At 47.2% G+C, this 72,089-nt stretch overlaps 3 non-coding genes and 2 pseudogenes across 3 annotated transcripts; 4 read left to right on the top strand and 1 right to left on the bottom strand.

Moving 5' to 3' along the window:
- Positions 1-15,690: 15,690 nt before the first annotated feature.
- Positions 15,691-15,763, bottom strand: trnam-cau (transfer RNA methionine (anticodon CAU)). The gene has a single exon. It is a non-coding gene; the product is annotated as a tRNA-Met (tRNA).
- A 26,935-nt stretch (positions 15,764-42,698) lies between these two features.
- On the top strand, positions 42,699-42,889 carry LOC140397794 (U2 spliceosomal RNA). Its single transcript, XR_011937222.1, has one exon. It is a non-coding gene; the product is annotated as a U2 spliceosomal RNA (small nuclear RNA).
- A 1,143-nt stretch (positions 42,890-44,032) lies between these two features.
- Positions 44,033-44,213, top strand: LOC140397292 (U2 spliceosomal RNA; annotated as a pseudogene).
- A 6,121-nt stretch (positions 44,214-50,334) lies between these two features.
- LOC140397250 (U2 spliceosomal RNA) lies at positions 50,335-50,508 on the top strand (annotated as a pseudogene).
- A 907-nt stretch (positions 50,509-51,415) lies between these two features.
- On the top strand, positions 51,416-51,606 carry LOC140397159 (U2 spliceosomal RNA). Its single transcript, XR_011936731.1, has one exon. It is a non-coding gene; the product is annotated as a U2 spliceosomal RNA (small nuclear RNA).
- The last annotated feature ends 20,483 nt before the right edge of the window (positions 51,607-72,089 follow it).

Below are 72,089 nucleotides of genomic sequence, written 5' to 3'. Positions count from 1 at the left end.
ACGTGGCAAGTTTAATGACACCGCTGACCTGTGCCTTGTAGGTGATTTGCAGTCTTTGCTGTGTCAGGTGTTGAGTGCGAATTGGCTGAATTCGTGATTCCTGGGCCTCCGGTGCAGGCCGAGATGAATCACCCACGGGGCACTTCTGTCTGATAATTGTTGTCATAACTTTTGCACAGTTGTTGCTGGGGTCCTGCATCACTGTGGATGGGGATATTTGTGGATCCTCATTCTCGAGTGCGTTGTTTAATGGTCCAGCACCATTCAATGTATTTTTGCAGATGACACACTGACAAGTAAGTTCATGGTTGAGCTGCCCATCGATAGAAATGTGCTTTTATCTGGAGGTTCTCCGAATGATTCTGTTTTGTGGCTTGTCATTGCCTGAGGCAATGCGCTTTTAGAGCAAACTAATGGAAAATGACTGAGGAAACATTACGAAGATTAACTCGGAAAAGGATTGTTTATAACTGGAGCAGGATAATAAAAGACGGAATGGAATAAATACGTTTCGGATATTCCAGTGAGACCATTGTGGTCGTGACATTCCTGAGTAGCTATTGGAATATGTTCCGTAAGTCAGGCAATGGGTATGAAAAGATGGATTTATAGTCCGTATAACTATCAGGATTGAGTTCTTAAGGATGACTGAGGATTTCCAGGATTGGCCACACTTGACGAACACTCTATATTATAGAATGTGGAGGTACAGAAGTTACATGATGGTTGTTAATTTTGGTATCAAGTGACAAATTTCGGCAAACCAACAGCACGGAGGAATCTCTATCCAGTTTTAATAGTTTTTCATAGTTTTAATAGTGTATATACGAGCGGTTAGAAGCAATCAGGAGATTTGACAGACACGCTCGCTGACCTGCCGGCGAATATATATTTTTATTTTTAAATAAATTTAGCGTACCCAATTCATTTTTTTTTTCAATTAAGGGGCAACATAGCGTGGCCAATCTACCGACTCTGCACATCTTTGGGTTGTGGGGGCGAAAACCACGCAAACCCGGGGGCGGGGGGGGATGTGCAAAATCCACGCGATCAGTGACCCAGAGCCGGGTTCGAACCTTTGACCACGACACCGTGAGGCAGCAAGGCTAACCCAGTGCGCCACCGTGCTTCCCGTCTGGGAGCATATAAAGGAAAAATGAATAGTATTGAGCCAACACATAGAATGTGACCATGATTTATGGAGTCCCCAACATCATGGGGACGCCATTTTGAATAGTTAGCCGATTCGTGAGATTGTCAACATAGACCGACGGTATTGCAGGGTGACTATGGCAAAAGTCACGATGATCTGTGGGAGACAATGTCCTCAGGAATATTGGGAACAGCTCAACATTTTGGCAGTTAAAACAATTCTGGGTAAATGTTGATACGTTACTGATATTAACCATGTTACAATCGATTTAATCACAATTCCCGGTGTTCCTTCCGAAGAATCACTGAAACTGGAGACGAGTGTGTCCAAGAATGCAACTGATTTTGGAGAGTAGTCCATGGTGAGTCTGATGGTTGGATGGAACTTATTAATGACATTAATAAGTTCCATCCAAACATCAGACTCACCATGGACTACTCTCCAAAATCAGTTGCATTCTTGGACACACTCGTCTCCATCAAGGACGGTCACGTCAGCACTTCGCTTTACCGCAAACCCACGGATAACCTCATGATGCTCCACTTCTCCAGCTTCCACCCTAAACACATTGAAGAAGCCATCCCCTATGGACAAGCGCTCCGTATACACAGGATCTGCTCAGACGAGGAGGAGCGTAACAGACATCTACAGACGTTGAAAGATGCCCTCGTACGAACGGGATATGGCACTCGACTCATCGATCGACAGTTCCAACGCGCCACAGCGAAAAACCGCACCGACCTCCTCAGAAGACACACATGGGACACAACCGACAGGATGCCCTTCGTCGTCCAGTCCTTCCCCGGAGCGGAGAAACTACGTCATCTTCTTCACAGCCTTCAACACGTCATTGATGACGATGAGCATCTTGCCAAGGTCATCCCCACACCCCCACTACTTGCCTTCAAACAACCGAGCAACCTCAAACGAACCATTATTTGCAGCAAACTACCCAGTCTTCAGAACAGTGACCACGACACCACACAACCCTGCCATGGCAATCTCTGCAAGACGTGCCAGATCATCGACATGGATACCACTATTACACGTGAGAACACCACCCACCAGTTACGTGGTACGTACTCGTGCGACTCGGCCAACGTTGTCTACCTCATACGCTGCAGGAAAGGATGTCCCGAAGCGTGGTACATTGGCGAGACCATGCAGACGCTGCGACAACGAATGAACGGACATCTCACGACAATCACCAGGCAGGAATGTTCCCTTCCAGTCGGAGAACACTTCAGCAGTCAAGGGCATTCAGCCTCTGATCTCCAGAGGTAAGCGTTCTCCAAGGCGGCTTTCAGGATGCGCGACAACGCAGAATCACCGGGCAGAAACGTATAGCCAAGCTCCGCACACATGAGTGCGGCCTCAACCGGGACCTAGGATTCATTTCACATTACATTCATCCCCCACCATCTGGCCTGCAAAATTCTACCAACTGTCCTGGCTTGATGCAATTCACACCTCTTTAACCTGGGGTTACCCCATCTCTGGATCTGTAAAGATTTAATCACCTGCTAATGCTCGCATTCCAAGCATTGTTTGGCATCTTTGAATTTGTCTATATATGTGTTTCTGGAACAGACCTCTTCATTCACCTGAGGAAGGAGCAGCGCTCCGAAAGCTAGTGACATCGAAACAAACCTGTTGGACTTTAACCTGGTGTTGTAAGACTTCGTACTGTGCTCACCCCAGTCCAACGCCGGCATCTCCACATCATTCCTTCTTCCTGACATTCATGAAATTCAACCCGAAAGAAAAAGTCGGATCCTGGATTTAGGTGAAATATTTTATCATTAGTTGTGTGGTGGTGATTTAATAAAACAAATCATCGTGTTGTCTTTGTTTGTATTTTTTTAAATTTAGAGTACCGAATTATTATTTTCCCAATCAAAGGACAATTTAGCGTGGCCAATCCACCTACCCTGCACGTCTTTGGGTTGTGGGGGTAAAAAACACGCAGGCACTTGGAGAATGTACAAACTCCACATGGACAGTGACCTAGGGCTGGGGTTAGAACCCATATCCTCAGGGTCGCAGTCCGAGTGCTAACCACTGCGCCACATGCAGCCCCAGGGTTGCCGTTGTGATGCTTGATTTGGACAGTTTTATTCATGTCCTTGTTCAGTGAACACTAATTCTCAACTATTTATTCCAGGCAGACCCGGGAGCAGCCAGGCTGATTCAGCAGGTAATCGCTTTCATTCTAATAGCTGATATTTTCCCGCCCATAGCATCCAACTGCATGTTAAATCTGTGAGACGATCTCAGTGTTTTTCTGTTTAATTATGGACACTTTATCAATTAATTCCTGTTGCGAGATTAATGCTGAATATTTCAGAGCGACAATTGATTGTGTCCGTGGGCTTACAGAAAAACCAGATACAGCTGTCGGTCTGAAACAGATATTCAGTTCCCGAGTTGCCAGCCAGCGCTGACATATCGCGGAATTTTATGGTCCTTCCGCCGCCCCACCGACATCATCCGGATCCACCGAAGGCAGTGGGTTCACCGCGTTTTCCCCTCCCGCCCCCTCCCTGAGCGGGCAGCACATTACATATCTGTCCCTTCCAGCGGTGAGCGGGAGGGCGCAGCTGGCTCAGTGGTGATGGCAGATATCTTGTAATCCGCACAAGGATTGGAATCTCACTGTGCTCGGCCAATCCGTGTGATAGACCGCTGACTATTCCAATCTTGACCTGTGTAGAGAAAATAAATTATTTTTTAAAACATAAATTTAGAGTACCCAATTCATTTTTTCCAATTAAGAGGCAATTTAGCGTGGGCAATCCCCCTAGCCTGCACATCTTTGGGTTGTGAGGGGGGGGGGGGGAAACCCACGCAAACACGGAGAGAATGTGCAAACTCCACACGAACAGTGACCTGGAGCCGGGATCGAACCTGGGACCTCGGCGCCGTCTGACCTCAGCAGGTCTCACCCTCTGCGCCACCGTGCTGCCCTGAGGGAATAAATTCTGAGCCGATCCACACTCCAGGCTGACGCAACCGGTAGGATTGTTTTTCAATATCCCACAATTCGCCCCGTGTTTATACCATTTAGAAAGCTTCCCTCTTACATTTGCAATGTCTAATATTTGCTGCGGGTTTGTTGAGCTCCTGTAAACGGCCCAATGCTACTAGTGATTCCGATATTTCCCGCTGCATCGGGGACCAATAACTCTGCATTTGATTTCTGTATTTTACAGAGGCGGTGAAGCTGAGACTGAGCAATGTGGGCTGTCGGTGCGCTGGTAGAGTGAAGTACAGTGGGGGACAGTGCATGATCAGGAATGGGACACGAAGGACGCCGCTGTTGTGTGTCGGGAGCTGGGCTGCGGCACCGCGCGCGCTGCACCGCGCAGGGCTCACTTTGGTGAAGGCTCCGGACCCATTGTGACGTGGAAGGTGCAATGCAAAGGGAGCGAATCCATCCGCTCTGCGGGATTGTCCTTCAGAACGTTGGGATGCCTAGTCCTCGCCGCATTCCAATGATGCCGGAGTAATTTGTTCAGGTAAAAACCTTTCTTTGTCTATTCTCTACCGAATGAAATCTGTTCACTGAAAATAGAGGCAGTGAAATGACAGCTGTGAATTTCAACTTTTAGGACATCCTGATTAATAAAATGGGTTACTTCACCATCCAAGGCCTGCACCCTGTGCTGGGTTAACGGTGCGGGTAAACGCTCATTCGCTTTCAAGTGCAGGGTGAAATTCGCGGCTCCATCAGCGGCAACATTTCGACCTTTAGATTCTGAAGTAGGAAATGGACGTGAGAAACAGGGAATAGAGCCAGCGCTGCTATGGGTAGGTCAGGGATTACTTCCCCTCAATTTGGCCCTCTGTCAATCAAGACGCCAACGTTATCACACTGGTGATAAAGTGCGTGTTTGCAACATGACACTGACGATCTCTTTTAGACATACGGACAATTAAGTTAATCTGAAAGGAAAAATTATGGTCGAGAGAGAAGCAAAAACATTTGGTGGAAGGAGGTAAGTTGCTTGATTAGTGTTGGAGCGGAAATGAGCCAATGTCCGAACTAATCGTGACAGATTTCCATTCAGCAGATGTGTACAGATTTGTAAATCATTTGTATAATTGTAATCTATTGTTGCTCAGCCCACAGAATTCCCAGATTGGTATCCCAAGGTGCACACTGCGCTGGAAGACTGGAGATCCAGGTCGATATTACCCGGGGAACAGTGTGTGACCTTGACTGGGACTGGAATGATGCCATGGTAGTCTGTGCTCAACTTCAGTGTGGAGTCGCCGTGTCTCTGAGTATAGGGGGTGATTTTGGAGATGGTACTGGACTGATACACAGCGATAGATTTCAATGCATAGGCAACGAGACAAGCCTGGTGGACTGTCCTCTTGTTCCAGTAAATCGGACCCAATGCACTCACAGCAACGATGTCAGTGTGATCTGTTCTGGTGAGTGTTGAATTATGAATAATAGATCATTTTTGTCCAATATTTCAGTAACTGAGCAAAAGACAATCCAAGTCCGAGATATTCAGTTCTAATCACGATGCCCGGCCAATCAGTGATTAATTTCATATTTCTGGCGTGGCCTTACAAAGTAAGCACGGATATTGATTATGGCAAATGTCTACGTTTTAATTGATCTTCTGAAAACAACAAATTATCATTGCTAATTACACACTGATGTAACATTCTATATCGAACACTTCAATAGACAAGCTCTGTCTCCCCAGTCATGATCCACTTAATGGACTATAAAAATAGGTAATTTAGTAATTAACTGTGTTTACATTGTTAACAGATAAAGATCTAGGGTATTCACAAAACGGAAATAAGAGGTATAATCATACAGTAATAGAAGGAGGCAATTCGGCCCATCACGTTAACACCGGCCCGTGGATAGAGCACCCAACATAAGGCCACACCTCCATCCTATCCCAGTAACCCAGTAACCCCACCTAACCTTTTGTGGATACTAAGGGCAATTTATCATGGCCAATCCACCTAACCTGCACATGTTTCCACTATGGGAGGAAACCGGAGCACCCGGAAAAAACCAACGCAGACACGGGGAGAACGTTCAGATTCCGCAAAGACAGTGAACCAAGCCGGGAACCGAGCCTGGGGCCTGGAGCTGTGAAACAACTGTTCTCACCATTTTGGTACATAAAGGATCTCCGTCATTTTTTGCTGCCGGTAGAAATTAATGAAGTTAGCTCAGTAACATAATTGCAAATGCTCGGTTAACATTCGGACACCAGCACTTGTAGTGGATAGTTTTCAAGCAGTGGTGTATAGAAGTGAACAATACATGGAGAATTTTCCAATACCGTCATATCCCGAAGAATTAAAAATATTGCGATAAACGACCACTTTCTGCATTTCACGATCAGCGCCCTGTCTAAACATTGAAGGTCCTTCAACATTTTAAACATAATTCAGTCAACTCTGGACTGAGTCTTTCCGATACGTTTTTCAAACTGGCCTAATCATGCAAAGCTTAATTAAACAGCTTATACTTAGTTGGAATCAGTACAATGTCGCCTTTAAACCCTCTATAATCGGCAATATTCCATCAGATTGGTTTTCAGGATGAACACTCACATTTGAGTTGAAGCAGCTTCTTCAAAGTGTCCCGCACCATTTTAACTCCTTTAAAATGATCATGTGGGGAACATGAGCAGTGGGTATAGGTGCGATGGTATAATTTACTTCCTTTACCTTTGACGTGTGATTATTCTAATGGTTATCGACCAGTTACGTGGGTCCGTGTTTATATCCTAAACAGGACAACATGGTCCCCGATTGATTGGTGGCCAGGATAGGTGCTCAGGACGGGTGGAGGTGTTACACGGAGACCGCTGGGGGACGCTGTGTGATGTTTACTTTGGTTTAGAAGCCGCCAGTATGATCTGTGAGCATCTTCAGTGCGGGGCGGTAAAGAATATCACGAGAGGTGCTCTCTTTGGAAAGGGAACCGGCCCAGTGTGGAAGGAGAACTACAGGTGCGGCGGGAACGAGTCCCAGTTGTGGGAGTGTCCGCTTTCATCCGTGGACGATTTTAGCTGCTGCCATGGAAATGAAGCCAGTGTCATCTGCTCGGGTGAGTGCCCTCAATCCAGATAATCAGAGCAAAGTAAAATGTGGTACAGAAAATGAAGCGGCCATTCGGTCCATCGTGACCGTGCAAGCGTTTTGGAAATGTAACTCACCTCATCACAGCCCTGGAGTACCCTCGCAGACTGTATTATTTCCCTTCCACATAATTGATCAATTCTCTTTTCAATGACAGGATTGATCTTCATCTCCATTATACCCACACTGTCCATTTCCGATCCAAACCACTCACTGCCTATGAAAGTACTCCGAGGTCACAATTGTTATTTTGTCAAATATCTTAAATCTGCCACTCCTCCCATCCTCGCCCTATGCCGACGGGAAGATTGCGTCCATATCTGTGTTACACAGAACCCTCAGGGTTCTGAACACCCGGTCAAATCGGGAAGTTAAAAAATCCTCAGCACTACATTGAGGGTAATTAGAGGAGAAGTCCCGCGTGTTCACTCCTGTATTTTCTTTCACCCAATATGACACAGGACAGATTATTGGCCACTCTCACATGGCTGTTTGCGGGACTTTGGTCTCCTCCTTAATGTCTCTATTTTTTTTTCATTTTGCATATTCCTGCAGCTGTTTGAGACAATTCACCTTTGCAATGGCAGAATCATAGTTCTCGGTATTCGGCACTGCTGGCAAATTTTTTCCCACACTCTGAATTTACATCCCTAGACTGCAAGCTTAATTTCAAAGGAGTTACATTCTCTTCTCCTGTAATCCCAGATATTCCCTCCTCTCTTGCTTGCTGCCAGTACCGATTCTCTGCACGTGATTGATTTCCCCTAATGTTACCTCATAGCTCCAAAATGTTTGCCAAATCTGTCCTGACCATACCGATGGAACTAGCCAGTTGAACCGGAAGGATATGGGACGCGACTGCGTTCAGCTGCAACATATCCCAACATTCCCTGATCCCTCTTCCGCAGAACTGTTGCCCATATTGGAGGAAATGTATGTCCAAACCCCAGCATCTAATCTCCAGCTAGGTGTACATGCGTTTGCTAATGTTAAAAAAACAGAGTTGCATTTGGTGCAGTACCTAATAAGGATCTTTCTACATATACCGGCCAACGTGCGAGCGAATTCTGGCTTTCTATAAACAGTATTTGCATGACTCTATCCCTCTTTGTCATTGTTTCTGACACGGCCCACGAATGCTGACTGTTCAGCTTCCTGCCTGAAAGTGCTCAGCATCCGCTCAGTCACACCCGTCACTCTTGCACCAGAGAAGCAGTCTGGTGTAAAGATGATCTAAACCTGCGTTCATTTGTTTCACTGTTACCATTCTTCTCAACGTCTCACTTCACACAGATGAAAATTGGTCACTGAGATTGATGAATGGGGGTAGCAGGTATGATGGCCGAGTGGAGATTTACTACAACCGCAGCTGGAGCAGAGTCCAGGACAGCCTCTGGGACCTGAATGACGCTGACGTGGTCTGCAGACAGCTGGGCTGCGGAGCCGCAATAGCCGCATATAACTCTTCACAATACGGAGAGGGTGAAGGGTCAATGTGGGTGAATTATGTCCATTGTAAAGGAAACGAATCGTATCTCTGGAACTGCAGCTCATTCCCACCGAAGTCGCCTCACACTGACAGCATCGACGTAGGGTTCTGTGTTCTGGTGAATAAACAGGTTACTGTGACTGAAATGAATGGGAAATGTGTCATGGGCAATGGGAACATGTCATTTATTCCTCAGGGGCCTGTGGACCAATTATTTAACACTGGAGCCAGGATGAACATGGGCAGTAATAACACATATTTGGAACTTTGCTGACAGATTGAACAACGTTATAAATCTCTAGGTCCCGCCCCACAATAAATACAGATAAAGCCAATAATGACCAATGACAACGATGACAAATGAATTGGTCAAAGGGGTAGGTTTCAACAGCGCAACTGAAAGGGAGAGGAAAGGTTTATGTAAAGGAATTCTGATATTGTCTGTCAAAAGCCAATGTCGGAGTTGTTGATTTTTTTTGTTCGTTCTTGTGATGCGGGCGTCGCTGTCTGGGCCAGCAATTGTTACCCAAATCTAATTGCCCTTGAACTGAGTGGAGTGCTAGACTATTTCAGACTGGGGGAAGTTAAGACTTAACTGCATTGGCATGTAGGTCAGAGCGGGTTAGGACAACAGATTTCCTCCCGGAGGTGCATTAGTGAATGAGATGGGTTTTTACGACAATCGACAATGGTGACATGGTCATCAATAGACGTCCAATTACAGATTTTAGTTGAATTGAAATTCCACCATTTCGCAAGATGGGATTAGAAGCCGCAACCCCAGAGCTATCCCCAGGTCTCGGCATTAGTAGTCCAGTAACAATACCACTTCGAAGACGCCTCCTCATTAAGTATCGGGGATCGATTGATGCATATGTGCAGTTGAACATGACAATGATATTCTAAAGCTAAATTATATTATAGGATGAAAGTGCAGGATGGATCAAATAGGTGATTTTGGTAGGCGGTGTGTGTGTGAGGGAATGTAATTGCGGTGGGCATTACTGCTGAGATCAGATTTGCGCGGTTCACTTTGGAAAGTGTTGTTTGCATTAGCGTTTTTGAAGGGAGCAAGGTTGGTTTCCCAGCTAGGCATTTGAGAAATATTCCTGTCTTGAAAGAACATGGATCTTCTGAAACTTTCAGCCGGAAGTGTGGTGAATTCGCGGGGAGGGTCAGTGCTTTAGCGGTTAAGCCGCTTTTTCTCTCAATGATGCTACCAACCCATTGAACATTGTCTGATTTGTACCATTAAGAACGTTATGGCGATATCTGATAAAATATGGGCAGCAAAACAGTATGCAGTGAAAAACGTAACATAAAATGTTTGCTTAAAAGGTTTGTGTTTAGCCTAATTAATTAGCATAATTAGACAATTGCGGGCGAAACATTCTATCCAGCATAGAAATGGGCCAATCCCGAAAACCACGGTGCAGATTTTATAAAATAAATTGAGTGTACCCACTATTTTTTTCCAATTAACGGGCAATTTAGCGTGACCAAATCACCATACGCTATTCATGTTTGGGTTGTGGGTGTGAGAACAACGCAGACACGGGGAGAATGTGAATTCTCCACATTGCCAGTGACCCAGGGCCGGGATTATTCCCGGGACCGCTGCGCGGTGAGGCAGCGGTGCTAACCACTGCGCGCTTTATCCATTTCCAAATGATTTGTATCGGTTGATTCAGATTTTCGGAATAGGCATTTCCCTACGTCCCATTGAAGAGCAGTTCCACATTGCCTTCACGGCGTTATTTTCCAGTCACCATATTATACATTTAGGTAAGATTACAAAAGTGTTGGACAACAAGTATTCATTTACCTGTGAACAGCAGCTTGAAAGGGAGATTTTAATTCAGCGGCTATTACACAATAGTTTGAATTAAGCAGTGATATGAATTTGTGTTCGAAGGATAATATTCCACTGCATTATTTTCTATCAGGACAGAAACAGTTAAGGCTGTCTGACGGGGCAAGCCGGTGTGCTGGCCGATTGGAGATTTATTACTCTGGGACCTGGGGCTCAGTTTGTGACGATTCCTGGGACCTGACAGAAGCTGAAGTGGTTTGCAAAAAGCTGGGTTGTGGAAATGCATTGCAGCTTCCGTTTCCTGCTCCGTCTGGACCAGGCACCGGCACCATTTGGCTTGATGAACTGGACTGCTCCGGGAACGTATCGTCTATCTGGCAATGCCCCCATGCATTGTGGGGAAACCACGACTGTAATCATAAAGAAGATGTGGAGATCATGTGCTCAGGTAAAGGTCGTATTTCCTTCAGTTATAAGCGAAGTTTCTTACTGAAGATATATCCCCGAATTTGGTCTTAACAGCACTGACGGAGGTTAGTCGGACTAACGCCGTGTGTGGCGTATATTCTGCACACAAATAGCATTAAAACGTTGGTTCAGCCTACCTGATCTATGTTCCCTTCCGATTCTTTCTCCTCTCACTTCCGTTTATACTCTCAGTGTAAAAGCATCGGTGCTGTCCGCCTCAAGTATCTTATGTTTTCTGAGTTTCACTTTCTTCCAACTTTCTGGCAATCAGAAGAAAAACATGTTCTCCTGAACTCACTGTGAATGTTATTCGTACAACAGATGGTCGTAACAGGGTCATACAGATCCACAGCACAGAAAAGACCTCTCGGCCCATCGTGTCTGTTATATATTGTGCAGTCCTCTTCAGAATTAACTGCTTGCCCCATTTTCTCCCTCCTATAAATTTGGAACTTTAACTTGTGAGGGCAAAGTACGACTAGTTGATGTATATCATCACGAACAGCAACACCAGCACCAATCCATGTGAACATCCCGTTCGAACTACTGCTATTTAACTAACAGAATAATTTACAGCTAATTTTACGGCAACTTTCCTACTGACTCGCTGGTTTCTCATTTTCTGACCTGAGTTAACAATGTGGGAATTTGTCAAAGCTCTGCTGAAAATCCAGGCTGATTTTAAGTAACACATTCATCATAGATTATCATAGAATTTTCAGTGCAGTAGGACGCCATAAGGCCCATCGAGTCTGCACCGGCTCTTGGAAAGAGCACCCTACCCAAGGTCAACACCTCCACACCCTATCCCCATAACCCAGTAACTCCACCCAACACTAAACTTTGCAAAGTTTCCTAGTCATTCAATGCGGTACATCATGTAAATGTCTGGTTTGGAATTCACAGTTACTTATTATGGACTGCATCGTTTGATTTCAGCTGCTCGTTTCCGTTAATTTTCTGAAATAATATCAATGAAAATGTTAACTCAACTGGCGCAACATATATATTGCATTGCACTCTGGATACACAATTGATCAGTAGAAGCAACTAGATGTTTGTTATTTCATTGATAGAGCACAAAGAGCTACGTCTTGTTAATGGAAAGCATCGCTGTGAGGGGAGAGTGGAAGTCTTCTACAATGGGACCTGGGGCACAGTGTGCTCTGACAAACTGGAGAACCGTGATGCAGATGTGATCTATAAACAGTTAGAGTGCGGCACCGCCGATTTCATTGACTATGACGCTAAATCATTTGGAATGGGTACCGGCCACATTTGGCTCGATGAGACCGAATATCTGTCACATGAGACGACGCTTTGGCAATGTCAGGTAGACGTGGGGTCAACACGACTGTGATCATCGGGAAGATGCGGGTATTGTTTGTTCAGGTGACACAATGAACTACTTTGTTTGCAGATGTAATTTCACATATTAATGTCATCTTCATTCAACATGTCTGTCTTATCAACAGGGGGAAACACAATAAAGGGACCACACTAAAGTCTCAAGGACTTCGGTGGAGAATCAGGTTCTCCTTCATCTTTTCTAACAGCTGCCTGATTGTATTCTGCGCTTGTGTCACGTCAAGTGTAATAATTATTTTTGCTTTGACAAATTCAGGACAAATCTTGCGCTTGGCTGGAGGTGACACCAAATGCTCCGGGCGAGTGGCGATATTGTGTAACAACGCTTGGGGCACGGTTTGTGATGATTCCAGGAATATGAGCGATGCCAGAGCTGTGTGCAGGCAGTTGGAGTGTGGTCCCCCTCTATTGGCCCCAGGAGGGGCCGCTTTTGGCCAGGGTAACGGTACTACCTGGCTGGATCATAGAATCATAGAATCGTAGAAGTTTACAGCATGGAAACAGGCCCTTCTGCCCAACCAGTCCATGCCGCCCAGTTTTTACCATTAAGCGAGTCCCAGTTGCCCGCACTAGGCCCATAACCCTCTATACCCATCTTACCCATGTAACTATCTAAATGTTTTTCAAAAGACACAATTGTACCTGCCTCTACTACTACCACCTCTGGCAGCACTATCCAGACACTCACTACCCTCTGAGTGAAGAAATTGCCCCTCTGGGCCCTTCTGAATCTCTCCCCTCTCACCTTAAACCTATGCCCTCTAGTTTTAGACTACCCTACCTTTGGGAAAAGATGTTGACTATCTACCTTATCTATGCCCCTCATTATTTTATAGACCTCTATAAGATCACCCCTAAGCCTCCTACGCTCCAGGGAAAAAAGTCCCAGTCTATCCAGCCTCTCCTTATAACTCAAACCATCAAGTCCCGGCAACATCCTAGTAAATCTTTTCTGCACTCTTTCCAGTTTAATAATATCCATTCTATAATAGGGTGATCAGAACTGCACACAGTATTCCAAGTGTGGCCGTACCAATGTCTTGTACAACTTCAACAAGACGTCCCAACTCCTGTATTCAATGTTCTGACCAATGAAACCAAGCATGCCGAATGCCTTCTTCACCACCCTGTCCACCTGCGACTCCACCTTCAAGGAGCTATGAACCTGTACTCCTAGATCTCTTTGTTCTATAACTCTCCCCAACGCCATACCATTAACTGTGTAGGTCCTGGCCTGGTTCGATCTGCCAAAATGCATCACCTCACATATATCTAAATTAAACTCCATCTGCCATTCGTCGGCCCACTGGCCTAATTGATCAATATCCCGTTGCAATCCTAGATAACCTTCTTCACTATCCACTGTGCCACCAATCTTGGTGTCACCTGCAAACTTACTAACCATGCCTCCTAAATTCTCATCCAAATCATTAATATAAATCACAAATAACAGTGGACCCAGCATTGATCCCTGAGGCAGACCACTGGTCACAGGCCTCCAGTTTGAAAAACAACCCTCTACAACCACCCTCTGTCTTCTGTCGTCCAGCCAATTTTGAATCCAATTGGCAACCTCACCCTGGATCCCGTGAGGTTTAACCTTCTGCAACAACCTACCATGCGGTACCTTGTCAAAGGCTTTGCTAAAGTCCATGTAGACAACGTCTACTGCACTGCCCTCATCTACCTTCTTGGTCACCCCCTCAAAAAACTCAATCAAATTTGTGAGACATGATTTTCCACGCACAAAGCCATGCTGACTGCCCCGAATCAGTCCTTGCCTCTCTAAATGCTTGTAGATCCTGTCTCTCAGAATACCTTCTAGCAACGTACCTACTACAGACGTTAGGCTCACCGGTCTGTAGTTCCCAGGCTTTTCCCTGCTGCCCTTCTTAAACAAGGGCACAACATTCGCCACTCTCCAATCTTCAGGCACCTCACCTGTGGCTGCCGATGATTCAAATATCTCTGTTAGGGGACCCGCAATTTCCTCCCTAGCCTCCCACAACATCCTGGGATACATTTCATCAGGTCCCGGGGATTTATCTACCTTGATGCGCTTTAAGACTTCCAGCACCTCCTCCTCTGTAATATGCACACTTCTCAAGACATCACTATTTATTTCCCTTAGTTTCCTAACATCCGTGCCTTTCTCCACCGTGAATACCGATGAGAAATATTCATTCAGGATCTCACCCAACTCTTGTGGCTCTGCACATAGATGCCCTTGTTGATCCTTAAAAGGCCCTACTCTGTCCCTAGTTACTCTTTTCCCCTTTATGTATCTGTAGAATCTCTTTGGATTCTCCCTTGCATTATTTGCCAAAGCAATTTCATGTCCCCTTTTTGCCCTCCTGATTTCCCTCTTAACTCTATTTCGACAATCTCTATACTCTTCAAGGGATCCACTTGATCCCAGTTGCTTATGTACGTCATATGCCTCCTTCTTCTTTTTGACCAGAGTCTCAATATCTCGAGTCATCCAGGGTTCCCTACTTCTACCAGCCTTGCCCTTCACTCTAAAGGGAATGTGCTTACCCTGCACCCTGGTTAACACATTTTTAAAAGCCTCCCATTTACCAGCCGTCCCTTTGCCTCCCAACAGTCTCCCCCAATCTACCTCTGCAAGTTCCTGTCTGATACCATCAAAATTGGCCTTGCCCCAATTAAGAATTTTAACTATTGGGCCAGACCTATCATTCTCCATAGCTATCTTAAAACTAATGGAGTTATGGTCACTTGTACCAAAGTGATCTCTCACTAGCACTTCTGTCACTTGCCCTTCCTTATTTCCCAAGACGAGGTCAAGTTTTGCCCCCTCTCTGGTCGGTCCATCCACATTCTGAATGAGAAATTCCTCCTGAATACATCCAACAAATTTCCCTCCATCCAAGCCCCGAATGCTATGGCTGCCCCAGTCAATGTTGGGAAAGTTAAAGTTCCCTACTACTACCACCCTATTATTCTTGTAGCTATCTGTAATCTCCTTACATATTTGCTCCTCAATTTCCCGCTGACTATTTGGGGGCCTGTAGTACAGTCCTACCAAGGTGATCTCTCCCTTCTTATTTTTCAGTTCCACCCAAATAGACTCAGTGGGCGAACCCTCGGATATATCCCCTCTCAGTACTGCCGTGATGTTCTCCCTAATCAAAAACGCCATTTCCCCTCCTCTCTTACCTCCTGTTCTATCCTTTCTATAGCATCTGTACCCCGGAACATTGAGCTGCCAGTCCTGCCCCTCCCTTAGCCATGTTTCAGTCATAAAAAAAGTGCCCCGTGTGAGGCTCGAACTCACGACCTTCAGATTATGAGACTGACGCGCTGCCTACTGCGCTAACGAGGCTCTGTGAAGTGCACTGGAAATGAATCCTTTCTCTCTGATTGTCCTTTATCATTGTGGCCTCAAGCTAACTGTGATCACAAGGAAGACGCCAGTGTGGTTTGTTCCGGTAAGCATCGCACAGAGTGGTGGGTGCTTGAGCTGGACAGGGGTGTTTGGTTCTTGGTGCTGAATATGAAGCACGTTTATAAATTAAGAATAACAGCTGAATTTCGAACATCAAACCCAAATAATTGTTTATTTTTTTCAACATGTTCCACAGATCCGCTTTTCTCTCCAACTTCTTCTCCATCCACACCTGAAGGTACATCTCGTTGATAGAAATTATTCAATATTATTGTTATTTTTATATTCGGGGAATAATTGGACATTGGAATAGCCTTGTTGTGAGGATTGCTCAAAATGATAATCATGTAAATATTGAAAATTACACGGTGAAACCTTTATCTGTGAAAACTTTCCTGAATCTTTCATACAGCTCCTGAAGATGAAAGCACTTCCATTCCTCTTGTTATCTGCATATCACTCGGAGTCCTATTGATCTGTGAGTTATTCGCCCTGGTGACAGTAATGCAGAGGACAATGTCAATAAAAGGTGCGGCTCGAATCGAATTCTGCACCTCTCACTGAATTTTGAATGTTGGTTTATCTTCTCTTCAATGTCTCTTTCCCCAAACTGTACCCAGTCGGTTGTAAGACAGAAAATAACATGCTATTGGTCAGTCATTTCGTTCAAGGTATTCAAGCAACAGTAACATCATAGAATCATAAAAACTGTACGGTACAGAGGGAGACCAGTCGCCCCATCGAATCGGCACCAACCCTCCGAAAGGGCACCCGACATAGGCCTGATCCGACCCCCTATTCCCTTAACCGCACCTAACCATAGGCACGAAAGGGAAATTTAGAATGGTCAATCCGACTAACCTGCACATCTTTGAACAGATTCAAAACATTACATTTCAAATAGGGAATTTTCATCAGCCGTCCAGGAGACTCGAAATTAGTTTCATTTTTGCAACAATAGATCAACACATTGAATGAAAACACTTTAAACTCTGAGCTCAGTATTTTCTTTAGCTGCTTATATATATTGTTCCATTCGGTATTCGTTGTAAACCTGCACAGACTGTGTCGATGTCCACTGTCAACTTCTCTGAACGGAACCATCCGCCATTTTCAGAAGTGATGGAACATTTTCCATCTTTTACATTCTGCATCCCAGCACAACAAACACTCTGATATGAGTGGATCTCTGCTGGTGGTGCAGTGAGTACTGGGCCCACAGCCGAGTCAGAAGCTCTGCTTCAGGTCCAAAGACTTCATATACCAAGGAATATCAAAACACCTTGAAAGTTCTTTCCAAGGCCACACTAACAGACAGGTAAAGTGGGGGAAAGTCCTGCTCCGTCAAGCTTGGTATGGATTAGTGACCGTCTGGCGACAGGCTGGCGACATTTTCCATACAGAATTTTGGCTATAGAATCTGATGAACCTTTGTCTTGTGGACCACTATGATTGGGGCTGAGAAACAAAACTGCTCCCTGTATCTTAACTCGCGCCAAGTTATTTTGATTCATATCTGATGGACAGAACAATAGTGGCCCGGAAATCCCTCCGTTACTGATCCTTGAAATCGAGTCAGTGGAAATATTACTGGGCCAATCATCCAGAGACACAAAGTAATGCTCTGTGTTCCCTGGTACAAATACAGCCTCGGCAAAGAGGGAGATTTGAAATGAGTCAATCTGGAATTATATGTCTAACTATGAATGTAACAATATGCTAATCGTTCCGCTCTCCCTCCAACAGGTCCTCTCACTGGCGGCTGGGACTCACCATCTGGTTTCTACCAACCAATTTATGCAGAAATATATACTACTCCACCTGACAAGATTTCCATCCAGACCGGTTCTACAGGTTTGCATTCTGTATTCACTTCAAACCCAAGTTACAGGGGCAAATGTCGCTTCAGGTTTAACAAGTTTAATTTTCAGTGCACTGGATGCACAACACCATTCTCATGCAACAAGGAGATCTGTATTTATTCATCTTCAGATGACGAATGATTTTGATTCGATTCCCACTCTCCCGAATTGTTCCAGAATGTTTTTTGGCGGCCATTGTATAACATAGAGCACCGTAGGAGTTTACAGTTTCCCACAAGGCTGCACCGCGGCTCCATTTGCCTCCACCAACGTTCAGCTTCAAATAAGTATCGGTAAAGCGGCTGCTGGAATATGTAAATGAACATTTCAAAGCTTGCAGATGATACCAAGTTGGGTGGGATGGTGAACAGTGACGAGTATGCCGGGATACTGCAGCATACTCTGGACAGGAAGGGTGAGTGGGGAAATCAATGGCAGATGCAGTATAATTTGATAAGTGTGAGGTTAATCACTTTGGAAGCCAAAACAGGAAGGCAGATTACCACCTGAATTGTTGTAATTTGGGAGAGGGTAGTGTGCAGCGGGACCTGGGAGTCCTTGCGGACCAGTCGCTGAAGGTAAGCATGCAGATGCACAGGCGGTAAAGGAGATTAAGGGCTGATGAGTTCAGTGGGCTCGACCGTTGGTTTCTAGAGCAGAACAAGGCCAGCAGCGTGGGTTCAATTCCCGTATCAGCTTACGCGAGCAGGCGCCGTAATGTGGCAACCAGGGGCTTTTCTCAGTAACTTCATACTTGTGACAATAAAAGGTTAGTATTATAATATGGTATTTTGGCCTTCATTGCAGGAAATTTCGAGTACAGATGCTGGGATGTGTTGCCGCCACACCTCGAATATTGTGCGCAGTTTTGGTCTCCCTTTCTGAGGAAGGATGTTCTTGCTCTCGAGGTAGTGCAAAAAAGGTTTATCAGACAGATCCCAGGTATGGATTGATACTAAGAATGGTAGATCTGTCATATGCGGAGAGATGTAATACGTTAGGATTGTCCTCACTGAAGTTCAGGAAAATGAGGGGGATCTCATCGAGACTTACAAAATTCTAACAAGTCTAGACAGGGTAGATGCAGGGAAGATGTTACCAATGATGAGTGTGTCCACAACCAGGAGTCACAGTCTGAGGATTCAGGGTAAACTATTTCGGACAGAGATGAGGACACATTTCTTAACCCAATGTGTGGTGAGCCTGTGGATTAAATTTTGGTGTCTAATATTAGGCTAGAAGTTACCACCTAATACACTAATGAATGATACCGGAGCACAGCTGTCAGCTAGGTGATAAGTAGGTGCAATCTGGCCTCTGAGTCAGACGTTTTCAGGTTCAGGTTCTACCCCAGAACTTGGGCAGATAAATAAAGTCTGACACTGCGGTACAATGCTGAGCGGGAGCTCCTTCGGATGTGACCTTTCATTGGAGCTACTGAAGAGAGTAACAGCATGTCCTCTGTTATGGGTATAAAGTATTAATTGACCATGTTGAAGAAGGCTTGAGGGTTTGCCGTTTTGTCCTGACCAATAATGACCCCTGTCGCAAATTCACACAATCAGGTGACATGCTCTTTTTGTTAAAATGCTGTGATGTCCGTGGTATATCACATTCCCCAAACTGACTGCTGTGTTCCCATATTGTAACAGCGACTAATTTCAATTGTACATCTTTAGCTGCAAAGAGTTTAAAACCTGCTGATCATGAAAAACACGATATACAAATGGTTATTTCATGAGTATGAAGTCACGTGGCAAGCAGAAGAATTAGTCCCAGTTGGTAGTGATCGAAAGACTAAATTCTGGGAATAAATGCATCCATATAGACGGAAGGAGGTTAGGAATGTGTTCTGCATGAATCGGCGCTAAGATGAATGTTGTTTGTAATTTGTTGGAACAACTTTGAGTTTGGTGTCAAAACTACATTTTAACGATGGTCACAAGTTGTGGTAGGCGGAGATGTACTGACTTGCTATAATAGACATACGATTGGAAAATTAATTTTCACATAAGTAACTAACATAAATGAAAACTTCGCGTGAAAAGGCACCATGTCATGTATTAAATTAAAAATAATTTAAATGGCATAGTTTCTAAAAGGGATTAAGAACACAAAGGTAGAAAATAATCTGATGTGAAGTAAAAAGGTCAAGTGAAACCAAGTAAAACACAAATGTTCATTTCTAACACCGGGAAAACAGACATTTCCGGACAAAGTCAGCAGGTGTGGCAGGATTCTGGGAGAGACCAACAAATGCAACACTTTGAGACCATGTGACTCTTCCTGCCAGACCCTCTGACTGTGACATCATTTGATTTTCAGCATCCGCAGTATGTTGCTTTTATAAAAGTTTATTTTTAACCAGTTATAACTGGAAAGTAGAAGAGTGAAGATCAAAGTCAATCGAACTTTGTTTGGATGGAATTGGAGTAGATTGTATGGCTCTGAACAGGATATTACGAAAGTGCAAGAACAGTTCAGGGGAGGGCTGAACACAATGTACAAGAGTGTGAACAGTATTGAGGGGTGCCGTTTATCCAGAATGGCTGAACAGAAAGGAAGCAAAATGATCCCATTTGGAGCATTCTGGCTCTTCCCTGAACCATTGCCCGAGGGTTCCACGATCTAAATCCACTTCTGATGTATTTACCGTCAGTGAAATTGAAACAGAAGGAATTATTGTGGCAGGGGAAGCGGTTCTGTATCAAACACCCAACGGCTGATGCTGACCTCACGGATTATGCCTTATATTATTTAATCCACTGGGATATCTGACACATTAACTATCCGAACGGACGGAACTGTTAGATGACAGAAGTGACATTTATTGTCCACCTGATGGACATAAATAACAAACCAGAAATTTTCTGGAACACAGGGTTTACTGAAGAAACGCAGTATTAGTAAGGAAGTGGAGGTGGGAAACTGATGACAGTGAAGTCCGATAAATCTCAGAACTTGATAATATACATTCTAGGCAACTTACCAACGTGGCGCTAGATATTGTTGATGCATTGTGCATCATCTTTTATGATTATTTGCACTTTGCAATTAATTATTGGAGGATAGCTAATGTAATCCCACTATCCAGAAGGAGAGGGAGAGTGAAAACGGGAAAAGATCAGTACACCTAACGTCAGCAGTGAGGACAATTCTAGAGTCATTATGAAAGACTTAATAGCAGACCACTTATAAAACAGTGATAACATCGTACAGAGTCATCATGGATTTACGAAAAGGAAAACATGCTTATGAAATCGACTGGAACTATTTGAGCATATAATCAGTAGAATTTATAAGGTGGGACAGTGGGCCTGGTTTACCTAGACTTTCAGAAGGCTTTCTACAATGTCCCTCGCCCGATTATTAGCAAGCGCCATTGAAGCGCAAATGATTGGGGGGAGGATATTAAGATGGATGGAATTATGTTTGGCAGAAAAGAAGCAGAAGAGTAGGAATAAACATTTTTTTTCAGAATGGCAGTCATATCCATTGAGTCATGTTTCAGTGCTGGGACCCAGGCTGTTCACAATATACATTCATGATTCAAAGAATGCAATATGCCCAACACTTCAGATGCCACACGCTGGGTGAGAGGGTGAGCTATAATGAGGATCGATACAAAGATGCTTCAGTGTGATTTGGCCGAGCTGAGTGGGAAAATTCAGGGAATATGCAGAGTTATGTGGATAAATGTGAGGTTGGCAGCAAAAATAAGAAGGCAGAATATTACCTGATTGGTTATAAATTGAGAGAGGGGTTTGTACAACGAGACCCGGGTGTCTTCTCACACCAGTCGCTGTGGTAATCCTGCAGGTACAGCAGGTGGAACAGAAGGCAACTGGTTTGCTGGCCATAAAAGTAGCAGAGCAGGGTGTCATGTTGCAATTATAAAGTGCCTTCGTGAGACCACACCAGGAATATTGTACAGTTTTGGTCACCTTATCTGAGGGGTGATTTGTTTTTGCTATAAAGGGAGTACAACGAATATTTACCAGATGTATCCCTATAATGGTGGGTCTGACATATGAGGAAAGATTGAGTCCTTTACGATCATTTACGCTTGAGTTCGTAAGAATGCGGAGAGTTTGTGGCATCTATCTGAAACCTATACAATTCAATCAGGATTACTTTCTTCACTTGGTTACGATATTGTGTAATTTGCTACTACAAAAATAATTGAGGTCAAAACACATATGATGATTTCCAGAACGAATTAGAGGCGCCGAAAGACCCACTCCTGCTCCTAAGTTCCATATTTCTATGTCTCGCTGTCTTCCTCTGTACAGTTGTCCTGAAACGTTTGTGCAGTTTCTTCGCCTGATCTCCCAAAGCTGAATGTTCTTCCAAAGTGGAGGCATGTATCAATTCAAGGACAGTGTCACAGAGATGGTGAAGTTATTAATACCTCGTCTCCGATTGGTTGAAGTATTATGTGTCATGATGACTTTGTGATGACTCCACCACAAACAACTGATCCACTAACCAATCACTTTGTGTTTAGCAGATTCTGCAACCATTAACACTCTCAACCAGATTGAATATTACAGAAGTCGCAGTTTGGGTGACACTGATCCTGGATCCGCATATCCTGAAGTTGAATGCTCAAATATTCAGGGTATGTAGAAATTTTCGTTCCACCAGCTCGTTTCAGATCTTCACTCTGTAAAATCTGAATTACAAAACAGATCGGCAATTAAATGAGAGATTCTAGGATCTCAGGTATTGCACAATGATTTCAGCAACAGAAACATCTAAACCGCTTGAGTCTGAAACAGCATTTTATCATTTCTCCCAATAAAAGAAATTAATTAAAAATAAACGTTTCCTTGTGATTCTTCACAAGCAAATGGAGGCAGTGAAATGTCTGCATGTTGGAGGGATGCTCATTTTCTGGGAACAGTATGAATTTAAACTAAAATTGAAAATACTGCCGCACAAGCTGGCCCAATAATTCTCTCCGCTCAAACTCAATGGCGTCATACCGAAATCGATCCACTTTCCTGCCCCTGTTATACTTGGGAGAGAATGATTACAGTATATCATTCTAACTGTCTTTTGGATGTAAGTAACTTCAAATGAAAACACCTGTGCCTCTCAGCTCCTGTTTCTGCCGACTATGACGATGCTGAGACTGAAACCATTGACTCTCAGGGTGGACACTTGCTGCAGGATCCCGGGTCTGATGATCGCATTACAATTGGGAAAGTTCAGCAGTGATCTCTATACTCTGGGTAAGATAAACCTTTGATTCTCCTGTTTCTTTGAGAATCGCTCGGTTCCGTCGATGATTTTCTCCAGCTACGCTGAGATAGGCTCTAGGATGAATGATGAGCCCAATGGGCGACCTGCAGATTTTTCTACACCTGGGGCACGCTGCGCTTGATGGGCTGGGTAAACAGGTTGTTTAACAGGAGGATCATCAAGTTTTCACGATTCAAGTTCGGCTTTGCGCAATTCCACGAAGACTCTTGATGTGCTTCATGCCATTGGGGGCGACCCTTCCACATTCTTGGGCTGTCTAATTCCAGGACCGTCCATTGGCCATTGCGCATGTTTCAATTTGCTTGGATGTTTGAGGACATCCCTGTACTTTTCCATGTCCCTCTTTTCCATGTCTCCTGTTGTGACTGCGTTCCGAATAGATTATCAGCTCTGGTTATTGCCTCAGTCACCCACACTCTTGTGATGAATTGACTCTCTCTGGATTGAAGTTATTCTAATCGATCATGGAACAAAGTGGGATTTGCAATTGTTCATGTCGCGAATGCAAATAATTTAAACAAAGCATCTAACTATCAGCCCAATGTTTAACGGAAGTATGCTCATCCCCACAGTGTACAACAGTCATATCCTCATTGACCCCGCGTTATCGGTTCCTTCCACACCTTCTCACAATACCAATGTTATTTGTGTCACAGGCCGGGGGATTCTAACATCATTGGGCAGTGACCGTTTACATCTAAAGTTTACAAATCTGCATTGCACTGGTAAACGGTGATGGTTGGTTACATTTCCCTCTGTATGTGGCGCGCTGCTTGGGCGTTACCTGTCCCGTGTAATTTTGGGACTCCTGGAGTAATCCCACGGTTCACTGAGTGAGAGTTTATGAGAGAAAAAACGGAGAATGTTTTGGATAGAATTTAAAAAGGCCAGTTGCACTGGAAATGTTGCGAAAGAGAAAACATGTAGATGTGATTTCTTTCGATGATCTCTTCTTTCTTTTCACCCATCTCAGATAATTGTCAACTCCACATCCCTGAGGTCCACAGATATATGACTCTACATTAAATCTGATGGAAGACATCAGAACTTTTCCAAAATGTCATCGCTTTGATTATGCTTTGCTGCCCGATATCAATATTGTATTTGACTGAATGAGAGATTACTTCCTGTTGTGTGTATTAGAATCACATTTCTCTCCTTATTTTGTGTGAAAGAATCTGCATTCTGTCTCTTTAAGAATGAAAAACAAAACAGAATGTATATCCAGTATTGCACTGCCCATGTTAAAGCTGTGTTAAATCGCACTGCATTGTGGAACCGAAACGGCATTATAATTAAATAACTGATGCTGTTTCATGTCAGGTGTATTGGAAGACCATTTGGTAAAGTCCCTCACTCTTGCACCATTACATTACGGTTAGGAGTGATAAATGCATTATTTCTCTGTTTTATCTCCAGTTATTGATGATGTGGAGATGCCAGCGTTGGACTGGGGTGAGCACAGTAAGACGTCTTACAACACCAGATAAAAGTCCAACAGATTTGTTTCGAATTACGAGCTTTCGGACCACAGCTCCTTTCTCAGGTGAAGGAGCTGCACTCCGAAAGCTAGTAATTCGAACCAAACCTCTTGGACTTTAACCTGGTGTTTGTTAGACATCTTACTGCCCAGTTGTTGAGCCCGTACATCATGTATTCGAGGAGCAGCGATCACTGCATTCTCCCAGCAGCCAAGTCCCACACATTCATTCCAGGACTGCCCCTGACAATCGGGTGCTGAAGGCTGTAAATCAGATTTTCACGTATTTTTCTCACTTTAATTCCCCAACTTGTATATTCATTTCCATTAGTATTGCCCCACTCAAGAGATCATCGGCAGTATCACCGAGTATCACCCAGTACTGGAGAGAATTCTTCGAGACAGTATCTGCTCACGTTTGATTATCATAGAATCTACAGTGCAGAAGGAGGCCATACGGCCCATCGAGTCTCCACCGGCTCTTGGAAAGAGCACCCTACCCAAGGTCAACACCTCACCCTATCCCCATAACCCATTAACACCACCCAACACTAAGGGCAATTTTGGACACTAAGGGCAATTTATCATGGCCAAACCACCTAACCTGCACATATTTGGACAGTGAGATAAACCAGAGCACCCGGAGGAAACCCACGCACACACGGGGAGGATGTGCAGACTCCGCACAGACAGTGACCCAAGCCGGAATCGAACCTGGTACCCTGGAGCTGTGAAGCAATTGTGCTATCCACAATGCTACCGTGCTGCCCATTTGGAAGCAAATGAACGTGTTAGTGAGAGGCCGCATGGTTTTGTGAAGGAGAGGTCGTGTCTCACTAACTTGATAGAGTTTTTCGAGGAGGTCACAAAGATGATTGATGCAGGTAGGGCAGTGGATGGTGTCGATATGGACTTGAGTAAGGCCTTTGACAAGGTCCCTCATGGCAGACTAGTACAAAAGGTGAAGTCACACGGGTGAGCTGGCAAGGTGGATATAGAACTGGCTAGGTCACAGAAGGCAGAGAATAGCAATGGAAGGATACTTTTCTTATTGGAGGACTGTGACTAGTCGTGTTCCGCAGGGATCAGTGCTGGGACCTTTGCTGTCTGTAGTATATGTAAATGATTTGGAGGAACATGTAACTGGTCTGATTAGTAAGTTTGCAGCCGACACAAAGGTTGGTGGAATTGCGGATAGCGATGAGGACTGTCAGAGGATACAGCAGGATTTAGATTGTTTGGAGATTGGACGAAGATATGGCAGATGGGGTTTAATCCTATAAAATGTGAGGTAATGCATTTTGGAAGGTCTAATGCAGGTAGCGAATATACAGTGAATGGTAGAACCCTCATGAGTATTGAAAGTCAGAGAGATCTAGGTGTACAGTTAGACAGGTCACTGAAAGGGGCAATACAGGTGGAGAAGGTAGTCAAGAAGGCATACGGCATGCTTGCCTTCATAGGCCGGGGCATTGAGTATAAGAATTGGCAGGTCATGTTGCAGCTATATAGAACCTTAGTAAGGCCACACTTGGAGTATAGTGTTCAATTCTGGTAGCAACACTACCAGAAGGATGTGGAGACTTTAGAGCGGGTGCAGAAGAGATTTACCAGAATGTTGCCTGCTATGGAGTGCATTAGCTATGAGGAGGGTCAAAGACAGAGTGAATAGTCAGAGGCTTTTTCCAAGGGAAGAGCGGTCAATTACTAGGGAGCATAGGTTTAAGGTGCGAGGGGCAAAGTATCGAGTGGATGTACGAGGCATGTTTTTTCCACAGAAGGTAGTGGGTGCTTGGAACTCGCCGCCGGAGGAGGTGATAATTAAGGGGCATCTTGACAAATACGTGAAGAGGATGGTAAAGATGGATACGGACGCAGAAGATTGTAGTTTAGTCGGGCAGGATGGTCGGCACGGGACTGGACGGCCGAAGGGTCTGTTCGGGTGCTGTATGTGTCTTTATTCTTTGTCCTTATAAACAGTGCCCTAACGTAAACGAAATGCATTTGAACAGGACCCACCAGTAAATCATTACATTTTTACCATCTCCTCCAGTAAATAAAACGAATTTAAACAGTACCCGACATAAATCAAGTGCATTTAAACAGTGCACCTACAGTGAATCAAATGTATTTAAACAGTGCCCTACAGTAACTCAAATGTATTTATACCGTACCCTAAAGTAAATCAATCACATTTAAACAGTTCCCGACAGTAAACCAAATGCATTTAAACAGTGCGCTACAGTAAATCAAATGCATTTCAACTGTGCCCCACAGTAAATCAAATGTTCTTAAATATTGCCCGAGACAATACAAATGCAGTTGAACAGAGCCCTGCACTAAATCAAATGCATTAAGAAAGTGTGCCGCAGTAAACCAAATGCATTTAAACAGTGCCCTACAGTCAATCAAATGTATTTCAACAGTGCCCGGCACTAAAGCAAATGCATTTAAACAGTGCCATACAGTAAATAAAATGCATTTAAAGTGCCCTACTGAAAATCAAATGCATTCAAACAGTGCCCTATCGTAATCCAAATGCGTTTGAACAGTGATCTACGTTAAATCAAATGCATTTAAACTGGATCATCCAGTAAATAAAATGTATTTAAACAGTGCCCGACTGTAAATCAAAGATAGTTAAACAGGGCCCGGCAGAAAATCAAATGCATTTAAACAGTGCCCCCGAGTAAATCCAATGTATTTAAACAGTGTCCTACAGTAAGTCAAACACAATAAAAAGGTGCCCTACAGTAAATCAAATGCAGTTAAACAGTGCCCTACAGTAAATCAAATGCTTTTAAATAGTGCCCGACAAAAACCAAATGCCCTTAAGTTGTCTGACAGTAAATCATACAAATTTAAACAGTGAAATGAAATGAAAATCGCTTATTGTCACAAGTAGGCTTCAAAGGAAGTTATTGTGAAAAGCCCCTCGTCGCCACATTCCGATGCCTGTCCGGGGAGTCGGTACGGGAAACAGTGCCCTGAGGTAAACCAAAAGCATTTCAACAGTGCACCACAAAACATCTAATGTATTTAAACAGTGCCCAACAGAAAATCAAATGTATTTAAACAGTGCCCCAGAGTAAATAAAATGCATGAAAACAGTGGCCTACGATAAACCAAATACGTTTATCCAGTGCACTACAGTAAATCAAATGCATTTAAACAGTGCCCTACAGACAACCAAATACATTTATACAGTGCACCACAGTAAATCAAATGTATTTAAAAGGTGCACGACACTAAAGCAAATGCATTTAAACTGTGCTCTGAAGAAAATCAAATGCATTTAATTAGTGCCCTACAGCAAACCAAACGTATTTAACCAGTGGCTTAATGTAAAATCACTTGGATTTAAACAGTGCCCTACAGTAAATCAAATGTATTTATACAGGGCCATAAAGTAAATCAATCACATTTAAACAATTCCCTACAGTAAATCAAATGAATTTAAACAGGGAGCTACAGTAAATCAAATGCATTTAAACAGTGCGCTACAGTAAATCAAATGCATTTCAACTGTGCTCTACAGTAAATCAAATGTTCTTAAATATTGTTCTAGAGAATACAAATGCAGTTGAACAGTGCCCTGCACTAAATCAAATGCATTAAGAAAGTGTGCCGCAGTAAACCAAATGCATTTGAACAGTGCCCCACAGTCAATCTCATGTATTTCAACAGTGCCCGACACTAAAACAAATGCATTTAAACAGTGCCCTACAGTAAATAAAATGGATTTAAAGTGCACTACTGAAAATCAAATGCATTTAAACAGTGTCCCACAGTAAACTAAAGGCAGTTAAACAGTGCCCGTCACTAAATCTAATGTATTTAAACAGTGTCCTACAGGAAATCAAGTGCATTTAAACAGTGCCCAAATGGAAACCAAATGAATTTGAACAATGCGCTACATTAAAGAAAATGTTTATAAACAGTGCCCGACAGTAAATCAAAGGCATTTAAACAGTGCGCTACAGTAAATCAAAAGCATTTAAACAGTGCGCTACAGAAAATCTAATGCTTTTAAATAATGCGCTACAGTGAACCAAATGCCTTTAAACAGTGCCTGACAGTAAACAAATAGCATTAACAGCGCATTCCAGGAATTCAAATGTACTTAAAGAGGGTCCTAGAGTAAATTAAATGCATCGAAACAGTGCTCGACTCTAAATCAAATGTCTTGAAACAGTGCTCTACTGTAAATCAAATGCATTTAAACAGTGTCCTACAGTAAATCAAATGCATTTAAACAGTGCCCTATCGTAACCCAAATGCATTTAAACAGTGCCCTACGTTAAGTCAAATGCATTTAAACAGAACCTACAGTAAATAAAATCATGAAAACAGTGCCCCGCAGAAACTCAAATGCATTTAAACAGTGTCCTACAGTAAATCAAATGCATTCAAACAGTGCCCTATCGTAACCCAAATGCGTTTGAACAGTGATCTACGTTAAATCAAATGCATTTAAACTGGATCATCCAGTAAATAAAATGTATTTAAACAGTGCCCGACAGTAAATCAAAGATAGTTAAACAGGGCCCTACAGAAAATCAAATGCATTTAAACAGTGCCCCCGAGTAAATCCAATGTATTTAAACAGTGTCCTACAGTAAGTCAAACACATTTAAACAGTGCCCTACAGTAAATCAAATGCAGTTAAACAGTGCCCTACAGTAAATCAAATGCTTTTAAATAGTGCCCGACAAAAACCAAATGCCCGTAAGTTGTCTGACAGTAAATCATACAAATTTAAACAGTGAAATGAAATGAAAATCGCTTATTGTCACAAGTAGGCTTCAAAGGAAGTTGTTGTGAAAAGCCCCTCGTCGCCACATTCCGATGCCTGTCCGGGGAGTCGGTACGGGAAACAGTGCCCTGAGGTCAACCAAATGCATTTCAACAGTGCACCACAAAACATCTAATGTATTTAAACAGTGCCCAACAGAAAATCAAATGTATTTAAACAGTGCCCCAGAGTAAATAAAATGCATGAAAACAGTGGCCAACGATAGACCAAATACGTTTATCCAGTGTACTACAGTAAATCAAATGCATTTAAACAGTGCCCTACAGACAACCAAATACATTTATACAGTGCACCACAGTAAATCAAATGTATTTAAAAGGTGCAGGACACTAAAGCAAATGCATTTAAACTGTGCTCTGAAGAAAATCAAATGCATTTAATTAGTGCCCTACAGCAAACCAAACGTATTTAACCAGTGGCTTAATGTAAAATCACTTGGATTTAAACAGTGCCCTACAGTAAATCAAATGTATTTATACAGGACCATAAAGTAAATCAATCACATTTAAACAATTCCCTACAGTAAATCAAATGAATTTAAACAGGGAGCTACAGTAAATCAAATGCATTTAAACAGTGCGCTACAGTAAATCAAATGCATTTAAACAGTGCGCTACAGTAAATCAAATGCATTTCAACTGTGCTCTACAGTAAATCAAATGTTCTTAAATATTGCTCTAGACAATACAAATGCAGTTGAACAGTGCCCTGCACTAAATCAAATGCATAAAGAAAGTGTGCCGCAGTAAACCAAATGCATTTGAACAGTGCCCCACAGTCAATCTCATGTATTTCAACAGTGCCCGACACTAAAACAAATGCATTTAAACAGTGCCCTACAGTAAATAAAATGGATTTAAAGTGCACTACTGAAAATCAAATGCATTTAAACAGTGTCCCACAGTAAACTAAAGACAGTTAAACAGTGCCCGCCACTAAATCTAATGTATTTAAACAGTGTCCTACAGGAAATCAAGTGTATTTAAACAGTGCCCAAATGGAAACAAAATTAATTTGAACATGCGCTACATTAAAGAAAATGTTTATAAATAGTGCCCGACAGTAAATCAAAGGCATTTAAACAGTGCGCTACAGAAAATCAAATGCTTTTAAATAATGCGCTACAGTGAACCAAATGCCTTTAAACAGTGCCTGACAGTAAACAAATAGCATTAACAGCGCATTCCAGGAATTCAAATGTACTTAAAGAGGGTCCTAGAGTAAATTAAATGCATCTAAACAGTGCTCGACTCGAAATCAAATGTCTTGAAACAGTGCTCTACTGTAAATCAATTTTATTTAAACAGTGCCCTCCAGTAAATCAAACGTATTTAAACATTGTCCTACAGTAAATCAAATTCATTTAAACAGTGCCCTACAGTAAATCAAATGCATTTAAACAGTGTTCTACAGTAAATCAAATGCATTTAAACAGTGTTCTACAGTAAATCAAATGCATTCAAACAGTGCCCTATCGTAACCCAAATGCGTTTGAACAGTGACCTACGTTAAATCAAATGCATTTAAACTGGACCATCCAGTAAATAAAATGTATTTAAGCAGTGCCCGACAGTAAATCAACGATAGTTAAACAGGGCCCTGCAGAAAATCAAATGCATTAACACAGTGCCCCCGAGTAAATCCAATGTATTTAAACAGTGTCCTACAGTAAGTCAAACACATTTAAACAATGCCCTGCAGTAAATCAAATGCATTTAAACAGTGCCCTACAGTAAATCAAATGCATTTAAAAAGTGCCCTACAGTAAATCAAATGCTTTTAAATAGTGCCCGACAAAAACCAAATGCCCTTAAATTATCTGACAGTAAATCATACAAATTTAAACAGTGAAATGAAATGAAAATCGCTTATTGTCACAAGTAGGTTTGAAAGGAAGTTACTGTGAAAAGCCCTTCGTCGCCACGTTCCGATGCCTGTCCGGGGAGTCGGTACGGGAAATACGGGAAACAGTGCCCTGAAGTAAACCAAATGCATTTCAACAGTGCACAACAAAATATCTAATGTATTTAAACAGTGCCCGACAGAAAATCAAATGCATTTAAACAGTGCCCTACGGTAAATCAAATGCATTTACACAGTGCCCTATCTTAAGTCAAATGCATTTAAACACCGCCATGCAGAACATCAAATGTATTTAAACAGTGCTCTGCGGTAAGTCAAATGCATTTAAACAGCGCACTATAGCAAATAAAATGATTTAAACAGTGCCCAACAGTATATCAATCGTATTTAAACAGTGACGTCAGTAAATCAATCGCTTTTACAAAGTGCCCTCCAGTAAATCAATGTTCTTAAATAGTGCCCGACAGTTTTTCAATCGCATATAAACCGTGCCTCAAAGTAAATAAATCACATTTCAACAGTTCCATGCAGTGAACCAAATGTTTTTAAACAGTGCTTTATAGTAAATCAAATGCATTTACAGTGACCTGCAGTAAACCAAATGCATTTCAACTGTGCCCTACAGTAAATTAAATGTGCTTAAACAGTGCCATGCACAACACAAATGCAGTTGCACAGTGGCCCACACTCAATCAAGTGCATTTAGAAAGTGTCCTGCAGTAAACCAAATGCATTTAAACAGCGCCCTGCAGGAAATCAAATTCATTTCACCAGCGCCCGACAGTAAATCAAATTCATTTAAACAGTGCCCCCAGAGTAAATAAAATGCATGAAAACAGTGGCCTACGATAAACCAATTACGTTTATCCAGTGCACTACAGTAAATCAAATGCATTTAAACAGTGCCCTACAGTCAACCAAATACATTTATACAGTGCGCCACAGTAAATCAAATGTGTTTAAACAGTGCCCGATAGTCAACCAAATACACTTAAACAGTGCACCACAGTAAATCAAATGTGTTTAAACAGTGCCCGGCACTAAAGCAAATGCATTTAAACTGTGTTCTGGACAAAATCAAATGTATTTAAACAGTGCCCTACAGCAAACCAAACGTATTTAACCAGTGCCCTAATGTAAAATCACTTGGATTTAAACAGTGCTCTGCAGTAAATCAAATGCATTTAAACAGTGCCCTACCGTAAATCAAATACATTTAAACAGTACTTTATAGTAAACCAAATGCATTTAATCACTGCCCTACCGTACATCAATCGCATTTAAACAGTGTCCTACAATAACCAAATGTACTTAAATAGTGCCCTACAGTACATCAATCTTATTTGTTATGGGCCAGGGTTTAGAGACTCCCAAAGTGTATCATGGAGTTCACCTGACCCACCTGACCCAGAACTTTTAATAGACTGTGGTATGGGGAGCACACAGCCCACTCTACAGGGGTGGTACAGCAGAAATGGAAAATATATTTTAAAAAACAAATCGATGTTTATTCTATGAATGTAAGTTAACCTTTTTAAAAATATACAGTGAACATCTTAGCAACCATTAATTCAACTACAACCCCCAAAGAATACAACACTAAGTAATGCTTACGCTGTCCTTTTCACATCCAGAAGACTTACAAAAAACAGAACCTTTAACAGAAGAACATCTGGTTAACGTCACTCCTGAAAACGTTTATAATTCTGACTTCACCAAATGATCAAGAGATAGACGGATCATGGCAGAGAGATCAAGAGTACACCGGCTCTGTCTGGCTTCAGCTCCAACACTGAAACTAAAACACACACTGCAGCAAACAGCCTAACACGAAAGTAAAAAGCTGCCAGAAAGCCCAGCACCACCCATACGCTGACGTCACTGATAAACACTCGTTTCTTAAAGGTACTCTCACATGACACCTCCGCCCAAGAAAAAAGATAAACCATCAACTTCAAGATGGTTTCATTTTTCACCCTGTCACTATCCTTTAAGAAATGCACGAAGTAAACACACTTTTGCGTTTCTAAAAACAACGCTAACAGGGATAATAATATAGTCCATATTTGTTCTTCTTCCTTCAACTGAAGCCCTTCTCGATTGACAGTCACTTTCAACATGAAATTTTACTTAAATGTTCGATGGAATTCACTCATGCCAAGAAATCACATTATATCCCTATGTGTGAGGGTATCGGAAACTTCTCAATGAAAGTAACTTGGGTTTTTCCAAATTCACTTTTGGCTAGGTTTATCACCAAACCCGCCTCCTGAAGTCGATGGAATAATTCCATCAGACGTTTCAACTGTTCTTTTCATGTCTGGCTGAAAATTATCAGATCGTCGATGTATACCACACAATTGGGTAATCCTGAAACAACTTTGTTAGTTAACCATTTAAACGTGGCTGGGGCGTTTTTCATGCCAAATGGCATAACTTTGAATTGTTATACACCATCTGGAGTCACAAAAGCTGAAATCTCCTTCGCCCTTTCGGATAAAGATACCTGCCCGTAACCCTTAAGTAAATCCAGTTTGTAAATAAAAGCTGATTGTCTCACTTTCCCAATACAATTCGCCAAACGTGGGATAGGGTAAGAGCCCGTTCTTGTAACTGCATTAACCTTTCTGTTGTCCACACACAACTGTTGGGTACCGTCTGGTATTGGTATCATCACTATGGGCGAGCTCCATTGGCTGCAACCCGCTTCAATTATGCCATTTTAAAGCATAATCTCAATCTCTTTGTTAACCCGAGCCAATTTTAAAGGATTAAGTCTATATGGATGTCGTTTGATTGGAACAGCATTTCCCACATCTACATAATGTATAGCCATTTTAGTATTTCCCAATTTATGTCCACAAACTTGCCCATGTGATAACTTTGAGGTCAGTCCGTTTTTCCTCTGGAAGGTAACTCTACAATTTATCCCAATTTTTAAGAACAGCCCCGTTTTCCAATTTAATTTGAGATATGTCAAATTCACAGTCATCTGGATTTGGCTGGTCATTTTGAGTTAAAATCATTAAAACCTTTTTCTCTCCTTCCCTTTCCAAGCACCTTTTAAGCATATTCGCATGACACACTCGGTGTGACTTTCTTTTATCTGGTGTTGTTACCACGTAATTCAATTCACTTAATTTCCTTTCAATCTGATATGGTCCACAAAACCTAGCTTTTAAAGGTTCACCTCCCACTTGGAACAATACTAAAGCTTGATCTCCACAGGCAAAACTACGAACTTTGGATTTCTTGTCCGCTACCCGTTTCATCGCATTTTGTGCAACTTTTAAATGTTGTCTCGCCAATTGACCTGCTCAATTTAATCGTTCCCTAAAATTTGACACGTATTCCAATTATGTAATTTCTGATTTCTCACTCACCAATTTTTCCTTAATCAATTTAAGTGGTCCTCTTACCTCATGACGAAAAATTAGTTCAAAAGGACTAAATTTGGTTGACTCATTAGGTGCAGCCATAATTGCAAACAGTACGAATGGACTTTCTTTATCACAATCCTCTCAATAATCGTGACACTAAGCCCTTAACATTGTCTTTAATTTCTGACGCCACCTTTCTAAAACTCCCTGCGATTCTGGGTGGTACGCAGTTGATTTAAATTGTTTTATTCCTAAACTATCCATAACTTCTTTGAATAATCAGGAGGTAAAATTTGATCCTTGATCCGGTTGTATTTCTGTGGGTCATCTATTGCTAGTAAATAATTTAAGTAATTCTTCCAGAATCTTTTTAGTTGTAATGTTACTGGAATGGTCTCCGGAAACCTAGTAGACACCTCCATTATCGTCAAAAGATATTGATTCCAACTTTTTGTTTTAGGAAGTTGTCCTACGCAATCAATTAGGACTCTTGTAAAAGCTTCCTCAAATGCTGCAACGGGTATTAAGGGCGCTGGTTTTATCACTGCTTGAGATTTCCCTGTCACCTGACATGTGTGACATGACTGACAACATTTAATTACATCTTTCTGGCGTACAGGCCAATAAAATTGATTTTGTATTTTAGCTCAAGTTTTCTTTATTCCCAAATGACCTCCCGCCGGTACCTCATGTGAAACGCGCAACACCTCCTTTCCATACCCAACGGCAATACGACTTGATGAACTTCTGCCCACTTTTCATCCGCCTGCATATATAAAGGTCTCCATTTTCTCATCATGCCATTACTTTTACGGAAATAACACTCTGTTATACACTCTTCCGTGTATGTTTCTGATACATCCGTTTTATTTCTATATCTTTCTGTTGTAACTCTGCCAATTTTCCTGAACTAAAAATATCCGCCTCATCCTCCACCTGATCTTTTTCTTTGTCACCCATCTGATCAAAAATCGGTTCTGATAATTGCACTTCAACTTCATCTTCACTCTCTGAATTCCCCTCCTGTCTTAACCTGTGACTTTGCGACCTTGTAACTACAGAATCCGGAAAAATCCTTCAACGTTTCAGTTGTCTGATTTCCCACTGGATTATCAACCACCGTGGGCATCACTCCCACCTGCGATTCATCTATATCATTATCCAAGATAAGCTGTATTCCTGGACAAGATAGTTTCTCTATTACTCCTATAACCACCTCACCACTCTTCCTGGACTTACCAACCTTACCTTATATAATTGAACACTACTCCTTTCACCCTGAATTCCACAAATTACCACCTTTTCTGGCAGCATTCTTCCCAAACTACATAACTCCTCATCTCCTACCATTAAAGATTGACTAGCTCCCGTATCTCTTAAAATTGTGACTTCTGTACCTGCTCCTCATGATACACATGAGTAACCTTTACCAACACAAGGAAATTCTTGAAAGAGATCTGGCACCATTTGATCAATCACCTCTTGATCAGGTGTACAGTCTTTTGCACCTCCTTCGCTTCTTTTGGGCTTTCCTTTACCACTTTAACTACCCCCACTGTCTTATCCTGTTTTACCACATCAGCCTTCACAGCGCTTTTCTTCTAGCACCAACACTGTGACTTTACATGGCCTAGTTTATTACAGTGAAAACATTTGAACCTTTTCATGTCTCTTCCACCCTCCTGGGTTTTTACTCTGAGGTTCACTCTCCTTATTATATCCCATGCCTGTGGAAGTAGTTGAGTCGGAAACATTAGGGACCTTCAAGCAGCTGTTGGATAGGTACATGGATTACGGGAAAATGATATAGTGTAGATTTATTTGTTCTTAAGGGCAGCACGGTAGCATTGTGGATAGCACAATTGCTTCACAGATCCATGGTCCCAGGTTCGATTCCGGCTTGGGTCATTGTCTGTGCGGAGTCTGCACGTCCTCCCCGTGTCTGCGTGGGTTTCCTCCGGGTGCTCCGGTTTCCTCCCACAGTCCAAAGATGTGCGGGTTAGGTGAATTGGCCAATGATAAATTGCCCTTAATGTCCAAATTGCCCTTGGTGTTGGGTGGAGGTGTTGAGTTTGGGTAGGGTGCTCTTTCCAAGAGCTGGTGCAGACTCGGGGGGCCGAATGGCCTCCTTCTGCACTGTAAATTCAATGATAATCTATGATTAATCTCGGACAAAGGTTCGGCACAACATCGTGGGCCGAAGGGCCTGTTCTGTGCTGTATTTTCTATGTATTTCTATGTATCACATCACCTTTACTTTTACCACTTGAGTATTTCTCATGTCCCCAGTTTCTATCCCTCACAGGCTGAAACTGATGTTGGAAACCAAGCTTTGATTTATGAACTAATTCATAATCATCTGCCATTTTGCTGCTAATCTCGCAATTTTAACCCTCTGTTCTTGCACATGAGTGCTTACTGCATCAGGAATTCAATTTTAAACTCCTCCAAAAGTATAATTTCTCTGAGAGCTTCATACGTTTGGTCTATTTTCAATCCCTTATCCACCTATCAAAATTAATTTGTTTGAGCCTTTCAAACTCCATGTATGTATGACCAAATTATTTCTTTAAATTTCTAAACCTTTGTCAGTGAGCTTCGTGCACGAGTTTATATGCACCTAAGATGGATTTGGTCACCTCCTCATACGTCCCAGACACCTCCTCCGGTAGCGATGCAAACACTTCACTAGCTCTACCTTCCAGCTTTGTTTGAATCAGTAATACCCACATGTCATGTGGCCATTTTATTTGTTTAGCCACCTTCTCAAATTAAATGAAAAAGGCTTCAACCTCCTTCTCGTCAAACCTTGGCAATGCTTGGACATATTTAAATAAATGTCAACAAAGCCTTCAACTTTGAAGCTCTCTCTCACTATCCTCATCACTATCATCCAACTGTACGTTTCCCTTTACGTCTACCAATTTTAACTGACTGTCATTTTTCATGGCCATTTTCTGAAGATCAAACTCTCTCTCTTTATTTTTGTCCCCTGGTCTGTATCTCCCTTTATCTTTCTCTTAGTTCTGCTGGGGCTATTCTTTCTTTTCTACTTTGTTCTCTCACCTTTTCGATTTCTTCTCTCTCTCTCGTTCATTTTCGTCTCTCTCTCTTTCTTATTCCTCTCTATCTCTTTCTTTCTCCCTTTCTTTTTCCTACAGCAAACTAAAGGCATTTAAACAGTGCCCTACAGTGAATCAAATATCCAGAAACAGTGCCCCAGAATAAATCCAGAGTATTTAAACAGTGCACTGCAGTAAATCAAATATAATTAAATAGCGCACAACAGTCCATCAACTGTATTTAAACAGTGCCCTCGAGTAAATTAAATGCATTTCAACAGTGCCCGACTGTAAATCAAATGCATTTAAACAGTGTCCTACGTTTAGTCAAATGCATTTAAACAATGCCCTACAGTCAACCAAATGTTTTTAAACAGTGCTTTATAGTAAATCAAATGCATTTAAGTAGTGCCCTACAGTAATCCAAATGTTTTTAAACAGTGACACAGTAAATTAAATGTATTTAAACAGGCGCTGCAATAAATCAAATGCATTTAAACAATGACACAGTAAACTAAATGCATTTAAAAAGTGCCCTGAAGCAAATCAAATGCATTCAAACAGTGCCCTACAGTAAGCCAAATATATTTAAATAGTGATTTATAGTAAATTAATTGCAATTAAACAGTGCCTGACAGTCAATCAAAAGTATTTAAATTTGTGCCCTAGAATAAATTAAATGCGTTAAACAGTGCCCGACACGAAATCAAACGCATTGAAACTGTGCCCTACAGTAAGTCAAGTGCATTGAAACAGTGCCCGACAACAAACTAAAGGCATTTAAACAGTGCCCTGCAGTAAATCAAATGCATTTAAAGTGCCGGACAGTAAATCAAATGTATTTAAACAGTGCCCCAGAATACATCCAAAGTATTTAAACAGTGTACTGCAGTAAATCAAATAAAATTAAATAGCGCACAACAGTCCATCATATGTATTTAAACAGTGCCCTCGAGTAGGTTAAATGCATTTAAACAGAGCCCTACAGTAAATCAAATGCATTCAAACAGAGCCCTACAGTAAATTAAATATATTTAAACAGTGCCCTCCAGTAAATCAAATGCATTTTGTTCCCTACAGTAAACTAATTGCATTTAAACAGTGCCCGATACTCAAATGCATTTAAGTATTGCCCTCCTGTAAATAAAACGCATTTAAACAGTGTTATTCGTTAAATCAACTGCACTTAAACAGTGCCGTACAGTAAATCAAATGCATTTAAACAGTGACATAGTAAATCAAATGTTTTTAAACAGGCGCTACAATAAATCAAATGCATTTAAACAGTATCCTACAGTGAACTAAATTCATTTAAAAAGTGCCCTACAGTGAATCAAATGCATTCCATCAGTGCCCTACAGTATACTAAATGCTTTTAAACAGTTTACGACAGTAAACTAAATGCATTTAAAGAGTGCTCAACACTCCAATGCATATAAGTAGTGCCCTACAGTAAATTAAATGAATGTAAACAGTGCCCTGTAGTAAACCAAATGCGTTTAAATAGTGCGGTGAAGTAAATAAAATGCATTTAAACTGTGCCCTACAATAAATCAAATGCATTTAAACAGTGCCCATAGTAAATCAAAAGCATTTAAATAGTGCCCTACATGAAATCAAATGCATTTATACAGTGTCCTTAAGTAAATCAAATGCATTTAAACAGTGCCCTCCAGGAAATTAAGTGTTTTTAAACAGTGCCCTACAGTCAAACAGACCTTAGTTAAACAGAGCATTACAATAACACACCAATTAAAAGTGCCCTACTGTAATCGGACTTAAAATGTGCCCGATAATAAATCATGTTTATAAACATTAAACTTGTTTATGTAAAGCGAATTGCTTTGGAGACCTAAAAAAAAACCTTTCTCGAGGCCAGTATATGCCCTTCCAGAAACTCAACGGGATCCAGCCAAATTAATACTGTTCCATATTTCTATCCAGCATATTATTTCTGCTCCATTTTAATATGCAGCCATATTAATACGGCTCCATATTAATACTGTTCCATGTTAATACTCTTCCACATTAATCCTTTTCCATATAGTCCTGTTATATTTGAGTACGGTGCCATATTAATGTCCAGTCATATTAATACTGCTCCAATTTAATACTGTTCCATATTAATTCTGTTCCATATTAAAATGCAGCCATATTAATACTCTTCCATATTAATACTCTTCCATATTAATACTCTTCCATATTAATACTGTTCCCTATTAGTGCTGCTTCATTTTAAGACCGTTACAAATGAGTACTGTTCCATATTAATGTCCAGCATATAAATACTGTTCCATATTAATACTCGTTCATATTATAACTTTTCCATATTAGTAGTGTTCCATATTAATACTGTTCTATATGATTACTGTTCCATATTAATATCCAGCCATGTTAATACTGTTCCATATTAGTACTGTTCCATATTAATATCTGGTCATATTAATATCCGGATATATTAACACTGTTCCATAGTAATACAGTTCCATATTAACATCCAGCCACATTCCATATTAATAATAATCATCTTTGTCATAAGTAGTCTTACATTAACACAACAACGAAGTTACTGTGAAAAGCCCTTCGTCGCCACATTCTGGCGCCTGTTCGGTTACACAGAGGGAGAATTCAGAATGTCCAATTCACCTAACAAGCACGTCTTTCGTGCCTTGTGAGAGGAAACAGGAGCACCCGCAGGAAATGCACGCAGACACCGGGAGAACATGCAGGCTCCGCAAAGAGAGTGACCCAAGCTACGAATCAAATCTGGGACCCTGGAGCTGTGAAGATGTGGTTCCATATTAATACTGTTCCATATTAGTACTGTTCCATATTAATATTCAGCCATATTAATACTATTCCATATTAATACGATTCCAAGTTAATATGCAGCCATATTAACACTGCTCAATACTAATAATGTTCCATATTAATATCCAGCCACATTAATGCTGCTCCATTTCAATATGGTTCCATATTAATATGCAGCCAGATTACTGCGTTTTTGCTCAATGCCTGCTACCCCGCCCCCCACATGGAGGTTGGACATGGCCCGACTTGCCCATAAGGCTTTGTGCAAGAAAATATCACAGGCCACAGATGGCTATATTATTAATAACTAGAATGGGGAAGTCTCGCCCTTCACGTTCTGGGAGGCCACGAAGGCTGTGATCAGGGGTGATATCATGGCCTAGAACGCACGTAGAGACAAGGTAGAGAGGGCGGCGAGGCGACAGTTGTGGACTCCATACTGGAGGTAGGCGGGCGATACTCTGAGGGCTCGCCCAAAGAACTCCAGGCGGAGAGGAAAAAGCTACAAATGGACTTTGACCTGCTCTCCACGAGGGAAGCAGTGCAGCAATTCCGCCAGGCACGGGAGACCCTTTACGAACACGGAGATAAAGCCAGCCACTGCTGGTTCACCAGCTGAGAAAGCAGGCAGCCACGGGGGTAATAGCTCAGATTAGAAGCAGCAGACCGAATCCAGTGGCAGAGCTAAACAATGTCTACGAGGCATTTGAGACATTCTATCAGGTGGTATTCACCTACAAGCCCTCAGCTGAGGGATGAAACAGTTCATCGATGGACGGGGCACGCTAGTTGTGAGGCAGACTGAAAATGGGACTGGAAGCACCAGTAAAACTGGGAGAAGGATAGCGCAGTGGTAAACCCTCGTTCCTCATGGTCCCGCCCGCCCCACACATCCCTGTGACGATGGATGTGGCTGTCCTGCAACCCAGTTGTATGTAGAAGCTGGGATTCATCTTTCTGGAGCTGCAGGAGGTTAGGGGGAATTTAAACACGTCTTCAACGTCATTAAGATTGTTTTAAAAGATAGAAATGGATAGATCCTCTGCCCCCAATTGCTCTACTGCATAAATCCCACCTTAGTTAGTGTCCCAATCCACTGGACTTTACACAACACCAAATCCAGCAATACTCAGGAAGAATAATTGTTTTCCTATCCAGCCGACTGTTCTAAATTGAAGAAGCTGGTGAACTTCAGAAGGACAATTCTGCCTTCCTATCCACACTTCTGTTCACACATCAGTGCACTACGTCCAGATATACTTTGGACTGACTTTTCTGTGTCATTTTTGTCTCTATTGTTCATAAAAACATTTCAAGCTGAGCTGGACGAGATCTGCGTGTCCCCAGTGCACTCTGCTTAACACATCCAGATATAGTCTGGAGCAATATTTCGCAGTTCCGTTCTAACCTGGTGCTCCACCGGACACATGCACCTGCCCTGCAGCCGAACATGTATGTGTTTGATTTCCCAACCACTGTCCACACCTACTGACCCGAGCTGTACTTCAGAAGCCAATCTGTTTGTGCCATTCGCCTTGGATTGTTTCGGAATCCCACGTCAGGCTCGAATGTAGGTTACGATTCTTTATAGAATCATATAATCCCTACAGTGTGGAAGGCGGGTCATTCGGCCCAACGATTCTGCACCAGCCCTTAGAAAGAGCAACCTATTTAAGCCCACACCGCCACCATATTCACATTCCCGCAACCCAAACTGACCTAAAGGGCAATTTAGCACGGCGAATCCACCTGACCTGCACATATTTGGACTGTGGGAGGAAAACAGAGCACCCAGAGGAAACCGCGTCAGCGAAAGTGCAAACTCCACATGGACATACATCCGAGGCTGGAATTGAACCTAGGTTGCTGGCGCTCTGAGGCAAGCGTGCAAACCACTGTGACACCGGATTGCAGCCGCCTGGACTCTGCGCTGCACAGATTCACCGTGTAGGACAATCTCGGGGGTCTCTGACAGCCTCTTTTCTGTTTTACAATGAAATACACAGTTTTTAAAATTAAGAGTAGTCAATTATTTTTCCAATTTCTGGTGGTTAATCCACCTACCTCCCACATCTTTCAGTTGTGGGGTGAGACCCACGCAGAACCGGGGAGAATGTGCAAACTCCACGCGGCTCGTGACCCGGGGCCGGGGTCGAATCCGGGTCCTCGGCGCAGCGAGGCAATGTGGACTGGGAACTTAAGGAAACTAGGAGAGCAAAAACGGTACATGAAAGGATACAGGCAGGTAAAATGAACGAACGTCCTAAGTAGTTTTAACAGCGCATTAAGGGTAAAAGGATAACTAGGGAAATAGCCGGAAAACATGGGCTATCGCTTCTCGGCCTTTTGGTTCAGATCAAGTGTAGTATCTGTTCTTATCAGTTTAATACCTGGTATGTCCTCTATCTGGGGACCGAATATTAAATTGATTTTTGGGACTCGGAGATGGTTCAGGGGCTTGCTTCTTCCGCTCCACGCATCAACCTCGTCTTGCAATGCTTCCAGGAATGGTGCCTTCACCCCGCTTTGGGGAGCAAAATGTACAAATGCAGAAAATGGCGCAAAACCTGGCCGCCCCTCTTCTCCCTTGTCCAGTTGTCTCATCCGGACCAATTTAAGGCCTTTCAGGCTCCAAAGCATTGCTAGCTTTTCTGCTGGCGTGCGCTTCGTGCACTAATGTTGTGAGCCGATGGACTCGCGGACTTGCGGCAGCCAGGCTCCGTTTTCAGCTGATATGCGCACAGATTTCCTGCTGCTTTTTACAGGCCACTCCCTCTCACCCCAGGATGCCGACTTGCCTTCTCCTCACTTCAGCTACCACAACCCTTCATCCTGCACAACAGGGAAGTGTGGCGACAGACGGAACGGCATCCTGATTTGGATGTAGGTGTACCTTCACTGCATCTCTTTTCGTTCTCCTGACTCCACGACCAACACGCCAGTGTGGAGCTCAGGGAGACTAGACATTGCCCCCTGTTGGATTCCGCCAGTACTTGCTGCTTGCACGGATTGCCCTTTGTTTGGCAAAGCTGGAGGTTTCTTCGACTCCCTGCGTTGGGTGTCACTGGGCCTTCACAGCGTCTCCATTTCTTCTGGTGATGACAGGGGACGGCGTGACAAACGATGTCTCCCTGTTGTGTTTTACTGATTCTGCATGCACAGACTCACCGTGCTCGGCCAAGCTGGAGGTCTCTTGACCAACAGTGACCGTAGGGACTAAAAGTTCCAAAGCACAGTCGAGCGCAGCAAGGTGCACCTGAATGTCGGTGGATGAGGAGGACAAGAGCCATAGCCGGAAAATATGGGTTATCGCTTATCGGCGTTTTGGCTCAGATCAAGTATAGTATCTGTTCTTATCGGGGCAGCTACCGCCAAGGCGCAAGGGGGAAAGACCAATGTGTAACGTTTTTCCAGCAAATATACACCGAGGGGCGGGGAACAGTGTAAACCCCACTTGGTCTGGGCCACTCACACTCCAATGTATAAAACAAACATGACAATGTAAATATTTAAGAAAGAATTGCAATGTAAAGAGTGATATGTGTATAAGAATATCAAAATATAATGGAAGAAAGTCAAAGCAGTGTGTAGCTCTGACGGAAATGTACAGACAAGACAATTCGAAATGTTCTGTAATGCTTATGATAATTTTTATGATTAAAGTATATTTTTTTGAATTAAAAAAAAATAAATATTTTCTTATCAGTTTAATATCTGATATGTCCTCTATCTGGGGACCGAATATTAAATTAATTTTTGGGACTCGGAGATGGTTCAGGGGCTTGCTCCTTCCGCTCCACGCATCAACCTGGTCTTGCAATGTTTCCAGGAATGGTGCCTTCACCCCGCTTTGGGGAGCAAGAAGTACAAAAGCAGAAAATGGCGCAAAACCTGGCTTCCCCTTTTCTCTCTTGTCCAGTTGTCTCATCCTGACCAATTTAAAGCCTTTCAGGCTCCAAAGCATTGCTAGCTTTTCTGCTGGCGGGCGCTTCGTGCACTAATGTTGTGAGCCGATGGACTCGCGGACTTGCGGCAGCCAGGCTCCGTTTTCAGCTGATCTGCCACACAGATTTCCTGCTGCTTCTTACAGGCCACTCACCCTCACCCCAGGATGCCGACTTGCCTTATCCTCACTTCAGTTACCACAGCCCATCATCCTGCACAACAGGGAAGCGTGGCGACAGACGGAACGGCATCCTGATTTGGATGTAGGTGTACCTTCACGGCGTCTCTTTTCGTTCTCCTGACTCCACGACCAACACGCCAGGGTGGAGCTCAGGGAGACTAGACATTGCCCCCTGTTGGATTCCGCCAGTACTTTCTGCTTGCAAGGATTGCCCTTTGTTCGGCAAAGCTGGAGGTTTCTTCGACTCCCTGAGTTGCGTGTCACTGGGCCTTCACAGCGTCTCCATTTCATCTGGTGATGACAGTGGAAGACGTGCCAGACGATGTCTCCCTGTTGTGTTTTACTGGTTCTGCATGCACAGACTCCACCGTGCTCGGCCATGCTGGAGGTCTCTTGACCAACAGTGAACATAGACTAAAAGTTCCAAAGCACAGTCGAGCGCAGCAAGGTGCACCTGAATGTCGGTCGACGAGGAGGACAAGAGCCATAGTCGGAAAATATGGGTTATCGCTTCTCGGCCTTTTGGCTCAGATCAAGTGTAGTCTCATTTGATCGAGAGAAGCTGAAGATTTCGATGTCGATCGTGGATTGGAGAACTCGGAGGGATTGAAGTCGTCAAACAGGAAACGTTTGGAGCTCGGCTGCTATTGGTGGATCTAACGCCGATACAGTTCAGATCCAACGTACGAGCTATGGATGCAGCTGCATCACGTACATCAGGCTGGGGTCTGCTAAACACTGTCCGAGTCACAGTGCAGAAAACGGAAGGAGAGTCACCGTTGGACCAGAAACACTTCGTGAAGCGGGTGCTGCTCTAGTGTTGTGGGTTTAAAGCAACAGACATCTTCTGCTTGCAAAACTTCCCCAACAATGTTTTTTTTTATGTCACCTTCAAGAGCGTTGCAGCGTGCATCAAATTCTTGAACGTCTTCAAGGAAAAAAGTAACCAGAGTCCCCTGTCGATCCTGACTGCGGAGCCTCTGTTTACGCTACCGGCGCAGCAAAGCCGGGTTGTTACACTGCACACGTACAACCCCCACGTCCCCGTGTCTGCTGTGCTCACGTTCCTCGCCAGGTACGCTCAGCTGAAAAGTGACAGCGTGCAAGTGAAAGACACCTTCGGCATCTGGACAAGTGAGCACCAGATCAAGGTGACTCTGAGAACAGACGGCAACGGAACCATCCTGCATCCCCCCTCCAGTTTCGCCATTGATGGAAATCGTGGCTCCCTCTACTACGTGGGACAGCCACGAGTATGCCACACCTGTGGCAAAACGGGGCATGTTGCCGCAAACTGCAGTGTGACCTTCTGCAAAAATTGCAGGCAGGAGGGACACATGACTAAGGACTCCAAGGAAGACAAGTGCTGCAACCTGTGTGGGGAGGCCGGCCATCTTTACAGGGCCTGCCCGAAACGCGGGGCGACATATGCACAGATCATCAGCAGCGGAGTTAAAAAGGCGACCAGAGAGGAGGTGCATACACCCTCCACCGAAAAAGACACCACGGCACAGAATGCGGAAAAGCAACAGAAGGGCCCCCAACAAAAAGAGGAGGCCCCAGCACCTCCTGACAACCCAACCCCAGCCCCATCTGATGAGGAACACTCAGTGGAAGAGGAAGAGGATGGGAAAAAGAATAAAGAGCCCTGGGAAACAGTGAACAGGGACAAACGAAAGAGAAAACAAAAAAACAAACTGAAGAACCCCCCCCCCTCCCCCCCCCGAGGGGTAGTGGCAAAAAGCGACACCTTTCAGCCAGCGCACTTAGCGCCGAGACCTCATCCAATGAGGGAAAACAGAACAAGAATCGGCCTCAAATAAAGAGGCAAAGCACCAACCTCGAACGGGAGGCACAGGCCTCCCAGACCACCGACCGGGAAGAAAACAAGGTCACAGACCAACCCCGATAGTAACGAGCAGCAACAACCCAGGCGAAGACCGGCCTGCAACCCCAACACCTACTGTCTGCCACAACGAACGCCAGTGCTACACCTCCCCCCCTACCCACCCCCAATGCATCTGCGTCAAAATCACGGGGCCAGTGCGGACCAGAACAGTTTTCTCAGCCCTGCAACTCTGCGAAAGTTTACGAGCACCACCGGCATGCTGGGGAACATCCAACAGCTGGAACAGCCAACTGTATAGACTCTGGACTCTTGAGACTGGTAAATCTACCTTTTTATAATGGGTTTAAAAATTGCATCCACAAATGTGCGAAGCATCAAAGATACTTCGCGGTGTGTAGCCACACTCAACTATTTAGCAAATGTGAAAGCTGACCTACTGTTCCTGCAGGAGTGCGGAATTCCGCACCTCAGCAACTACAGGCGCTGGTCGAGCTGGCGGTCCCACGGGTCATCCATCTGGTCAGGAGGAAACGACTGCCGCTCCTCCGGCCTGGGACATTCTGCTGCGGGGATGCAACTTCACCATCTTCGACGTTAAGGAGGTGGTGGGCGGGCGCCTCCTCGTAGCAGACGTGAAATACAAAAACACCCCTCTCAGACTTATTAATGTGTACGCCCCGGCCGTAAAAGGCGAGCGGCTGGCAGTCCTTCAGCAACTCCCACTGCTGTTGGCCACCTCCAAGCCGGTCATCCCGGGTGGTGACTTCAACTGCATCATCGATGCGGCTGGACGATCCAGCAGAGCCGACAGCAATCTAGACGCTACGTCCAGACTCCTGATGGAAACGGTAAAAGACGCCAAGCTGCTCGACGTCTGCTGCAACCCTGCAGACGGAGCGCAGCGTAGATACACATGGTCACGGCCAGACGGGTCCGTCCGCTCCACGATAGACTTCTTTTTTGTGTCACGAGCTTTCACGGTCAGGTCCACCGACGTAACGCCGGTGTTTTTCTCTGACCACTGCCTCCTACTGGCCGACTGCCACCTGCAGGAAGACGAGGGGGTAGGCAGGGGGACATGGAAGCTAAATGTAAAACTGCTGACCCCTGATAACCTCGAGGAACTCAGGAGGGACTACAAAGGTTGGAGAACCGTGAAACCCCTCTTTGAGGCCCCACATCTCTGGTGGGAAGCAATCAAGGGGAATATCAAGTGGTTTTTCATCCTCAAGGGCGTTCAAAAGGTAAGAGAGAGACGAGAGGTCATGTCCAGGCTCCAGAAAAGTATGCAAAATTTGCTCCAGCTGCAGTCGATGGGGGTGGATGTCAAGGAGGATCTCCAAGAGGTGAAGAGCCAGCAAGCCTCGCTCTACACCTCGGAGGCCTCCAAGGTTATCTTCCGTTCCAGAGTCCGCTCCGTGGAGCAGGACGAAAAGTGCTCACGCTTCTTCTTCCAAAAGGTGCACAGAGAGACCTCTGTGATCAGCAGCCTGAAGGAAGAAGATGGCTCTGAAAAGTCATCGCAGTCTGACATCCTGAGGATCAGCCAATCCTTTTATGCCGGACTGTATGACCTGAAGCCAACAGATAGCACTGTTTCCCAGACCTTCCTGTCGACTATCACGGAGGTCATAGGCGACAGCGAGCTGGAAAACCTGGACAAACCACTAACTCTGGACGAGCTGACAAAGGCCGCCAAGTCCTTCGAGACGAGTAAAACTCCCGGAAGCGACGGCTTACCGGTTGAGTTGTATTCGGCTCTGTGGGACTGGATGGGCCCAGACCTGCTGGAAGTGTACGAGAGTATGCTTCTGGAAGGCAGCATGTCAGAGTCCATGAGGAAATGCATCATCACCCTCATCTACAAGCAGAAGGGGGAAAGGGAAGAAATTCGCGACCCATTTCACTGTTGAATGTGGACTACAAAATTCTAGCAAAGGTCATCGAAAATCGGGTCAGGTCTGCTCTGGAATCGGTGATCCACCCTGACCAGACCTGTGCTGTACCCGGCAGGAAGATCTCTGATAGCCTCGCGCTACTCAGGGATACGATCGCCTCCGTGCAGGACAGGGGGGTGGACACTTGCCTCATCAGCCTTGACCAGGAGAAGGCTTTTGACAGAATATCGCATACCTACATGATGGATGTGCTCTCCAAAATGGGGTTTGGGGAGGGAATTCGCAATTGGATCAAACTGCTCTTCACAAATATCTGTAGCGCAGTCTCAATCAATGGGTGGGAATCAGAAAAATTCCAGATCAAATCCGGAGTCAGGCAGGGCTGCCCTCTCTCCTCTGCCCTTTTTGTGTGCTGCATAGAACCTTTTGCCGAGTCCATCAGGAGGGATCCGGGTATAAGAGGAGTGACGATCCCAGGCAGTGGAGGCATGCAAGTCAAGGCCTCCCTGTGCATGGACGACGTTGCCGTCTTCTGCTCGGATCCTGCGTCTGTACGCAGGCTCTTGACCACCTGCGACCAGTTTGAACTGGCCTCGGGAGCCAAGGTAAACTGGGGCAAGAGCGAGGCCATGTTCTTTGGGAACTGGGCCGACCGGTCTTTTGTCCCCTTCACTGCCAGGTCAGATTACCTGAAGGTGCTGGGGATATGGTTCGGAGCTGCTGGGGCGTGCACCAAAAACTGGGAGGAGCGCATAGGAAAGGTAAGACAGAAACTGGGCAGGTGGGAGCAACGCTCCCTCTCCATTGCAGGCAAAACCCTGGTCATCAGGTGTGAGGTACTCTCGGTGCTACTGTACTATGGCCCATAACCCGACCCTACGCCACAGCAGTCACCCGGGCCATCTTCAAATTTATCTGGCGATCCAAGATAGACCGTGTCCGAAGGGACACCATGTACAAACCTCTGGAGAAGGGAGGGCGGAATGTACCCAACGCCTCCCTCATCCTGTTGGCCACCTTTGTGTCCAGCTGCATCAAGCTGTGCGTGGACCACCAGTATGCAAACACCAAGTGTCACTACATACTGAGGTTCTACCTGTCCCCAGTGTTACGAAGGATGGGCCTGGCCTCATTGCCGCGGAACGCTCCAAGTAGTTGGACCGTACCGTACCACCTGTCCTTCGTGGAAAAGTTTTTGAAGGAAAACACATTTGACCACAAGGCAATGAAGCAGTGGTCAGCACGTAATGTCCTCGAGGCCCTCAGGGAAAAGGAGACCGTGGAGGACGTTGGATGGTTCCCTGAGCAGACTGCCAGAGTCATCTGGCAGAACGCCTCATCACCAGAACTTTCAAACAAGCACCAAGACCTAGCTTGGCTGGTAGTGAGAAGGGCCCTCCCTGTCAGATTCTTCATGCACACCCGAAGGCTCTGCGCCAATGCACGCTGCCCTCGGAGTGGCTGTGGGGGAAATGAGACGGTCACACACCTCCTTGTGGAATGTGCCTTTGCAAAGAAGGTCTGGAGAGAGATGCAGTGGTATTTGTCAAGGTTTATCCCGAACAGATCTGTGACACAGGACTCTGTGCTCTACGGACTGTTTCCAGGGACACACACCGAGACAAATATCAACTGCTGCTGGAAGGTCATCAACTCGGTGAAAGACGCTCTTTGGTCTGCCCGAATCTTGCTGATCTTCCAGTGCAAAGAATTGTCCTCGACCGAGTGTTGCAGACTGGCACATTCCAAGGCCCAGGACTACGTGCTGAGGGACGCACTCAAGCTTGGGGCAGCTGCCGCCAAGGCGCAATGGGGAAAGACCACTGTGTAAAGTCTTTCCAGCAAATGTACACCGAGGGGCGGGTAACAGTGTAAAGCCCCTCGGTCTGGGCAACCAACACTCCAATGTATAAAACAAACATGGCACTGTAAATATTTAAGAAGGAATAGTAATGTAAAGAGTGATATGTGTATGACAATATCAATATTGAATGAGAGAAAGTCACGGCAACATGTAACCCTGCCGGAAATGTACAGTCAAGACAATTTGAAATGTTTCTGTAATGCTCATGATAAATTTTTATGAATAAAGTATATTTTTTTGAAAAAAAAAATCTGATCTTATCAGTTTAATATCTGATATGTTCTCTATCTGAGGACTGAATATTAAATTGATTTTTGGGACGCGGAGATGGTTCAGGGGCTTGCTCCTTCCGCTCCACGCATCAACCTGGTCTTGCAATGCTTCCAGGAATGGTGCCTTCACCCCGCTTTGGGGAGCAAAAATTATAAAACAGAATGTTGCGCAAAACAGATGGTTCAGGGGCTTGCTCCTTCCGCTCCACGCATCGACTGGTCTTGCAATGCTTCCAGGAATGGTGCCTTCACCCCGCTTCGGGGAGCAAAAAGTACAAAAGCAGAAAATGGCGCAAAACCTGGCTTCCCCTTTTCTCTCTTGTCCAGTTGTCTCATCCTGACCAATTTATGACTTTTCAGGCTCCAAAGCATTGCTACCTTTTCTGCTGGCGGGCGCTTCGTGCACTAATGTTGCGAGCCGAATGTTCGCGGACTTGTAGCTGCCAGGCTCCGTTTTCGGCTGATGTGCCGCACAGATTTCCTGCTGCTTTTTACAGGCCACTCACCCTCACCCTCGGATGCCGACTTGCCTTCTCCTCACTTCAGGTACCACAGCCCTTCATCCTGCACAACAGGGAAGTGTGGCGACAGACGGAACAGCATCCTGATTTGGATGTAGGTATACCTTCACGGCGTCTCTTTTCGCTCTCCTGACTCCACGACCAACAGGCCAGGGTGGAGCTCAGTGAGACTAGACATTGCCCCCTGTTGGATTCCGCCAGTACTTGCTGCTTGCACGGATTGCCCTTTGTTTGGCAAAGGTGGAGGTTTCTTCGACTCCCTGCGTTGGGTGTCACTGGTCCTTCACAGCGTCTCCATTTATTCCTGTGACGACAGTGGAAGGCGCGCCAGACGATGTCTCCCTGTTGTGTTTTACTAGTTCTGCATGCACAGACTCCACCGTGCTCGGCCAAGCTGGAGGTCTCTTGACCAACAGTGACCTTAGACTAAAAGTTCCAAACCACAGTCGAGCGCAGAAGGTGCACCTGAATCTCGGTGGATGAGGAGGACAAGAGCCATCGCCGGAAAATATGGGCTATCGCTTCTCGGCCTTTTGGCTCAGATCAAGTGTAGTATCTGTTCTTATCAGTTTAATATCTGATATGTCCCCTATCTGGGGACCGAATATTAAATTAATTTTTGGGACTCGGAGATGCATCAGGGGCTTGCTCCTTCCGCTCCACGCATCAACCTGGTCTTGCAATGCTTCCAGGAATGGTGCCTTCACCCCGCTTTGGGGAGCAAGAAGTACAAAAGCAGAAAATGGCGCAAAACCTGGTTTCCCCTTTTCTCTCTTGTCCAGTTGTCTCATCCTGACCAATTTATGGCCTTTCAGGCTCCAAAGCATTGCTAGCTTTTCTGCTGGCGGGCGCTTAGTGCACTAATCTTGCGAGCCAAATGACTCGCGGACTTGTAGCTGCCAGGCTCCGTTTTCAGCTGATATGCCACACAGATTTCCTGCTGCTTTTTATAGGCCACTCGCTCTCACCCCAGGATGGCGACTTGCCTTCTCCTCACTTCAGTTACCACATCCCTTCATCCTGCACAACGGGGAAGTGTGGCGACAGACTGAATGGCATCCTGATTTGGATGTAGGTGTACCTTCACGGCGTCTCTTTTCGTTCTCCTGACTCCACGACCAACACGCCAGTGTGGAGCTCAGTGGAACTAGACATTGCCCCCTGTTGGATTCCGCCAGTGCTTGCTGCTTGCACGGATTGCCCTTTGTTCGGCAAAGCTGGAGGTTTCTTCGACTCCCTGCGTTAGGTGTCACTAAGCATGAACAGCGTCTCCATTTCTTCTGGTGATGACAGTGGAAGGCGTGCCAGACAATGTCACCCTGTTTTATTGGTTCTGCATGCACAGACTCCACCGTGCTCGGCCAAGCTGGAGGTCTCTTGACCAAAAGTGACCGTAGACTAAAAGTTCCAAAGCACAGTCGAGCGCAGCAAGGTGCACCTGAATGTCGATGGACGAGGAGGACAAGAGTCATAGCCGGAAATTCTGGGCTGTCGCTGCTCGGCATTTTGGCTAAGATCAAGTGTAGTCTCATTTATTCGAGGGAACCTGAGGATTTCGATGTCGATCGTGGACTGGAGAACTCGGAGGGATTGAAGTCGTCAAAGAGGAAACGTTTGGAGCTCGGCTGCTATTGGTGGATCTACATGCTGCCCTAAGCCAACTACGATACAGTTAAGACCCAACGTTCGAGCTATGGATGCAGCTGCATCCCAACCACCAGGCTGGGGACTGCGAAACACTGTCCGAGTCACAGTGAAGAAAACGGAAGGAGAGTCACCTTTGGACCGGAAACTCTTCGTGAAGCGGGTGCTGCTCGAGTGTTGTGGGTTCAAAGCAACAGAGATCTTCTGCTTGCAAAACTTCCCCAACAATGGATATTTTGATGTCACCTTCATGAGCGTCGCAGCGTGCATCAGATTCTTGAACGTCTTCAAGGAAAAAGGTAACCAGCGTCCCCTGTCGATCATGACTGCGGAGCCTCTGTTTACGACACCGTCGCAGCAAACTTGGGTTGTTACACTGCACACGTACAACCCCCACGTCCCCGTGTCTGATGTGCTCACGTTCCTCGCCAGGTACGCTAAACTGAAAAGTGACAGCGTGCAAGTGAAAGAGACCTTCGGCATCTGGACAAGTGAGCACCAGATCAAGGTGACCCTAAGAACGGACAGCAACGGAACCATCCTGCATCCCCCCTCCAGTTTCGCCATTGATGGAAATCGTGGCTACCTCTACTACGTGGGACAGCCACGAGTATGCCACACCTGTGGCAAAACGGGCATGTTGCCGCAAAATGCAGCGTGACTTCTGCAAAAACTGCAGGCAGGAGGGACACACGACTAAGGACTGCAAAGAAGACAAGTGCTGCAACCTGTGTGGGGAGGCCGGCCATCTTTACAGGGCCTGCTCGAAACGCGGGGCGACATATGCACAGATCATCAGCAGCGGAGTTAAAAAGCCGACCACAGAAGAGGTCCATACACCCTCCACCGAAAAAGACACCACGGTACAGAATGCGGAAAAGTAACAGAAGGGCCCCCAATAAAAAGAAGAGGCCCCAGCACGACCGGACAACTCAACCCCAGCCTCATCTGACGAGGAACACTCAATGGAAGAGGATGGGACGAAGTATAAAGACCCCTGGGAAGCAGTGAACAGGCACAAACGAAGAGGAAACAAAAAAACAAACTGAAGAACCCCCCGAGGGGGAGTGGCAAAAAGCGACACCTCTCAGCCGGCGCACTTAGCGCCGACACCTCCTCCGATGAGGGAAAACAAGACAAGAATCGGCCTCAAGTAAAGAGGCAAAGCACCAATGTGGAACGGGATGCACAGACCCCCCAGACCACCGACGGAAAAGAAAATAAAACCCGCCGAGACAACCAACCTCTGGCTCATGGGAACAGCAATATGACCAACGGCCACCAAACGCCGGACATCGAAAACAAGGTCAAAGACCAACCCCCGAAAGTAACAAGCAGCAACAACCCAGGCGAAGACCGGCCTGCAACCCCAACACCACCCCCGCAATGCATCTGCATCAGATTCACGGGACCAGTGCGGACCAGTACAGTTTTCTCAGCCCTGCAACTGTGCAACAGTTTGCGAGCACCCCCGGCATGCTGGGGAACATCCAACAGCTGGAACAGCCAACTGTATCGACTTGGGACTCTGAGACTGGTAAATCTCCCTTTTTATAATGGGTTTGAAAATTGCATCCATAAATGTGCGAAGCATCAAAGATACTTTGCGGTGTGTAGCCACACTCAACTATTTAGCAAATGTAAAAGCCGACCTACTGTTCCTGCAGGAGTGCGGAATTCCGCACCTCAGCAACTACAGGCGCTGGTCGAGCTGGTGGTCCCACGGGGCATCCATCTGGTCAGGAGGAAACGACTGCCGCTCCTCCGGCCTGGGTATTCTGCTGCGGGGAGGCAACTTCACCATCTCCGACGTTAAGGAGGTGGTGGCCGGGCGCCTCCTCGTAGCAGACATCAAATACAACAGCACCCCTCTCAGACTTATTAATGTGTACGCCCCGGCCGTAAAAGCCGAGCGGCTGGCAGGCCTTCAGCAACTCCCACTGCTGTGGCCACCTCCAAGCCGGTCATTTTGGACGGTGACTTCAACTGCATCATCGATGCGGCTGGACGATCCGGCAGAGCCGACATCAAACTAGACGCTACGTCCAGACTCCTGATGGAAACGGTAAAAGACGCCAAGCTGCTCGACGTCTGCAGCAAGCCTGCAGACGGAGCGCAGCGTAGATACACATGGTCATGGCCAGACAGGTCCGTCCGCTCCAGGATAGACTTCTTCTTTGTGTCCCGAGCTTTCACTGTCAGGACCACCGATGTAAGGCAGGTATTCTTCTCTGACCACTGACCACTGGCCGACTGCCACCTGCAGGAAGACCAGGGGTTAGGCAGGGGGACATGGAAGCTGAATGTAAAACTGCTGACCCCTGAGAACCTCGTGGAACTCAGGAGAGATTACAAAGGTTGGAGAACAGCGAAACCCCTCTTTGAGTCTCCACATCTATGGTGGGAAGCAATCAAGGGGAACATCAAAAGGTTTTTCATCCTCAAGGGCGTTCAAAAGGTGAGAGAGGGACGAGGGGTCATGTCCAGGCTCCAGAAAAGTATGCAGAATTTGCTCCAGCTGCAGTCGATGGGGGTGGATGTCAAGGAGGATCTCCAAGAGGTGAAGAGCCAGCAAGCATCGCTCTACACCTCGGAGGCCTCCAAGGTTATCTTCCGTTCCAGAGTCCGCTCCGTGGAGCAGGATGAAAAGTGATCACGCTTCATGTTCCAAAAGGTGCACAGAGAGACCGCTGTGATCAGCATCCTGAAGGAAGAAGATGGCTCTGAAAAGTCATCGCAGTCTGACATCCTGAGGATCAGCCAATCCTTTTATGCCGGACTGTATGATCTGAAGCCAACAGATAGCACTGTTTCCCAGACCTTCCTGTCGACTATCACGGAGGTCATGGGCGACAGCGAGCTGGAAAACCTGGACAAACCACTAACTCTGGACGAGCTGACAAAGGCCGTCAAGTCCTTTGAGACGAGGAAAACCCCCGGAAGCGACGGCTTACCGGTGGAGTTGTACTCGGCTCTGTGGGACTGGATGGACCCAGGCCTGCTGGAAGTGTACGAGAGTATGCTTCTGGAAGGCAGCATCTCAGAGTCCATGAGGAAAGGCATCATCACCCTCATCTACAAGCAGAAGGGGGAAAGGGAAGAAATTCGAAATTGGCGACCCATTTCACTATTGAATGTGGATTATAAAATTCTAGCCAAGGTCATCGCCAATCGGGTCAGGTCTGCTCTGGATTCGGGTATCCACCCTGACGAGACCTGTGCTGTTCCCGGCAGGAAGATCTCTGATAGCCTCGCGCTACTCAGGGATAGGATCGCCTCCGTGCAGGACAGGAGGGTGGACACCTGCCTCATCTGCCTTGACCAGGAGAAGGCTTTTGACAGAATATCGCACAGTTACATAATGGATGTGCTCTCCAAAATGGGGTTTGGGGAGGGAATTCTCAATTGAATCAAACTGCTCTACACCAACATCTATAGCGCAGTCTCAATCAATGGGTGGAATCAGAAAAGTTCCAGATCAAATCTGGAGTCAGGCAGGGCTGCCCTCTCTCCTCTGCCCTTTTTGTGTGCTGCATAGAACCTTTTGCCGAGTCCATCAGGAGGGATCCGGTTATAAGAGGAGTGACGATCCCAGGCAGTGGAGGCATGCAAGTCAAGGCCTCACTGTACATGGACGACGTTGCCGTCTTCTGCTCGGATCCTGCGTCTGTAAGCAGGCTCTTGACCGCCTGAGACCAGTTTGAACTGGCCTCGGGAGCCAAGATAATGATGGCAAGAGCGAGGCCATGTTCTTTGGGAACTGGGCCGACCGGTCCTTTGTCCCCTTCACTGTTAGGTCAGATTACCTGATGGTGCTGGGGACATGGTTCGGAGCTGCTGGGGCGTGCACCAAAACCTGCGAGGAGCGCTTAGCAAAGGCAAGGCAGAAACTGAGCTGGTGCGAGCAACGCTCCCTCTCCATTGCGGGCAAAACCCTGGTCATCAGGTGTGAGGTACTCTCGGTGCTACTGTACGTGGCGCAGGTCCGGCCCATAACCCGACCCTACGCCACAGCAGTCACCCGAGCCATCTTCCAATTCATCTGTAGATCCAAGATGGACCATGTCCGAAGGGATACCATGTACAAACTTCTGGAGAAGGGAGGGCGGAACATACCCAACGCGGCCCTCACCCTGTTGGCCACCTTTGTGTCCAGCATATCAAGCTGTGCGTGGACCCCCAGTATGCAAACACCAAGTGTGACTACATATTGAGGTTCTACCTGTCGCCGGTGTTACGAAGGATGGGCCTGGCCTCATTGCCGCGGAACGCTCCAAGTAGTTGGACCGTACCGTCCCAAATGTCCTTCGTGGAAAAGTTTCTGAAGAAAATCACCTTTGACCACAAGGCAATGAAGCAGTGGTCAGCACGTAATGTCCTCGAGGCCCTCAGGGAAAAGGAGACCGTGGAGGACGTTGGATGGTTCCCTGAGCAGACTGCCAGAGTCATCTGGCAGAACGCCTCATCACCAGTACTTTCAAACAAGCACCAAGACCGAGCTTGGCTGGTGGTGAGAAGGGCCCTCCCTGTCAGTTTATTCATGCACACCCGAAGGCTCTGCGCTAATGCACGCTGCCCCCGGAGTGGCTGTGGGGGAAATGCGACGGTCACACACCTCCTTGTGGAATGTGCCTTTGCAAAAAAGGTCTGGAGAGAGAGGCAGTGTTATTTGTCAAGGTTCATCCCGAGCAGCTCTGTGACACAGGACTCTGTGCTCTACGGACTGTTTCCAGGGGGACACACCGAGACAAATATCAACTGCTGCTGGAAGGTTATCAACTCGGTGAAAGACGCTCCTTGGTATGCCCGAAACGTGCTGATCTTCCAGTGCAAAGAATTGTCCTCGACCGAGTGTTGCAGACTGGCACATTCCAAGGTCCAGGAATACTTGCTGAGGGACGCACTCAAGCTTGGGTCAGCTGCCGCCAAGGCGCAATGGGAAAAGGCCACTGTGTAAGGTCTTTCCAGCAAATGTAGACCGAGTGGCGGGTACCAGTGTAAACTCCCCTCGGTCTGGGCCGCCAACACTGCAATGTATAAAATAAACATGACAATGTTAATATTTGAGAAGGAATTGTAATGTAAAGGGTGTGTAATATTATCAAAATTGAATGGAAGAAATTCAAGGCAATGTGTTACTCTGACATAAACGTACAGTCAAGACAATTCGAAATGTACTGTAATGATTATGATAAATTTTATGAATAAAGTATATTTTTTTGAATAAAAAAAAGTGTGTCTGGGGGTAATAGTGTCTGGGGTGGGGTTAGTGTGTGTATGTGTGTGTGGGGGGGATTAGTGTGTGTGGATGGGATTGTGTGTGTGTGGGGGGGGTTAGTGTGTGTGGGGGGGTTAGAGTGTGGGGGGGGGGGTTAGTGTGTGTGTGGGTGGGGGGGGGGGTTAGTGTGTGTGGGGAGTGGTCGCTCCATTCTGTGGAGTTCCCTTTGTGTGTTTTAACTTTGGAATAGGTTGAAAACAAAGAGTTTGGCTGTGTTTTGAAGATGTTTGATATTTATTGTATGAAGTGAAATGTCTCTATCTCTGTTTTCTTTTGACCAACTCCAACAGGAACAGATATCACCCACACTCTAATATTTAATAAAACCCACAGCAGTGCAGCATTCCAATAGGTTTTGTGATATTTTCTCATTCCTATTCATCCTGAAATGAACACACATGTTTGATTAATTTTTATGGGTGTTTATAAACTGTGTTGCTGCTTCGCACGATTTGTGAATCTATTCATCTGAACCCAGAAACCCCTCCAGTCCTTCACACACGTGTTTTCCAAGGTGTGGTTGGGGGATTTATTGTTCTGGTCAAAATGCAGCAGCGGACACTGATCTGTCGGAACATTAATTTCCCATTGAAATACCCAGTTTGCAAATTCATAATTAATGATGATGTGTGTCTGTAATTAGTTGTATTCTTCCTCTGTATTCACTATCACTCTCAATTTGATTCTGTCTGTAAATTGTGTCATTATCGTTCTGCTTCCCGATCCCATACTGTTGATGGGAATGGTGAAGGAGAGTGATCCCAGTGCTGATCCTTGTGGAACACCACTTACCACCTTCCACCAATCAGCCTAAATCCCTTTAACTCCTCTCCCTGTGTTCTGTGTGTGTCGCCAGCATGTGTCCATTCTGCTGCTGTGTCCCCTAACTCCACTGGCTCTGAGATTACTCATCAGTCTGTTTTGTCGGATCTTACTGTCGGCCTTGAGACAATCAAATTGTTTAACATCCATCACACTATTCAGATCTATTATTTCTGGTAGTTATTGAAATAATTGGATGAAATGTGTCAGGAATAATGTTAACTTTGGAATATGTGCCGACTATTTAGTGTACTCTGTGTTACTGGATTTCTTTAATTCATGCTTCTAATTCCATTTTTCCAACTGTTGACATTGTGACTGGAAGATTTGATTATATTCTGTTCTAAATTCAAGAATAACAGAGACCGACTTCTGCTTTTCAATTCTTTGGTAATTATTCTGATGATGATCAGTGAATAGATAATATTGTCTCTGCTGTTTCTCACTGTCTATTTGATGCATATTTGTTGTTGAAATCCATCCGCCTCCAGTAATCTCCCTCTACCTGGACCCCACCCTCGGCCTCCTATCAGCTCTTGATCTTTTCATGAGATCTGTCAGTGCGACATCGACCGTCTCAATTTCTCTGTGCATCTCACCAACACTATACTGACTCACTCTAAACTTGCTCCAATCCCCTCTCGAATATCCAACCCTGGCCTGATGATCTAAGCTGCTCACAAGGGCGGTGCCATTATTGTCTGGTGCCTGACCTCTTTCTCACAGAGGCTGACCGTCAGCTCTCAGGCCCATCCTGGTACCTCCCCCTGGACCAGCAGCACACCAGCAAACATCATGATATTGTTTCCAGGACTTTCACTGACCTCGTTGACTCTGGATATCTTCTGTCCACAGCCTCGGACATAATAGTCCCACAATCCCACACATCCTGCATGAACCTCCCGCTTCTACTTCCTTCCCAAAATCCACAAACAGGAAAGTCCCGGTACACCCATTATTTCGGCCAGTTCCAGCCCCACCAAGATCATTTCTTCCTATCTTGATTCCATCCGCTTCACCCTGTTCGGTCCCTTCCCAAAGACATTGGTGGCACAGTGACACAGTGGTTTGCACTGCTGCCTCACAGCGCCAGGGTCCCCGGATGAATTCCTACCTTGTGTGACTGTCTGTGTGGAGACTGCACTTTTTCTCCGTGTCCGCGTGGATTTCCTCCTGGTGCTCCGATTCCCTCCCACAGTCCAGGTTAGGTGGATTGGCCATGCTAAATTACTCCGTAGTGTCCAAAAAGATGTGTAGGTTAGATTAAGGGGTTAATGAGATAGGAGGTGAGTGAGCTTGATTGAGGTACTCTTTCAGAGGTTTGGTACAGGCTTAATGGGCCGAATGACCTCCTTCTGCACTGTGAGGATTCTATGATTCCTGATTCCTCTGGTGGCGTAAACAATGTCCATTTCCCTGGCCCTAACCGCCTAATCTTCACAATGGATGTCCAATCCCTCTGCATCTCCGTTCCCCAACACGAGGGTGGTGTTCAGATCCTCATATCCTGGTTCCTTTAAAGACTGCATCTCATTCTCCCACTTTCTCCGCCTCCATCGCCTCTGTTCTGTTGATGAAGTATTTGAAAATAGCCCCTCTGGCATGTCTGTCTTTTCCTTAACCGGACTGTCCCCACCACCTTCCTTTGTTAACAGGCCTCTCAATCGTGTTCAATTCACTTCTCACACCTCTGTCCCCACACATCCCCTCCCTCCCGGAAACATGATAGTGTCTCCCTCTCCTCACTTTCCACACCATCAGCCTCCCCATTGAAAGGAAAATCCTCCTCCATTTCTGCCAACTCCAGCATGATGTCACCACCAAACACATCTTCACCTCTCTCCAACCACCCCCCTCAATTCTGCATTCCTCAGGTACCGCTCCCTCCCCCTTGTCCACTTCCCCCTCACACCCACACCCCTTTCCCTTCCCCCAGCACCTTCCCCTGCAATCAGAGACGGTGCAACAACGGTCCCTTTACCTCCTCCCGTCTCATGGTTCTCAGCAGCAAACTCTAATTTCTGGGGAAGCAGCGTTGCACTTCTGTGCCTTCAATTTGTTCTACTGTATTCGCTGCTGCCAATACCGTCTCCTCTACATTGGGGAGGCTAAACGCAGACTGGGAGACTGCTTTGTGGAACACCTTCACTCAGCCCACAGCATGGCCCCAGCCTTCCTGTTGTGGCCATGTTAACTCAGCACCTTGCTCTCAGGCCCACATGTCTGTCCTTGGCCAGCTGCAAGAATGCAATGAAGCCCAACGCAAGCTGGAGGAGCAACAGCTCATCGTCCAATTCGGATGTTGCATCCAGCAGGACGTAACTTTAATTTCAACTACTTTAGTCTGGGAACTTTCTCATCCATCTTAACGCTCTTGTTTTGGAATTTTCCTACTTTCTTGTCGAATGCAATGAGTCCGAAGCTGGAGAGAGTGTATTCCGGCCAAGTGAACCCTGGGGAATGTCCAATGCCGGAGCGGGAATATTCCTGAGAAAAGCTTGGCAGGGATTGTTTTCAAAAAGGGAGAGGATGGATTCCTGGGAACAATGATGTTGGGATGTTCGAGACATGGCAATGGGGGATTCCTGGGAGCGGGTGCTTTACGAATGACGAAACCTGGGTGGGATGATCCCTCGGGGTGTTCTGGAGACTGGACAGACTCTATTCTGGACAGGTTGGGCTGCACGGTAACACAGTGGTTAGCACAGTTGATTCACAGCTCCAGGGTCCCAGGTTCGATTCCCGGCTTGGGTCACTGTCTGTGCGGTGTCTGCACTTTCTCGCCCGTGTGTGCGTGGGTTTTCTCCGGGTGCTCCGGTTTCCTCCCACATCCCAAAGATATGCAGGTTGGTGGATTTGCCATGATGAATTGTGTTTAGTTTCCAAACAATTTAGATGGGGGTCACTGGGCTATGGGGATGGGGTGGACTGAACTGGTTTTCTCTTTCCAAGGGCCGGTGCAGACTCGGTGGGCCGAATGGTCTCCTTTTGCACTGTACATTCTATATTTCTATTCCTCCCATGATTATGAAGTGGGAAGGTCCTGCGTTTGTTTTATTTTTTTCCATTGATCGTGGAGTATTCAAATAAACCAGGAGTGGGGTCCAACCCCATCAGAAATCCAGTCCAGGGAACGGTCCAATCCGGGGAGTGGTCCAGTAATTGAGCAGGGATGACAATCTCTGGTTATGTTTGTATCCGGTTTGGGAAACCTGACCGGCCTGAGTGAAACCTGTAAATCAGACTAAATGAGAAATGTAACCTCTCCCAAAGGTCTCTGAATTATAAACATTTTCCCACCACTGCCATCAAACTGATAGGCTGCCATTCACACTTTCTCCCCATTCCCCATCTTTAACACTGGAGTTACATTTGCTACTCCCCTCTCTGCAATGTTAATCTCTGTTCCCACTCCTCTCCCAACACCCCCACCCACCCACTGTTCATTATATTGATGCTGAAATGATGTCCTGGTTCAGACAGGGAGATTCATTACCCAGTAATTTCCCGCGTCTCTCCTTTCTCCCTCTGACAGTTAATATACTGGGAATTGTGATTCTGTGTCGGGGGAAGTGTGGTCTCTCTACCTGCACCACTCGCTACCTGGTGGCCATGGCAACGGCAGATCTGCTGTTTATTATCACTCGTCCCATACTGAACATGATCAATGTTTATTATTTCCCCCTGTGTGTGCTGTTAACTTTGTCCTGCAGACTGCAGCCAGGGACTGTTCTGTCTGGTTCACCCTCACTTTCTCCTTTGATCGATTTGTGGCCATTCGCTGCCAGAAACTGAAAACTAAATATTGCACCGGGAAAACTGCGGCTGTGGTTCTGTCCACAAGCGGCCTGCTGCTCTGTGTGAAAAACATCCCTGTGTACTTTATATTGGAACCTAGGGAGATAATCGACAATGTCCAGTGGGGCTGTCGGACAAAGAGCAGCGTTTGGACTGACCCGGGATGGGGTGGATATACCTGGTTTGATCGGGTTTTAACCCCATTGATGCCGTTCTTCTCAATCCTGTTGACCAACGCTCTGACAGTCAGACACATTTTACTCAGCAGTCGGGTCCGGAAGACACTGAGCGCTCAGAGTCAGGGAGACAATCGCACCGACCCAGAGATGGAGAGCAGAAGGAAATCAATGATTTTACTCTTCAGCATCTCAGGAACTTTCATTCTCCTCTGGACCGTGAATGTTATTAAATTTTTCTATTTGGATTTGAGAGGATTAGTTGACATCACCCTTCCTCAATATACTTTACAACAAGTCGGATTTATGCTGAGGGATTTAAATTGCTGCACAAACACATTTATTTATGTGGTGACTCAGTCCAGGTTCAGGGAGCAGATCAAGATGGCGGTGAAATACCCGGTTACATCAATTATTAAATTAATGAGAACATTAAACTGACTGGCAGCCTCTCAGCCAATCAGGAGGTCCACTCGCTGACTGACAGCCTCTCAGCCAATCAGGAGGTCCACTCGCTGACTGACAGCCTCTAAGCCAATCAGGAGCTTCAGCCGCTAACTCACAGCCTCTCACCCAATCAAGAGCTCCAGCCCCTGATTGACAGACTCTCAACCAATCAGCAGCTCCAGTTTCTGACTGACAGCCTCTCAGCCAATCAACAGCTCCAACCGCTGCTGACAGTTGTGGGGTGTGGGGTAGCACTGGAAGTGCTGGCTTTGTGGGGAGCACTGGCAGTGCTGGCTGTGTGGGGAGCACTGGCAGTGCTGGCTGTGTGGTGGGAGCACTGGCAGTGCTTGCTATGTGGGGAGAACTGGCAGTGCTGGCTGTTTGGGGGAGCACAGGCAGTTTTGGCTGTGTGGGGAGCACTGGCAGTGCTGGCCGTGTGCGGGAGCACTGGTAGTGCTGGCTGTGTGGAAGGGAGCACTGACAGTTCTTGCTGTGTGGGGAGCACTGGCAGTGCTGGCTGTTTGGGGGAGCACAGGCAGTTTTGGCTGTGTGGGGAGCACTGGCAGTGCTGGCAGTGTGCGGGAGCACTGGTAGTGCTGGCTGTGTGGAAGGGAGCACTGACAGTGCTGGCTGTGGGGAGCACTGGCAGTGCAGGCTGTGTGGGGAGCACTGTCAGTGCTGGCTGTGTGGGGAGCACTGGCAGTGCTGGCTGCGTGGGGAGCACTGGCATTCCTGGCTGTGTGGGGAGCGCACTGACAGTGCTGGATGTGTTGGGAGCACTGGCAGTGCTGGCTGTGTGGGGAGCACTGGCAGTTCTGGCTGTTTGGGGGGAGCACTGGCAGTTCTGGCTGTGTGTGGAGCACTGGCAGCGCTGGTTGTGTGGGGAGCACTGGCAGGGCTGGATGTGTGGGGAGCACTGGCAGTTCTGGCTATGTGGGGAGCACTGGCAGTGCTGGCTGTGTGGTGGGAGCACTGGCAGTGCTGGCTGTGTGTAGTGAACAGTGGCAGTGCTGCCAGTGTGGGGACCACTGACAGTGCTGGCTGTGTGGCGGGAGCAGTGACAGTGCTGGCTGTGTGGTGGGAGCACTGGCAGTGCTGGCTGCGGGGAGCACTGGCAGTGCTGGCTGTGTGGGGAGCACTGGCAGTGCTGGCTTTGTGGGGAGCACTGACAGTGCTGGCTGTGTGGTGGGAGCACTGACAGTGCTGGCTGTGTGGTGGGAGCACTGGCAGTGCTGGCTGTGTGGGGAGCACTGGCAGTGCTTGCTGTGTGGGAAGCACTGGCAGTGCTGGCTGTGTGGGGAGCACTGACAGTGCTGGCTGTGTGGGGAGCACTAACAGTGCTGGCTGTGAGCGGGAGCACTGGCAGTGATGGCTGTGTGGTGGGAGCACTGACAGTGCTGGCTGTGTGGTGGGAGCACTGGCAGTTCTGGCTATGTGGGGAGCACTGGCAGTGCTGGCTGTGTGGTGGGAGCACTGACAGTGCTGGCTGTGTGTAGGGAACAGTGGCAGAGCTGCCAGTGTGGGGACCACTGACAGTGCTGGCTGTGTGGCGGGAGCAGTGACAGTGCTGGCTGTGTGGTGGGAGCACTGGCAGTGCTGGCTGTGGGGAGCACTGGCAGTGCTGGCTGTGTGGGGAGCACTGGCAGTGCTGGCTGTGTGGGGAGCACTGACAGTGCTGGCTGTGTGGTGGGAGCACTGACAGTGCTGGCTGTGTGGTGGGAGCACTGGCAGTGCTGGCTGTGTGGGGAGCACTGGCAGTGCTTGCTTTGTGGGAAGCACTGGCAGTGCTGGCTGTGTGGGGAGCACTGACAGTGCTGGCTGTGTGGGGAGCACTGGCAGTGCTGGCTGTGAGCGGGAGCATTGGCAGTGATGGCTGTGTGGTGGGAGCACTGACAGTGCTGGCTGTGTGGTGGGAGCACTGGCAGTGCTAGCTGTGGTCGAGCACTGGCAGTGCTAGTCTGGCGAGAGCTGACAAAGGAGAGAGCACTGACAGTGCTGGCTGTGGCGAGCACTGGCAGTGCTGGCTATGTGGGGATCACTGGCAGTGCTGGATATCTGGGGAGCACTGGCAGTTCTGGCTGTGTGGGGGTCGCACTGACAGTGCTGGCTGTGTGGGGGAGCACTGGCAGTGCTGACTGTGTGGGGGAGCACTGAGTGCCGTCTTTCTGCGGAGCACTGGCAGGGCTGGTTGCGTGGGGAGCACTGGCAGTTCTGGCAGTGTGGGAGCACTGGCAGTGATGGCTGTGTGGTGGGAGCACTGACAGTGCTGGCTGTGTGGTGGGTGCACTGGCAATGCTGGCTGTGTGGGGAGCACTGACAGTGCTGGCTATGTGTGGAGCACTGGCAGTGCAGGCTGTGTGGGGAGCACTGGCAGTGATGGCTGTGTGGTGGGAGTACTGACAGTGCTGGCTATGTTGGGAGCACTGACAGTGCTGGCTGTGTGGAGGGGAGCACTGTCAGTGCTGGCTGTGTGGGGAGCACTGGCAGTGCTGGCTGTGTGCGGAAGTACTGGCAGTGCTGGCTGTGTTGGGAGCACTGGCAGTGCTGGCTGTGAGGGGAGCACCGTCAGTGCTGGCTGTGTGGGAGCACTGGCAGTGCTGGCTGTGTGGGAGCACTGACAGTGCTGACTGTGTGGGGAGCACTGGCAGTGCTGGCTGTGTGGGGAGCACTGGCAGTTCTGGCTGTGTGGGGGTAGCACTGACAGTGCTGGCTGTGTGGGGAGCACTGGCAGTGCAGGCGTTGTGGGGGAGCACTGGCAGTGCTGGCTGTGAGCGGGAGCACTGGCAGTGATGGCTGTGTGGTAGGAGCACTGACAGTGCTGGCTGTGTGGTGGGAGCTCTGGCAGTGCTAGCTGTGGTGGAGCACTGGCAGTGCTAGTCTGGCGAGAGCTGACAAAGGAGAGAGCACTGACAGTGTTGGCTGTGGCGAGCACTGGCAGTGCTGGCTATGTGGGGATCACTGGCAGTGCTGGCTGTTGGGGAGCACTGGCAGTTCTGGCTGTGTGGGGGTCGCACTGACAGTGATGGCTGGTGGGGGAGCACTGGCAGTGCTGGCTGTGTGGCGGAGCACTGAGTGCCGACTTTCTGCGGAGCACTGGCAGGGCTTGTTGCGTGGGGAGCACTGGCAGTTCTGGCAGTGTGGGGAGCACTGGCAGTGATGGCTGTGTGGTGGGAGCACTGACAGTGCTAGCTGTATGGTGGGTGCACTGGCAATGCTGGCTGTGTGGGGAGCACTGACAGTGCTGGCTATGTGGGGAGCACTGGCAGTGCAGGCTGTGTGGGGAGCACTGGCAGTGATGGCTGTGTGGTGGGAGCACTGACAGTGCTGGCTTTTTGGTGGGAGCACTGGCAGTGCTGGATGTGGGTTGAGCATTGGCAGTGCTGGCTGTGTGGGAGAACTGGCAGTGCCAGCTGTGGGGAGCACTGGCAGTGCTGGCTGTGTGGAGGGGAGCACTGTCAGTGCTGGCTGTGTGGGGAGCACTGGCGGTGCTGGCTGTGTGCGGGAGTACTGGCAGTGCTGGCTGTGTTGGGAGCACTGGCAGTGCTGGCTGTGAGGGGAGCACCGTCAGTGCTGGCTGTGTGGGAGCACTGGCAGTGCTGGCTGTGTGGGAGCACTGACAGTGCTGGCTGTGTGGGGAGCACTGGCAGTGCTGGCTGTGTGGGGAGCACTGGCAGTTCTGGCTGTGTGGGGGTAGCACTGACAGTGCTGGCTGTGTGGGGAGCACTGGCAGTGCTGGCTGTGTGGGGGAGCACTGGCAGTGCTAGCTGCGTGGGGAGCACTGGCAGTTCTGGCTGTGTGGGGAGCACTGGCAGTGATGGCTGTGTGGTGGCAACACAGACAGTGCTGGCTGTGTGGTGGGAGCACTGGCAGTGCTGGCTGTGTGGGGAGCACTGATAGTGCTGTCTGTGTGGTGGGAGCATTGACAGTGCTGGCTGTGTGGTGGGAGCACTGGCAGTGCTAGCTGTGGTGGAGCACTGGCAGTGCTGGTCTGACGAGAGCTGACAAAGGAGAGAGCACAGGCAGTGTTGGCTGTGGGGAGCACTGGCAGGGCTGGCTATGGGGGAGCACAGGCAGTGCTGGCTGTGTGGGGAGCACTGGCAGTGTTGGTTTTGGGGATGGAGCACTAGCTGTGTGAAGAGCACTGCAATATTGGCTGTGGAAGGGATCACTGCCAGTGCTGGCATTCGGGAGCACTGGCAGTGCTGACTGTGTACAGGGAGCACTGGCAGTGCTCACTGTGTCAAGGGGAGCACTGGCAGTGCTGACTGTGGGAGCACTGGCAGGGCTGGCTAAGGGGAGCACTGGCAGTGCTGGATATTGGGGACCACAGGGAGCACAGGCAATGCTGTCTGTACGGTGAAGCACTGGCAGTGCTGGCTTTCGGGATGGAGTGCTGGCTGTGGGGAGCACTGCCAGTGTTGGCATTGAAGGGGGAGCACAGGCAGTGCTGGCTGTGGGAGCACTGGCAGTGCTGGCTGTGTGGAGGGGAGCACAGGCAGTGCTGGCTGTGTGGGGAGAACTGGCAGTGTTGGCTGTGTGCGGGAGCACTGGCAGTGCTGGCAGTGTGGGAGCACTGGCAGTGCTGGCTGTGTAGGGAGCACTGGCAGTGCTGGCTGTGTGGGGAGCACTGGCAGTTCTCGCTGTGTGGGGGTAGCACTGACAGTGCTGGCTGTGTGGGGAGCACTGGCAGTGATGGCTGTCTGGTGGGAGCACTGACAGTGCTGGCTGTGTGGTGGGAGCACTGGCAGTGCTGGCTGTGTGGGGAGCACTGACAGTGCTGTCTGTGTGGTGGGAGCATTGACAGTGCTGGCTGTGTGGTGGGAGCACTGACAGTGCTAGCTGTGGTGGAGCACTGGCAGTGCTCGTCTGGCGAGAGCTGACAAAGGAGAGAGCACTGGCAGTGCTGGCTGTGGGGAGGACTGGCAGGACTGGCTATGGGTGGGAGCACAGGCAGTGCTGGCTGTGTGGGAGCACTGGCAGTGTTGGTTTTGGGGATGGAGCACTAGCTGTGTGAAGAGCACTGCAAGTATTGGCTGTGGAAGGGATCACTGCCAGTGCTGGCATTCGGGAGCACTGGCAGTGCTGGCTGTGTCAAGGGGAGCACTGGCAGTGTTGATTGTGGGAGCACTGGCAGGGCTGGCTATGGGGAGCATTGGCAGTGTTGGATGTGAGGGAGAGCACTGACAGTGTGGGCTGTGGGGGGGGGGGAACTGGCAGTTCTAGCTGTGAGGGGGAGCACTGACAGTGCTGGTTGTGGGGAGCAGTGGCAGTGCTGGCTGTGAGGGAAGCACTGGCAGTGCTGGTTGTGGGGGTGCACTGGCAATGCTGGCTGTGGTTGGGAGCACTGGAAGTGCTAGTTAATGGGGGAGGGGCGCACTCGCAGTGCTGAATGTGGGGAGCACTGACAGTGCTGGCTGTGTAGAAGGGAGCACTGGCAGTGCTGGCTGTGCAGGGGAACACGGCCAGTTCTGGCCTTGGGTGGTAGCACTGGAAATGTTGGCTATGGGGAGGGCGCACTGGCAGTGCTGGCTGTGGCGGGCGCACTGGCACTGCTGGCTATGGGGGAGCACAGGTAGCACAGGCAGTGCTGTCTGTATGGGGAGCACTGGCAGTGCTGGCTGTGGGGGCAGCACTGGCAGTGCTGGCTGTGGCGGGCGCACTGGCAGTGCTGGCTGTGGGGGCACTGGCAGTGCTGGCTATGGGGGAGCACAGGGAGCACAGGCAGTGCTGTCTGTATGGGGAGCACTGGCAGAGCTGGCTTTCTGGATGGAGTGCTGGCTGTGGGGGGAGCACTCGCAGTGCTGGCATTGAGGGGGGAGCACAGGCATTGCTGGCTGTGGGAAGCACGGGCAGTGCTGGCTGTGTGGAGGGGAGCACTGGCAGTGCTGGCTGTGTGGAGAGCACTGGCAGTGCTGGCTGTGTGCGGGAGCACTGGCAGTGCTGGCCGTGGGGAGCACTGGCAGTGCTGGCTGCGTGGGGAGCACTGGCACTTCTGGCTGTGTGGGGTGCACTGGCAGTAATGGCTGTGTGGTGGGAGCACTGACAGTGCTGGCTCTGTGGTGGGAGCACTGGCAGTGCTGGCTGTGTGGGGAGCACTGACAGTGCTGTCTGTGTGGTGGGAGCATTGACAGTGCTGGCTGTGTGGTGGGAGCACTGGCAGTGCTGGTGGTGGGCGAGCACTGGCAGTGCTGGCTGTGTGTTGAGCACTGGCAGTGCTGGCAGTGTGGGGAGCACTGGCAGTGCTGGCTGTGGGGAGCACTGGGAGGGCTGGCTATGGGGGGAGCACAGGCAGTGCTGGCTGTGTGGGGAGCACTGACAGTGTTGGTTTTGGGGATGGAGCACTAGCCGTGTGAAGAGCACAGCAAGTATTGGCTGTGGAAGGGATCACTGCCAGTGCTGGCATTGGGGAGCACTGGCAGTGCTGGCTGTGTCAAGGGGAGCACTGGCAGTGCTCACTGTGTCAAAGGGAGCACTGGCAGTGTGGATTGTGGGGAGCACTGGCAGTGCTGGTTGTGGGGGTGCACTGGTAATGCTGGCTGTGCGTGGGAGCACTCGCAGTGCTGAATGTGGGGAGCACTGGCAGTGCTGGCTGTGTAGAAGGGAGCACTGGCAGTGCTGGCTGTCCAGCGGAACACTGCCAGTTCTGGCCTTGGGTGGTAGCACTGGAAATGCTGGCTATGGGGAGTGCGCACTGGCAGTGCTGTCTGTGAGGGCGCACTGGCAGTGCTGGCTGTGGGAGCACTGGCAGTGCTGGCTATGGGGAGCACAGGGAGCACAGGCAGTGCTGTCTGTATGGGGAGCACTGGCAGTGCTGGCTTTCGGGATGGAGTGCTGGCTGTGGGGAGCACTGCCAGTGCTGGCATTGAGGGGGAGCACAGGCAGTGCTGGCTGTGGGGAGCACTGGCAGTGCTGGCTGTGTGGAGGGGAGCACCGGCGGTGCTGGCTGTGGGGGGAGAACCCGCTGTGCTGGCTGTGAGGGAGCAATAGAAGTGATGATTTCAGGAGAGCACTGGCAGTGCAGGGTGTGGGGGAGCATAGGCAGTGCTGGGTGTGGAGGGAGCACAGGCCGTGCTGGCAGTGGGGGAATTACTGGCAGTGCTGGCCGAGAGGGGGATTACTGGCAATGCTGGCTTTGCGGGGAGCACTGGCAGTGTTGGTAGTGCGGGGATGCACTGGCTGTGCTGATTTGTGGACCACTGGCAGTGCTGGCTGTGGTGTGGTGCAATAGCCGTGATTGCTATGGGGGGGAACCCGCTGTGCTGGCTGTGAGGGCAGCACTGGCAGTGCTGGTTGTGGGGCAGCACTGGCATTGCTGGCTAGGTGATGGGAGCACTGACAGTACTGGCTGTGTGGAGGAGCCCTGGCAGTGCTGACTGTGAGTGCACACTGGCAGTGCTGGCTGTGGGGTCACTGGCAGTGCTGGGAGTGTAGGGGAGCACAGGCAATGCTGGCTGTGTGGGGAGCACTGGCAGTGCCAGCTGTGGGGAGCACTGGCAGTGCTTTTCTGGAGAGAGCTGACAATGGGGTGAGCACTGGCAGTGTTGGCTGTGGGGAGCACTGGCAGGGTTGGCTATGGGGGGAAGCACAGGCAGTGATGGCTGTGCGGGGGAGCACTGGCAGTGTTGGCTTTGGGGATGGAGCACTGGCTGTGTGAAGAGCACTGCAAGTATTGGCTGTGGAGGGGATCTCTGCCAGTGCTGGCATTGGGGAGCACTGGCAGTGCTGGCTGTGTAAAGGGAGCACTGGCAGTGCTCACTGTGTCAAGGGGAGCACTGGCAGGGCTGACTGTGGGAGCACTGGCAGGGCTGGCTGTGGGTGAGCATTGGCAGAGCTGGATGTGAGGGGGTGCACTGACAGTGTGGGCTGTGGGGGAGAACTGGCAGTTCTAGCTGGGTGTGGATGGGGGCTGTGGGGGAGAACTGGCAGTTCTAGCTGGGTGTGGATGGAGCCCAGTCAGTGCTGGCAGTGCGGGGAGTACTGACAGTGCTGGCCGAGAGGGGAAGTACTGACAGTGCTGGCTGTGCGGGGAGCACTGGCAGTGCTGGTAGTGCGGGGATGCACTGGCAGTGCTGGTTGTGGGGAAGCAGTGGAAGTGCTAGCTGGGTGGTGGGAGCACTGACAGTGCTCGCTGTGTGGAGGTGCACTGGCAGTGCTGGCTGTGTCGTGAGCATTGACAGTGCTGGCTGTGTGGGGAAGCAGTGGCATTGCTGGCTGTGTGGGGGAGCACTGACAGTGCTGGCTTTGTGGGAGCACTGACAGTGCTGGGAGTGTAGGGGAGCACAGGCAATGCTGGCTGTGGGTGAGCATTGGCAGAGCTGGATGTGAGGGGGTGCACTGACAGTGTGGGCTGTGGGGGAGAACTGGCAGTTCTAGCTGGGTGTGGATGGGGGCTGTGGGGGAGAACTGGCAGTTCTAGCTGGGTGTGGATGGAGCCCAGTCAGTGCTGGCAGTGCGGGGAGTACTGACAGTGCTGGCCGAGAGGGGAAGTACTGACAGTGCTGGCTGTGCGGGGAGCACTGGCAGTGCTGGTAGTGCGGGGATGCACTGGCAGTGCTGGTTGTGGGGAAGCAGTGGAAGTGCTGGCTGGGTGGTGGGAGCACTGACAGTGCTCGCTGTGTGGAGGTGCACTGGCAGTGCTGGCTGTGTCGTGAGCATTGACAGTGCTGGCTGTGTGGGGAAGCAGTGGCATTGCTGGCTGTGTGGGGGAGCACTGACAGTGCTGGCTTTGTGGGAGCACTGACAGTGCTGGGAGTGTAGGGGAGCACAGGCAATGCTGGATGTGTGGGGAGCACTGGCAGTGCCAGCTGTGGGGAGCACTGGCAGTGCTGGCTGTTGGGGAGCTCTGGCAGTGCTGGCTGTGACTGGAGCACTGGCAGTGTTGGCTGTGGGGTGAGTACTGGCAGTGCTGGCTGTGAGGGGAGCAACGTTTTCTTGCAGACAGTCCGGAAATCTCACACTGTACACAGTACTCCAGGAGTGGTCTCACCAAGGCCTTGTATAACTGCAGCAAGACATCTCCACTTCTG

Source organism: Scyliorhinus torazame, chromosome 20 (assembly GCF_047496885.1).
Source record: "Scyliorhinus torazame isolate Kashiwa2021f chromosome 20, sScyTor2.1, whole genome shotgun sequence".
Taxonomy (NCBI): domain Eukaryota; kingdom Metazoa; phylum Chordata; class Chondrichthyes; order Carcharhiniformes; family Scyliorhinidae; genus Scyliorhinus; species Scyliorhinus torazame.
The sequence above is the reverse complement of the archived record's forward strand: the minus strand, read 5'-3'. Positions and strand labels throughout refer to the sequence as shown.